At 35.4% G+C, this 72,089-nt stretch overlaps 1 protein-coding gene across 1 annotated transcript; it reads right to left on the reverse strand.

Annotated features, from left to right (window-relative positions):
- Window positions 1-50,608: 50,608 nt before the first annotated feature.
- On the reverse strand, window positions 50,609-53,979 carry LOC131062306 (protein ASPARTIC PROTEASE IN GUARD CELL 2). Its single transcript, XM_057995934.2, has one exon. It carries the CDS (start codon window positions 52,288-52,290, stop codon window positions 50,830-50,832), a length of 1,461 nt encoding a protein of 486 aa, XP_057851917.2. The 5' UTR covers window positions 52,291-53,979; the 3' UTR covers window positions 50,609-50,829.
- Between the last annotated feature and the right edge of the window lie 18,110 nt (window positions 53,980-72,089).

The raw sequence follows: 72,089 nt of genomic DNA on the forward strand, positions 1-72,089 counted from the left end.
CGATAAAGGAGTTAGTTAGATAGGTAAGCATTTATCCCACATTCTCTAAGTGGGTGTGATCAAAGAGTAAAGAAGGGGATAAATAGAATGAGTAGGATCTACTGGATATAGGGGATTTATTTAGAAGTGGATTTGTGTAGAGTGTTTAATGTGCTAGGTAAATGAAATGATTTCAATAAAGAAAATATTTATGAATTAATCAAATAGAACAGTAAAATCTATTTAATTAATAGAGAAATTATGATAAGCATGAGGGCATTTCGATAGAAATTTTTTATGTGTCTACATGTTACATCTTATAGCACCTTTGGAGTATGTGTTAGCATTTGTGGATTGTTGGATCAAATGTGTTAGCATGTGCTTTTTGGAAAATTGTCTACCTATGAAATTGGAGAGATGGAAGGCATAAAATCTTATCGAAGAGAAGCTGCATTTAATGTTTCAAGGATAGAAGGAGATGAACCAGACACAAGTGAGAACCTAGATGATATTGAAGCAATCTTTGTAAGAATACTGAAGAGAGGAACTAGAAAATACAAAGGTAAGTTTCCCTTGAAATTTTTTAACTGTGGAAGAATTGGTCATTATGCTTTAAATGGATATAAAAGAAGACTATAGAAAATTTGATGATGATGAAAAGAAAAATAGGCAGAGAAGGCATGGTTTTATGAAAATAACAAATGATAGAGATAAAGGGAAAAAAAAAATCTCTATGGAGGCCCATTCATTTGAAGAAGAAGATGTTGAAGACTTGAATGCAAACTCTTTATTCTTGGCTATAGAAGAGAAGAATCAGGATAGATCTAGAAGACCTGAAGACTGTACTGCATGCTAAAGTTGAACCAAAATCATGGATCATTGATTTGGGATGCTTGAATCACATGATTAAAGACAAAGACAATTTTATCACTCTAAAGAACCATGATGGTGGATCAATGAAATTTGCAAGAGAAGAAGCTACATCAATTTATGGAATAGGAAGTATCTTTATTGATGGTAAGAATAAAACTGATGGTGTTTATTATGTAGAAGGTTTGAGACATAATTTTTTGATTGTTAGTAAAATGTGCAATAGAGGTTATGGAGTTGTGTTCACAAATACTGGATGTATGATCAGAAAAGGTAAAACTAGAAATTTCATAGCATAATGAATTAAGACAAGTGGAAATGGTTATTATATAAAGGACAAGTGGAAAAATATGTTATCAAAGTGAAATAAATGAATGTTGGTAATGGCATAAGAGGATGGGACAAATTAAATTTGATAACATGATAAAGATCAGTAACTTTAAGATAGTAAGAGATTTACCAAAGATTATCAAGCTTGTTGACATTGTGTGCATGGAATGTTAGTTGGGGAAGACAACAAAGAGAAGTTTCAAGAACAAGGAGTATTCTACAACATATTCATTGGATATTATTCATACAGACTTGTGTGGCCTTATAAGGACAAGCAAAATTAAAGGTGAAAGGTATTTTATGTTACTCATTGGTAATTATTCTAGAATGCCATGGGTTACATTTTTAAGAGAAAAATCTGGAGCTTTTGAAAGATTTAAAGTTTTCAAGTCAATGATAGAAAATCAAGTTGATGCTAGAATCAAGTGTTTGAAATTTGGTAGAGGTGGAGAATTTACTTCAAATGAATTTGACAATTTCTGTGAGAAATAGGGTATTAGGAGACATTTTTCTGATCCAAGCACTCCTCAAAAAAATGGTGTGGTAGAAAGGAAAAATAGAATTGTTATTAAGATGGCTAGGACTATGATGAAATATGATAACTTGGATAATGTGTATTGGAAAGAAGTTCCGCATACTACTATTTACATTCTTAACATGGTCTAGATAGGAATAAATCATACTAAGACACTTTGTGAGTTGTGGTATGGAAGACCACCTATTGTGAAATATCTCAGAATCTTTGAGAGTAAGTTCTATATTAGAAGAGATGAGAAAGAAGTTGAGATGTCTATATTTGGAGAGATGTTATTCTTTCTTGGTCTTCAAGTTACTCGGTTGAATGATGGAATCTTTATTTGTCAAGCTAAGTATGTTAAAGAGATGTTAAAATTTTTTGATATGGACAATTGTAAACTTGTTACTACCCCTTTAGCTATTGGATGTAAATTAAGAAAATATGATACATCTTCGGATGTTGATAAGAAGAAGTATAGATCTATTATTGGAGGACTGTCATATCTTACTGCTTCTAGACTAGATACTATGCAACTTGTGCATTTGGTTGTAATATTTCAAGCTAATCCAAAGAAAACTCATGATCAAGCAGTGAAGAGGATTTTTAGATATCTGAAAGGAACTTAAGATTTCAGCCTATGGTACAAGAAGGATGGAGATTTCATGTTGAAATCATATATTCAAATGTTGATTGGGCTGAGAGGATTGATAATAGGAAAATTACTAGTGGTGGTGCATTCTTTTTGGGAGATAGATTGGTTTCTTGAATAAGTAAGAAACAAGCATTAGTGTCATTATCCACTGTAGAAGCTGAATATATTGTTGCAGCATCTTGTTTTACTCAAGTTTTGTGGATGAAGTAGACTCTTAAGGATATCAGAGTAGTGCATGATAAATCTATTCCTATTATGTGTGATAATACTAATGCTATAAACATTTTGAAGATTCTGATTATGCATTCAAAAACTAAACATAGTTCAATCCATTACCATTTCTTAAGAGAGAAAGTTGCAGAGAAATAAGTCAAATTGGAATACATTTCTACAACAAAGCAAGTAGAAGACATTTTTATAACTGCTTTTATGAAGGATTCTTTTGAGTATCTCAAACAGAAGTTAGGGGTTATTGCCTCTCCTTTTTCTAACTAGATGCATTTTTCAGTGGTGCATCTTTCCTGGGGGAGACTTAGCGCTTATCGTTGGCTCCTAGATTGATGTTGTTGTTTCTCTCAGGGAGAGTAGTGGTGTGAGATGGCCAATATAATTTGCAACACCCTTTTTCATTGTTGTCAAAGGGAGAGAGAGTTGTGAGATTGAAGAGAGAGTTTTGTGAGATTATTATGGCGAGAGATTTTGATGCAAAGCCACAGGGAAACTAGGTAAGATTACCAATCCCAACACACTCACTCAAATTGCTCCAATTAATCAATAAACATGAGTTTTACCTCTACACATCAACCTCACAATAGATTCACAACACCAATGGTGGACATCACTCAATACTAGACAACATACCTCTACCTATAGACCTTACTCACACTAGGCTATATGCACTCAAATACCAACAAGAAAGCACAGACCCAAAACAGCTTCATTCCATGTCATTTCACATATCTCTTGACATGTTTAATGCATTGGGAGTGGTCTACAAACTTCCTAATATCCTTGTTCTTCACAAAGGTTGCACAATCCTTGTAGCCCTAGTTTTTGAGTCTTTGGGGAATAAATCACAAACTTCCCAAACCACTTGACAAAAAAAATGTAGATTTGAGTACCCTTTTGGGCCCTCTATAACATATATTAGACTCAAGTGGGAGTCCTTTGGACCAGCTGTATGGAGGACTACCTATCCTAATTGGTCAAGTGCCCCAATTAGACCTATTTTACAAAGAAACCCCTTTAGAATGGAATCACAAAAACTTTAAAACCATTTGGATACTCATAAAATGTGTCAAAACCAAGGATTCCACTAGAGGTTTGGGCATGCACTCAACTGGATTTCTACAAACCAATCTACCCTTCTTCAATTGCTTGCCATTACACAATGCCAAGCATTTCAGTGCACCTTTCTCTCTCCTCCACTCACAGCCACCTTCGTCAACCCTACCATGCTATGATAAACCTATTGGCCCAACATCCCCTTTATTTTGAGGAATTTTTACTCTTGGGAATGTTTGGAACCAACCATGTCTTATTAAACCCGAAACTAAAGAAAATCAATCCACTGGCTCCAAAATTTGTTTCAAGCCCTGCAACCACTTGGAGATGCTAGATATAACACTATTTCAACCCTCCAAACACATTAGATGCATACACCAATAAGATATAATAATGAAACAAATAGAATATAGGGACCAAGACACAAATTCTTGCAACAAACATGGCTTCTCATTCATCAAATCTTCATCAATCATACAAATTCAACCTCAGAGGATTTTATATGCAACATTTAATGTCTCCCAATGTCCACAACTGAAATTTGAACCATAGGACCGTTGGAGAGCAACTAACCACAAAAGTTGTTAAGTTGGCAACAAAAGTTGTCATGACAATTTGACAACAATGTACAACATTGCACTCTTGACCTTACAATCGACCAAACCAACACAAAACCATTACATAGGAATCAAATATTACCACATAACACAAATGACATCTTTCAGGACCCATCTTGGTCCTTTTGAACAAGTGTGACCAAGGTTGACCCCCTATATCCTATTACATGACTAGATAAACAAGATGGCTATAAAGCCTTACAAACATGATATTGTTCCCCTTATATCTTAAGATCATTATTAAATTCAAAATAAGAAAGATTAAATTGCTCATGGATTGGACTCATTATGTCCACTTGGTGCCCCTGTACCATACTCCCCAGGTGAACTATTCTCAAGTCCTCTTGAGAAGAGAGCTTCAACTCTGCAACCAAACTTCAGAATATCATTGTCATCCAACCATGTTGCATCTACCTCTAGAAAACCATGCCACTTGACCAAATACTGCTTGTAAACCTGATTCCTAGTCTTTTTCACCACTTTGGTATCTAGGATATTTTTAAGCTTCAAAGGTGGCTTGGATGGAAGATGCTTGAGCCACTCATCACCTTTTGTTGCTGCTTCACTTTTCATAGTACCTGCAACAACATCATTCTTGCAAAGAGTCGGGTCTGAAATATTGAAAATGGGTGAGAGGCCAATATCCTTTGGTAATTTTACTTCATAGGCATTGGAGCCTCATGATCAACTTAGTGTGTCTATCCTTTAGTAGCCTCTCCTTTTTCAAATGCACCCATACCATATAACCAACCTGAAAGTGTACTTCCCTTCTCTTTTTATCTGTCTATTCCTTGTACTTGTCTCCAGTCTTTTGCAATGCTCTCTTGACCTGCTCATGTACATCTTTGATTGCCTTAGAAAAATTCTCACCTTGTGCACTACGAATGACCTCCTTGCACAATTATCTCAACTCCAAAACACCTCTTGGATTCATGACATAACTAACTTGGAAAGGACTTTTCATTGCGCTTCTATTCACCGAGTCATTGTAGGCAATTTCTGCCCGTGGAAGGACCGAGTCCCAAAATTGACCATGAGGTTTTGTGAGATACCTCAATAGGTTTCCTAATGACCTATTAACCACTTCAATCTGCCCATATGTTTGGGGATGGTAGGAAGAAGTGAAAGACAAATTTGTTCCCAAATTCTCCCAAAGAGTCCTCCAAAAATGACCTACAAATTTGACATCTCTATCAGAGACAATGCTTAAGGGAAGTCCATGAATCCTTACCACTTCTTTGAAGAAGATCCCTGCAATGTGAGAAGCATCATTGGTACTCTTACAAGGAAAGAAATGAACCTTTTTACTAAATTTTTCCACAACAACCAAAAAACTGTCATATCCCTACTTGGTTCTAGGAAACCCCATTACAAAGTCCATGCTTTTTCTCTCCCATGGTCTATTGGGTATAGGTAGGGGTTGGTAAAGTCCTGCATTTGTGGCCACTCCTTTATCCTTTTGACATATAGCACAACATTCCACAAACCTTCTGACATCAGACTACATTTTGGGCCAGAAGTAGTGTCTCCTCACCTACTCCAAGGTTTTATCTAACCCAAAGTGACCACTCATACTCCCACTATGCTTTTCCTTGATAATATCATCCCTCATTGAACACTTATGGATACACAAATGACCACCCTTGAACAACAACCCATCTTGAATAAAAAATTAGAATACTCAACATGATATGTATTTACAAAGTTAGAACATACCTTATAAATCTCTTTGAAGTCATCATCATCTGCATACATTACCTTTAGGGAATCAATCCCCACACTTTGCAACTGCAGCTCATGCATTGTCAATACTCTTCTACTGAGAGAATCTACAACCTTGTTGGCAACCCATTTCTTGTGCTTTAGGGTGAATGTATAAGCTTGGATGGATTCCACCCACTTCATATGTTTGTGGCTAAGCTTCTCCTGACTGTTGAGAAAACTCAAGGCCTGATTATCCGTGTAGACAACAAATTATTTTGGAAACAAATAATGCCGCCACTTCTTGAGTGTTTGGACAAGAGCATACACCTCAAGATCATAAGAGGAATACTTCCCCTTGGCCTCATTCAATTTTTCACTGAAGAAGGCTATTGGTCTACCTTCCTAACCGAGAACTACACCTATAGCCATATGGTTTGCACCACATTCAATTTGGAAAACTTTACCAAAATTAAGCAAGGTTAGGATAGGCTATTGTGACACCTTCCTCTTCAATGTTTCAAAAGCTTCATTAGCAGCCTTGGTTCATGCAAACTTACACTTCTCTCCACCTTTGATAGTTTCCAACATATGAGCACAAATTTGGCTAAAATTTCTTATGAGCTTCCTATAGAAAGTGGCTAAACATGAAAACTTCTTACCTCACCCATTGTTCTTGGAGTAGGCCAACTCAGTATGGCTTCAACTTTGGATGGATCCATCTTGATGCTTCCTTAGGAGATGACAAAACTGAGATATACCAGATCCTTCTTCATGAATTCACATTTCTCCAAATTGATCAACAACTTCTCCCTATGCAAGGTCTCCAAAACCATTCTGACATGCTTCAAGTGTTCCTCCTTGGTCTTACTAAAGATGAGTATATCATCTAAGTAGACTACCACAAATACCCCAATGTAAGGCTTGAGTACTTTACTCATGGGCCTCATAAAGGTACTAGGGGAATTGGTTAGTCCAAAGGGCATAACCATCCACTCATATAACCCCTCATTGGTTTTAAAAGCAGTTTTCCACTCATCCCCCTCTCTTATTCTTATTTGATGGCAACAACTTTTTAGGTCTATCTTGGTGAAGTAGTGAGATCCCCCCAAATAATCCATCAAGTCTTCTATCCTAGGCATAGGGAATCTATACCTAATAGTGATCTTATTTATGGCCCTAGAATCTGTACACAACCTCCATTTCCCATCCTTCTTGGGTGCTAAGATAGTGGGTACTGCACATGGGCTTAAACTTCCCATAATCAATCCCTTGTTCATCAACTTTTGGATTTGGTTGGTAATCTCTGCATTTTGTGAGGGAGTCAGCTTATATGTTTCCTTATTAGGCAAGGTATCCCCAGGGATGAATTCTATGTGGTGCCTAATGTCTCTGATAGGTGGGAGGAAGTTAGGCATATCCTCTTGCAATACTCCATCAAACTACCACAACTGTTCTTGTATCTCCTTTGGGATCTCTTTACCCTTTCCATCTACTGCATCTTTAGGATTCAAGACCAATGAAAAGCCTACTTTCTCATTCTTCAATGTCTACAACATTTCCTTCTCTCCCACGATCATCACCTTTTGTTCATCTTCTTTACCATTTGTACTGTCTAGATTAGGGTGTAGGGTGAATTTCTTACAATCTTATGTGATGGCATAGGTGTTCCTTTTCCCACCATGTTGGGCCTTCACATAATACTGCCAAGGACTCCCAAGAAGCAGTTGAAAAGCATCCATGGTTGCAATATCACAAAGAATCTTGTCCTTGTATCCCACAATGAAATAATCAACCCAAGCCTACTCATCAACTAGGGTCTACTGTCCCTTAGTTAGCCATGAAACTTTATATGGATAAGGATGAGGTATCCTTTTCAAATGTAACTTGTCTACCATCTATAAGGATACTAGGTTATATGTTGAACCAGAATCCACAATCACCTGACATACCTTACCTTCGGATTTACATGTAGTTCTAAAGATGGTCTTCCTTTGCAGGGGTTCTTGAGGAATTGGTGTTTTTTGCAATGTCCTCATCATTAGTCTCTCTCCTACTTCTCCATGTGTATCCGTTAGTGACTTTACACTCTAACAGTCATCTTCTAGGGTCAAATGTGTTCTCCTCTCTCCACCTTGAGAGTTTAAGGTTCTCTTCTCCAAACATATATATAATGGGTGGCCTGTCTGACCATAAGTGTAACACTTCCCTGTGAAAGGACCTCTTCCTGATCCTCTCCCTCTATCATCAGATATACTTCCTCTGAATCCTCCTTTGAAATTAGAGCCTCCTTGCTCACTTGAACTAGATTCACCCTGACCCTTATGTGGTTGACCTCTACCACCAAATTTTCCTTTCCCTTTGAAGTTCTTTCCTGATCCTCTTCCTCTACCACTCTGATCAGACTTCCTTTTGAGCTTCTCCTCTGTTCACAGTGCCAGTTGATAGAACTTGCTCACTGTATCAAGGACTAGAATACTGATTTCATCTTGGATACTATAGTTTAACCCATTCAAGTACCTTGCTACCCTGTCTGGCTCTTCTTCATGGTACTTGGTTCTGAGACTCATCTTGTGAAATTCCTCTATATAGGCACTTACATCAAGATACTTCTGCCTTAGACTTTGCATCTTCCTATATATCTGAACCTCGTAATCGACAAGGACAAAGTGTGCCTTTATCTTGGCTGCCATCCTATCCCAAGAGGTTATCATACTTCTCCCTTCCTTGACTCTGTCACCTTGCATGCAATTCCACCATGTGAATGAGGCTCCCTTTATCTTGTACTTAGCAACCATGACCCTCTTGTTGTCAGGGGTCTCTTTGCATTCAAAATGATTGTTCAAGGCCTCAATCCATGTCCAAGACCTCATCTATGTCCTATGCTCCACAAAAGATGGGAACATCATCCTTTCCACCTAAGGAGTTCCAGATAACTTCATTAAGGGATTCCACAAATTCTTTCTGATCTACAGGCAACTCAACTTCCTTCCCAAGGGTTCCTCCTTCCACTCCACCTTCTTTCTCCTCATCAGAATCACATTCTCCTTTCTTCCCTTTATCCCTAGCCTTCTCCAACTCCTTCACTTTGGCTTCAAACATCTTCTTCAGTGCCTCTTGTGACATTACCCTTGGAAGCATCGTGTCAGCCTCTTCCTCACTCCCTGATGCTAACATACACCAAGACCACCTATCCCAAGTGATCTAAACTTGCTCTGATACCACTATGGATTACCAATCCCAACACACTCAATCAACTTGCTCCAATTGATCAATCAACAAGAGGTTTGATTCTGCACATCAACCTCACAACATATTCACGACACCAATGGTGGACATCACTCAATACTAGACAACATACCTCTACCTATAGCCCTTACTCACACTAGGCTATATGCACTCAAAAAACTCAAACACCAACAAGAAAGAAAAAGCCCAAAACACCTTCATTCCATGTCATTTCGCATCCCTCTTGACTTTTTTCATGAATTGGAAGTGGTCTATAAACTTCCTAATATCCTTGTTCTTCACAAAGGCTTCACAATCCTTGCAGCCCTAGTTTTTGAGTCTTTGGGGAATAACTCACAAAATTCCCAAACCACTTGAATTTTTCTTTGAAGATTTGAGTACCCTTTTGGACCCTCTATAACATATGTCTGACTCAGGTGGGAGTCCTTTGGACTAGATGTATGAAATACTACCTGTCCTAATTGGTCAAGAGACCCAATTAGGCCTGTTTTACAAAGCAACCCCTCTAGAATGGACTCATACAAAATTTATAACCATTTGGACACTTAGAAAATGTGTCAAACCCAAGGATTCCACCAGAATTTTGGGCCTACACTTAACTGGTTTCCTACAAACCAATCTACCCTTCGTCAATTGCTTGCCATTGCACAATACCGAGTATTTCAATGCACCTTTCTCTCTCATCCTCTCACGGCCACCTCTGTCAACCCTACCATGCTATGATACACCTGTTGGCCCAACATTCCCTTGAGTTTGAGGAATTTTCACTCTTGGGAATGTTTGGAACCAACCATGTCTTATCAAACCCTCAGTAGGGTTTCCTCAGAACCCAGAACTAAAGAAAATCAATCCACTGGATCCAAAATATTTTTCAACCCCTACAAGAACTTGGAGATTATAGATATAATGCTATTTCAACCCTCCAAACACATTAGATGCATTCACCAATCAGATACAATAGTGAAACAAAGAGAGTACACGGACTGAGACACAAATTCCTACAACAAAGATGGCTTCTCATTCATCAAATCTTCACCAATCATACAAGTTCAGCCTCAGAGGCTTTTATATGCAACATCCAATGTCTCCCAACATCCACAAATGAAATTTGAACCATAGGATCGTTGGAGACCAACTAACCACAAAAGTTGTGATGACAATTTGACAACAATGTACAACGTTGCACTCTTGGCCTTACAATCGACCAAACCAACACAAAACCATTACATAGGAGTCAAATATGCCTACATAACACAAATGACATCTTTCAGGACTCATCTTGGTCCTTTTGAACAAGTGTGACCAAGGTTGACCCCCTAGATCATATTACATGACTAGATAAACAAGATGGCTATAAAGCCTTACATACATTATATTGTTCCACTTGGATCTTAAGATCATTATTACATTCAAAACAAGAAAGATTAAATTGCTCATGGATTGGACTCATTATGTCCACTCGGTGCCCCTGCACCAGATTTGTTGTGAGATTATTAGGATTATGTTGGTGTTGCTATCAATGACAAAGGGGGAGATTGTTAGAGTTTGTTGATAGCATGAGCTTGTATGGTTGTCATTGATGTCAAACTTGGTTATCTAGATGGATGTTGGTCTAGATATGCTTTTGGTGTTGGTTGTGTCATCTTGTATTCAAGGTGGTTAGGAATGCTTCTGGTGCCCTTTGAATATGTTGCTAATTGTATTGTGGTTTAGTGGATCATATTATTTTGGTCTAGATGTGTTGGAAGATGTGTTGAGATGTTATTTTGGGTCTCGCCATGGCGTGTGGAGATCCACATGAAATATTTTACGTCAAAAGTGGTTATGTGGCCGACTGGTTGATTATGTCTACACATTACATTTTGTAACACCTTAAATGGATTATTTGTTCGCATGTGCAGATTGTTGGATTAATTGTGGAAGGATGTATTGTGATATGTTCTAGTTCCCTCTTTCTCTTAGAGTGGACTGATCTAAGTATTTTAGATTCGGGTAGCTTATTTTGTGTAATATTGCTTTTTCTATCTTGGTTGACCCTTAATTAGGATTTCAATGTTGTATCTCATATTTAAGATGTGTTGGTGGATGAATTGTGTGTGGGTGAGGAGTGCATTGTGTGTGAAGTGTATGTGAATGATTTGAAAATAGATTTGATTTTATGGTGATGCAAAAGATAGTTTGAGAAGAGTTTTGAAGGTGATATATTCTACAAAACAGTGTGTTGTGACAGTAAAGTTTATCAGAGATGTTTGCCATGATATTGGTCGCTTGATCCAGTTGTTCAAGGACAATTTCATGTTTAGGACAATCCTTCTCAATTTCAATTTGACTATTTCAATTATTGCTAATTGATAGTGAGTCCTTCAGCAACAATTTGTATCTTGTCTTGAAGAAGTTTTCTTCAACTATGCAAGTCCTCTTTGTATATTGCCTTAGGTTTTGCACCTTAGTTCTTCAAGTTTTTCATGTGTAGATGCTCCTTAGTAGTAAGCTGGAAACATTGTAAACAATGTTATTCATATTGTGAGTTAGATTCTCGCCATGGTTTTTCCTTGTTATATTATGAATTGATGTTGAATCTAATGTGTTGAAGGAATCTTAGCCATGATTAATGATGGATATATGATGCTATTGTTATTTTGGAATGTCATGGATATATATAATGCTATTGTTATTTTGGAATGATTTATTAATATTGAAATTCTTTGAATTTTGAATTGATGTTGAAACTAATGTTGATTCTAATGTGTTGAGGAACTCTTAGCCGTGATTAATGATGAATATTTTGAATTGATATTGATTCTAATATGTTGAAATAATTTAAGTCTAACATAAGAATATCATTATCAATATATGATTACGAGGGGATTCAACTCTAAAACAATACCTTAGAGTTCCTTATCAACCAAAGCATGATCTAATATATTGCTTTAGTAGTAAGCTTTTTAAGTAACCGAAGTGTGATCCAATTTTTTTTTTTTTTTTTCATTAGATAGTTTCAGTAAGAAACCTTTATATATTAGATCATGTAAATGTGTTTTAAGAATTGTGAAACAATTTCAGTACTTTGATTCAGAATCATATGTCTTTATACATTATTATGTAGAAGGTGGATATATTCAGAGTCAGGGTAAAGAAAATGGAGCCTATCTTGTGGTTGGGGACAATGGGCACTATTGTTAAAGGATAACAGATAGATGAGCCATTGAAATTTTTCCTGCCCAGGGTATCTTCTTTCTCTTTTTCTTCTTCTATATCTTTCTCAAAAGTGTCATCATCTAGGGTTATAACAATGTTGTATGCTTGAATATTGCTATGGTTGTAGTTGTAAGTTGCTATATTGTCTTGGAACTTCTGGATATCACAAAGCAAGCCATAGTAAGGCAATCTATAGTGAAAGTATAGTTTTTTTTTTCTTTTACCAGGGAGGTATTGTAGATTGAGAAGCTTTTAACAATATTAGTTTGTATGTATGAGTGGTTATAGGAGTGGGTGGTTTTGCAATTCATTTGTTGCCTTCATTAACTAGCCCATTTAGGTTTTCCACACTATGAACAATTTGCAGGTCATGTTAAAGACCAATTTGTTAGTTTCTGTAAAATGGCCCATCAGATGAAAAAATGTTGTTTTGCCAGTATTTTTTTAATCGGTGAATAAATGTTAAATATGGTATCAAACTGATTTTCAATGATAGAGAGAAAGTTGTGGTAGTTTAACACGTCTTTTGGCACCACTGTCTTCACCATTTTAAGACATCAAGGTCTATATATAAATTCTAACAACGGGATGGTTTGTGAGTAAATGGTTTGTATGTAATTTGTCAATTTTTCTGGACATGCTTTCTTGAACTGAAGTTTGGTTGTTCTGTTCAGCTATTTCTGTGACTGTTGTAGCAGTGGTATTTTAGTATTTTTTTGCCATTTATAATCTGTTTTGTTCTTTACATCAATTTAAAAAATGATTTATGTATATGTTGTTTATATTACTGATATATTTTCTATATCTATTCATTTCCAGTCCATATGACATTTTATCAAGCAACTTTTTATGGGTTCCCACCAGCCCTGGAATTTGAGGGCCACCCTACCTGTCATATGATTTTTTTATAACGGTATAGTCAATTGCATTATTTTTCATTTGACGGAAAAATATTAACTGTCAAAAAATATAAATGCAGAAAATTGAAGCCACACCAAAATACAGATGCACGTCATAATGAAAATCATTGTCCTTTATTTATTCATATCAAATAGAAATTTATATCAAAATATTATAAAACTAGAAACAACTATATCCTTCCATTTCAAAATATTCTAAATAAATTTTTTATTTTTATAATAAACATTCTAAACTAATATATATATATATCATTATTATAAATTATAATATTATACATGTGACACTAGATCTATAAGAGGTTTTGAAGTTTGAAAGTGGTTGTAAGATCCAAAAGATAGTTGCAATGTTGGAGAATTTTAAATAAATAAATAAAATCTTAAATATTTGTGAGCACAAGTCCCTAAGATTTTGCGGGAGGGAACATCCTACAAGCACCCCTTAGGCCCCATGCCCATACAAGCTTGTAAGGGTTGTAAATCCCTCAACAACATGTGTAGGTTGTGGCCTACACAACCACCAACCTATGGCATTTGATTTTTAAGGCCATAAAACATCTTTTGAACTTACGAAACAATTTAAGTGCCTTTGTACCTTCCTCAACTTTTGTACCACCCAAAACTTGGTAGGTCTACTACATTTAGTAGCATTTTTTGTGATCCTTCTAAACTCTTAGATTTCCTAAATTTGGAGGAGCTTCTAAATTTATTTGGTCACATCTGTTTTGGTAATATTACTAGTATGGAGGTCAGTTTTTTTGAAATTTGATCCATCTCCAATGGAATTTTTATTTTTTCACTTCAATTTTGGATGCTTCTACCTCAACATATTCCAATCTCGAGGCTTTGTCTCATACCGACTACATCTCCAACTCTGTCAAAAGCTTATACAATGAGGTAGATGTGTAGGCTAATTTGATCTCTTTGGTTTTAAACCTTAAAACCCCATTATTGGTTGAGAAAAAATGAAAAGAAGAAAGAAATGAAAACAATGATCAACGGATAGAAAATAAAAAATAAGAATTAGGAACCTAAAAAAGATAGATAGGGAAAGATGGAAAACATAATCAAACATTTGAAGGACATAGTGGTTAAAAACCTTTTTTATCATCAAGTAAATGAAGTTGAAGAAAATCAAAGCAACTAAGAATGAAAGCAAGGAGAAATGCATAAATTTGTGGAATGGAAAATTTACCCAACTTACCAATGAATGGAATACTTTAATGAGCGTCCCTAGCTTGAAGACCATCTAGGTGTTGTTGTTATATCTGTTAGTCTAGTTTTCTTTGTGTTTTGTTTTTGGCTCCTAGTGTTGTTGGTCGAGGGACCCTTTTCCCATATCATTTTATCAAAAACATACCTATCACATGTACATAATAAAATCAATAACCAGAAAACATATCCTTGTTGGCCATTTGGTGGAATAGATTCTGTGTTGCCTTGATGTTTTGTCCTTGATGCCAACACTGGCTGTTTGGATTCTTTACCGACACCCTTTTGGTCTCAGTAGGTTGAGTGGTTTCTGGTTGATGTGGATTTGACATGATCCGGTATGATTTGATTATAGATTTGGCTTGTTCATGATACTCATGCTCATAGTCAGTAAGTTGGTTTTGGTCTGGTGATTGGATGCTATCCTATTTGCTTAGAAGCTTGGTTTCTGGTTCCAGCAAGGGTTTCACTGGCAAATCTTTTTATGAAGATCTTTGATGAATTGCATAAGTGGTGTTGGTCCATCTTCTGGTGGAGTTTCAGGATGTTGTTGGTGATCATGTTCGAGACTTGGCGGATTGAGATCATTGTTGTAGCGTATGGACCTATATTGGGTCCCGGTTGGTCTAGGTCATGGACCAGTTTAATGAAGCATGTGGATTGGACCTCTTGATGTGTTTCTGGGATGACTTATGTGTTGGATATTATTTTTTTCGTCTAAGGATGACATGGCTTGTAATTATGTAATTGGTTCATTATTTGGTGGCCGACCTGATTGTTTATGGTCGGGGGTTTGTATATATAGATGTAAGATCTCATTGTAGATCATCGTGGTTATGTTAGAGGTCATGGTCAAGGAATGTAATGTGTGAATAATGTAATATCATTCAGGCAGAGGATTTGGTCGATCATTGGATATCAAATTGGGTTTATGTAAGAGGATTTAGTCCTTTGATATTGAGCTTAACCGGAACTGTACTCAAGCATAGGAGATGCTATTTTTTATAGTTCAACACTTCTTCGGATTGTAGTATGGATTTCTATGTAGTCAATGAGACTCCCTTTGTGATGAGCAGTGTGCTCTAGGCTGTTGGCCTTTTTGCAAGTGTAGGCCCCTCAATTGTAATTCACATACTTACTGCAGAAGTATTATCTGACTGTGGGTAGGCTTCCCACCGTGGTTTTTCCCTTTACTGGGTTTTCCATGTATAAATCTTGTTGTCATGTGGATGGTATTTATTTTGTGATTATTGTTATGCTTAATTGGTTTAATTGCTATTCCGGTATTGATCTTTTGGGTTTCAGTATTAAATTTTTAATTGCTAATAGTTCTAGTAATCTACGACAATTGATTCACCTCCCCCCCCCTCTCAGTTGTCTTCTGGTTATTTGAACTGTCTAACAATTGGTATCAGAGCATTGGTCCTCTTTGCAGAAATTTTAACCGCTTGAGGAAGATCCTATGACGACTAACAATTCAAGTTCATCCAGTTCATCTGGAGCTATCTTTCGGAGAGTTATTCCTAGGCTTGATAGAACAAATTACACAATATGGAAGATTCAGATGGAAACTCGTCTGAGATGTCTTGGCAAGGAGATTTGTGAGATCACATAGAATGGTGTCACACCTTATAATTTGGGATCTGGCAATCCTCCTCCAACAAACCTGGATAAGGAGCTTGAGAATGTTTGTAGAGCAAGAGAATCCCTCTTGTGTGCACTTTCTGATCAACAAATAATGGAATTAATTGACAAATAATTTGGAAAGGCTATATGAGATAAGTTGGAGACTCTTAATGAAGGTGACCCTACAGTGAAAATTGCTAAACTTGATGGTTACTGGCTAAGATATGAAAACTTGAAGATGGAAGAAGATGAAAGTATTACTGCATTCATGGAAAGGGTAAATGAGATTGTTATGGGAATTCAATGTTGTGATGGAACCCTGAGCGAAGATGAAATTGTTTTTAAAGTTCTAAGAGCCCTACCACCAGCTTACAAAATGAAGACTACTGCTATTAATGTGTTGAGAACAATGGCTGATACATCTGTCAACATAGATACTTTGGTTGGGAAACTTTCTGCTTTTGAGCTTAAAGAATTTGGACCTTCTGGAGCTGTGAAGCCTAAACCTTCTTTTCATGCATCTACATCTGCAACCGATAAGCAAGATTGGAAAGCTTTATATGCAATTGAATTGGAAGATATGAAGAGAGAAGACAATGAGTTTGAGCAACTTGAAGCACTATTTGCTAAAAGAGTACCTAAAGGACTAGTAGGAAGTAAGTATGAAGGAAAAGCACCATTTAAATGTTTTGCATGTAATAAGATTGGTCATTTTGCATCTAGATGTCTTGAAAGGAATTCAAGATTTGAAGAAAGAGTTAGAAGATCATTTAAGCCTAACCCTAGATATCAGAACAAGTAAAGGAAAAACAGAGACAAATCATGCTACATAGCGGATGAGGAAGGCATCACTGATTCTGATGATGAACCGACATAATATTCTGCTAGTGGTTCTGGTAATGGGAAGGAATGGGTGTTCTTGGCTATCAAGGGAGATGATCCGGTACTGGAAGAGAATGTACCTGAAGAGAAGGAAATTGCTACTAAAATTGAAGACAAGGATGAATGGGTAATTGACAGTGGTTGTTCAAATCATATGACTGGGGATAAAGGGAAGTTTCTATCTTTGCAAGAATTTGATGGCGGTCTAGTTAGATTTGGAGATGACAAGGCATGTATGATTAAAGGAAAATGAACTATATCATTGGATGGTAAGAACAATACTGACAATGTTTATTATGTTGAAGGTTTAAGGCATAATATTTTCAGTGTAGGAGAATTAGTGGATAAGGGATTTCAATTATAGTTCAAGGATGGAAAATGCAAAATCATTAACAAATCTGGTTTGGAGATTGCAACCGGTACACAGACAAAAGGTAACATATTTCATTTGAACTCCGATGAGAAGACATGTTTGATTACATAGATTGATGAGAGTTGGCTATGACATAAAAGGCTATGTCATGTGAATTTTGATTGCATTGTAAAGATCAGTTCAACTAAGGCAGTTAGAGATATACCTAAGATTATCAAGCCCTATAATCCGGTATGTAAATAATGTCAAATGGGTAAACGGGTCAAAACCTCTTTTAGGAGTATACAAGATAAATCTAATGATGTTATTGATCTTATTCATACTGATTTGTGTGGCCCTGCTAGAGTTAAAATTTTTCAAGGTGATAGATATTCCATGCTAATCATTGATGATTATTCTAGAATGATGTGGGTTACTTTTCTGAAAGAAAAATCTGAGGCATTTGAAAAGTTTAAAATATTTAAGGATAAAGTGGGAACTGAGATGGGATTGAAGATTAAATGTTTAAGGTCAGATCATGGTGGAGAATTCACATCCAATGAGTTTAATAACTTTTGTGAGAAGCATGGTATAAGATGACAACTTTCTGCTCCCCGAAGACCTCAACAGAATGGAGTTGTGGAAAGGAAGAACATAACTATCTTGGATGTTGCTAGAACAATGATGATGGAAGCTATTCTACCTCATATCTACTGGAGAGAAGCAATGAGCAAAATGGTTTATACATTTAACATAGTACATATCAAAGGAGAAATCGGTAAGACACCTTATGAATTATGATTTGGAAATACACCTACAGTTAAGTATTTCAGAATATTTGGTAGTAAATGTTATATCAGGAGAGATGATATCATTGACAAATTTGAACCTAGATGTGATGAAGACATATTTCTTGGTTATTCTAATGAAAGAAAAGCATATAGATGTTATAACAAGAGATTGTGGAGAACTGTGGAGAGTGCTAATGTCAAAGTAGATGAGCTGAATAGAAGTCAAATCAGAGTTTATGAGAAGGAACTGACAATGGAAATGATAATATCTAAACTTGTAGCCCCTTTACCAGAACAGAGTGTTGAACTAGTTACTCTGACAGCATTAGAGAATTCTACAGTGACTGGAGAACAGGGAAGAGGAACAGAGAGTTAGAGGACTCCTAGGTATGTGAGATTGAATCATTCAGAAGATCAGATCATTGGGATAAGAACAATGGAGTGATGATAAGAAGAAGACTGACAACTAATGAGGTATTTTTAATTTCACAAGTTGAACTGGTATCAGTAATTGAGGCATATAAAGATGAATATTGGTTGAAAGCTATGGAAGAAGAATTAGATCAGATTGAGAAAAATAATACATGGACATTGGTTCCCCGACCTAAAAATAAAAATGTTACTAGAACTAAATGGGTTTTTAAGAATAAACTGAATGAGGATGATCAAGTTATAAGAAATAAGGCTAGATTGGTTTGTAAAGGATATTCTCAGAAGGAAGGAATTGATTATGGAGATACTTTTGCACCTATAGCTATGATTGAAGCTGTAAGATTATTTCTTGCCTATGCTTCTTATAAAAAATACAAGGTTTATCAGATGGATGTTAAATGTGCATTTTTGAATGGGGATCTTGATGAGGAAGTTTATATTGAGCAACCTGATGGTTTATCACTATCAGATGATACAAACATAGTTTGTAGGTTAAGCAAAGCTTTATATGGATTGAAACATACACCTAGAGCTTGGTATGCAAGGTTGGATAAATATCTTTTGAAGCTTGGTTTTACAAAGGGTAGTGCTGATAGTAATTTATATTATAAAATCACTGATGATGATATACTGATTATTGAATTATTTGTTGATGACATTATTTTTGGAGGTGAAGATGAGTTATGCATAGTTTCAATATGGAGAAAGAATTTTAGATGTCTATGATTGGAGAAATGAATTTTTTCTTAGGTTTGCAGATTACTCAGACTGAAAAAGTTATTTTCATCTATCAAACTAAGTATCCTAAGGAATTATTGAAGAAATTTGATATGGGAGATTCTAAATTGGTAAGCACTCCTATGGTTACAAGTAAGAAATTGACAAGAAAAGATGTTTCTGCACAGATAAATCCTACAAGATACAAATATATAATTGGAGGTCTTCTTTATTTGACTCAGACTAGGCCTGACATAATGAATGTTGTTTGTATTGTTTCAAGATTTCAGAGTGATCCTAGAGAAAATCATGAGATTGCGGTGAAAAGGATTTTTAGATACTTACAAGGTACATCAGAATATGGTTTGTGGTACCCTAAGAAAGATAACTTTACTTTATGTGCATATACATATGTTGATTGGGTTGGAGATATTGATGACCGGAAAAGTACTTCCAGTGGAGCTTTCTTTCTTGGAAATAAGTTGGTTTCATATATCAACAATGAATAGTCATGTACTTCTTTATCTACTACTGAAACTGAGTATGTTGTTGCTGCTGCTAACTATACACAAGTTTTATGGATGAAGCAAATGTTGAAGGATATAAAGGTGGATTGTGATGCACTGGTAGTTATTCACTGTGATAACTCTGTTGCTATTGATATATCAAAGAATCCGATATTTCATTCTAAGACAAAGCACATATCTATCAAGTATAAATTTTTGAAGGAAAAGGTGGAAGAAATTAAGTTAGACTGATTTATGTGAACACTAAAGAGCAGATTGCAAATATTTTCACTAAACCTTTGCCCAAGGAATCATTTGAGTACCTGACAGACAAATTGGGAGTTTCTGCCCCTCCATTAGAGACTTGATTGATGCGGTTTGGCATCAGTCTGGTATGCATTATCGGAGATACTATTCATTCTGTTACTGATGTGGGGATGCTACTGCTCTGGGGGAGTAGTTAGCTTCGTGATTCAATGGTTTATGTTTTTTCTTTGATATTTTTGTCAGATTTCTGGCATTGATGTCAAAGGGGGAGTGATATTGATGTGAAAAAGGAAGTGAAAAAGAAAAAGAAAGGGGGAGAGATATTAATAGTAAAAGGGAGAGATATATGTATAATTCAGAGATTTACAGAGATATTATTCACAAGGGGAGTTTGGTCTTTATCTCAAAGTTGTATGCGGGAGATTGTTGGTTGTCTTCCATTGGGGGAGACTTGTTTGGCATTTATTTGTACTTAGATGTTTTCACATCTAGTGTTGCCATCAATGCCAAAGGGGGAGATTGTTGGCCATTTGGTGGAATTTATTATGTGTTGCATTGATGTTTTGTAATTGATGCCAACACTAGCTATTTGGATGCTTTACCAGACACCCTTCTGGTCCCGGTAGGTTGAGTGGTTTTTGGTTGATTTGGATTCAGCAAGATCCGGTATGATTTGGTTATGGATTTGGCTTGTTCATGATACTCACCCTCATATTCAGTAAGTTGGTTTTGGTCTAGTCATCGAATGCTATCTTGTTTGCTTAGAAGCTTGGTTTCTGGTTCCAATGAGGGTTTCACCGACAAAGCTTTTTATGATCTTTGATGAATTGCATAAGTGGTGTTGGTGCGTCTTCTAGTGGAGTTTCAGGATGCTGTTGGTGATCATGTTCGAGACTTGGCGGATTGAGATCATTGTTGTAGCATATGGACCTATACTGGGTCCCGGTTGGTCTAGGTTGTAGACCAATTTAATGAAGCGTGTGGATTGGACTTCTCGATGCATTTCTGGGATGACTTATGTGTTGTATATTATTTGTTTGGTCTAAGGACGATATGGCTTGTAATTATGTAATTGGTTTATTATCTGGTGGCCGGCCTGATTATTTATGGTCGAGGGTTTGTATATATAGATGTAAGATCTCATTGTAGATTGTCATGGTTATGTTAGAGGTCGTGGTCAAGGAATGTAATGTGTGAATACTGTAATATCATTCAAGCAAAGGATTTGGTCGATCATTGGAGATCAATTTGGGTTTATGTAAGAGGATTTAGTCCACGGGTATTGAGATTAATCAGAATTGTACTCAGGCATAGGAGATGCTATCTTTTGCAGTTCAACACTTCTCTGGATTGTAGTCTGGATTTCTATGTATTCAGTGAGACTCTTTTTGTGATGGGCAGTGTGCTCTAGGTTGTTGGCCTTCCTGCAAGTGCAAGTGTAGGCCCCTCAATTGTAATTCACATACTTACTACAGAAGTATTATCTGATAGTGGGTAGGCTTCCCACTGTGGTTTTTCCCTTTAATAATGATTTTTCCACGTATAAATCTTGGTGTCATGTGCATGGTATTTATTCTGTGATTATTGTTTATGCTTAATTGGTTTAACTGCTATTCCGGTATTAATGTTTTGGGTTTTTGTTTTAAAGTTTTAATTGCTAATGGTTCCGGTAATATGTGACAACTGATTGATTCACCCCCCCCCTTCTTAGTTGTCTTCCGGTTATTTGAACTGTCTAACAATATTAAAATCCCACTTAACTAAGAATAGAAAGTAATGGAAGACACAATAAGAGATTTGAAAATGAAAAACCAAACTCAATACAAATGATACATATTTGAAGAATTATGTCCCTATCCAATAGATAAGCCCATAATGCAAATTCATTTCCTTGCACATTTTAGATTTTAAAGTTTGATAAATATAAGAGAAAATGGGATACTCAAGAGCATGTTAAGGAAATTCATATGGCTATCCAAGAAGTTTCTTTTAACAACATGCATTTGATTAGATTGTTTACATAAAACTTAGGTAGCTAAGGACTTGAGTAGTTTACCAAAGAACACTATCACCATATTCAAAGACATATATGGAACATTTGTTATATTATATAAACATAAACTCGACATGATCAACCTTTCTAGTGCCAAACAATGAAATGGGGCAAACTTCTCTTCTTTCTCTCAATGAATGCAATCGGGAAAACTTCTCTTCTTTCTTACAATGATGGAAAACTTCTCTTCATTTCCTTCCACATTTTAAGATTCTAAAGTATGATAAATATAAGAGAAAATGGGATACTCAATAGCATGTTAAGGAAATTTATATGGCTATCCAAGAAGTTGTTTTTAACAACATGCATTGGATTAGATTGTTTACGCAAAACTTGGTAGCTAAGGACTTGAGTAGTTTACCGCAAAGAACACCATCACCACATTCAAATACTTATATGAAACATTTGTTATAGATTTTTCATATATTATAAACATAAACTCGACATGATCAACCTTTCTAATGCCAAATAATACATTGGGGGGGAATTCTCTTCTTTCTTACAATGATGGAGATGACTATCAATTTGATACCCTTGACCAATAACTTAAAACCATTTGGTCAATATCTTTATTAAAATACTAAATCGAGAAACGATATTTCACCTAGACATCCATTATGTTAATACTTTTGATGAAATTATCAAAAAAGGTGTGTAAATAAAAAATTCCATCATAGCTAAAATACTTGTGAAAGTATTTTCAAAAGATAAAAAACCAAACTAAAAAACCTAAATTATTTAGCAAAAGAAAACATGTAGTTGGTGATGGTGTTACTGACTTGATAAATGCTCAAGGTGTCCAAAACAGTTCTGATATAACAATACTTGTTTCAAAACCAAACCAAAACATAAAATGTAGATAATACACACCTCTTTGTGAGCCATTAGAGGCAGTTATCCATAAATTAGTAAAAGAAAAAATGACCATTTTTTGATTGAAAAATTATTTGATGAAAATAAACATTAGCCAACATGTTACAAAGAAATAAATTATTGCAAGTTTCACAAGCTCAAGGGACATTGAACTAATAGATCTATGAAATTAAAAAACCATGTCCAAGACCTTATTGATAATAGGGATATTGAGATAAAAGGGCACGTTTCATCATCAAATAAATAATTAGGCATATATCTTGATACCATTTTTTGAAGCATGATCAAGAGTGACAATTGTCGAATCAATGTTAAAATGCTCATTCTAATAACATCCATTATAACAATGCTTCTTATACATATGATTTTATGGTAGGTCATATCCATAATGGTCCAAGAGGATATTGTAAAGAAGATCAAGATCACTGACATGCAACAATGTTTGCTATGTGATAGGCCAATCTCCAACCATAGAAATAATATATTTCGCCCAATAAAAAAAAATAAATTTACTTGATTATTATTTTCTATGTAAAATTCCTACATTTAGGGGAGGAAGCAACAATCTTTGCCAATCTCCAACCATTTCAATATTGCAAAATGTTGAAAGGTTTTTATCACAAAATTAAGCATTGTCCCATTACATATGACACCTTGATCTTGGATCCAAACAATCCTCTTCATACTGAAATATCCCCTGCACTATAATGATTGAGAACAAGGAATATTTTATGCCCAACTGTGTGTTATGTTGTTCTGAGATTTGTGTGTTATGCTGACAGAGTTTTCAGTTTGTAATGAAGATCATCACACATGAATATCTTATGAATATTCAACTTCTAAATGACTCTCCTTGACTGTTAGTTAACTAGACATACATATGCAACTATCTATTGATGATATATGTGAGTCTAGGTCCAAAAATCATAACTAACAACAAACTGACATTATGACAAACAATTGTCATACACCCTCAGATAATGAGTGTAGATGCAGATCAAAACTCATTTCTTCTTTATTTCATTTGACTATCAAATAGGGCATTACATTGGCAGCAATAAGATCATATACATGGACTGCTATTAAGGACCACTTTTCAGACTTTCTGAAGACAAATGACTACAACTAACCTATACATTAAGTCTGAAATTACCATAAAATAGTAATGCCAAAAGAACCTGGAATTAATCGCCTCAAAGAAGCAAGCAATATCATTACCCTTGAACCCTCCAAACAGCTTTAGAACCTTTGTCTTAAAAAATTGTCCCCTTACTGTAGTAGGATGGTCTGAGAATAATGACAGCTTGTTGCTAGCTTTGATCCTTCTTAAAAAATGATCACCTTATCCTCACCAAAGTAGCATTTCCTTTCTTATTGAGGTTCGATTCCTATAGAGAGCTATAGGACAAAATCAAAGGTGTAGGCTGACTAAGACAAATTGTCTCGGACTAATTAGACTATAATCCTTCCTCAAATACACCCCAGATTGTCACAAAAGAATCACCTTTCCTCTATCAATGAAGTGTTGCCTTTATTGAAGAGATCCAATGCCAAATTAATGAGTTATGATTAGAGTCGAAGGTAGGAGGCTGACTGGTACAATTTGGTTTCAGTCTGATAAGGCCTTGATTTCCCCATGATATCCCATCCAATTGGCTCAAAAAGTATCGCCTATCTTCTCCCAATATATCGCTGACCTTAGAAGGATGATTTGTTGTCTTAATGAAAAGATATGATAAAAAATCATGGACAAGGAGAGAGGAATTCAAACTTGCTTCAGACCTGGCATTTATGACAGTAGACTCACAAGCTAACTCCAAAATATCCTTCAATAAGATCACCTCACTCCTTCACTTAAAATAGATGCACAATGGACACTAGACCTTAAAATCCAAGATAGCCATAAATACCCATCCACCATGAAAGTGCAATAACTCATTAAGCTCTATATGGAAGACTGGGTATCTTCCACTTTGAGTTGCAACCCCTCGGAAAGTCTTCCACTCCCTAAGTTATGCAATCTATGGGATTTTTCGTTCCCAAAGACCTAAGTGTACAGACACCTCTCGATTCTACAAGATCCAATCAAAATAAAATCCAAATCCCAGTTGACTTGAAGCTTCATCTTGATCTCCTTTAATGTTTTTTCACCCCAACATCCAGAAGCTTCTAGAAGTGACTTTATGAAATAATATTTAATTAGTTGTTGGCAATATTGCATTCTAACAGACAATGAAAGATTGTTGGCATTTCATAAGGATATTGAGAAGGTTGTTGATGATTATGGATATAACTGATTAAAGATGTTTTACTGTCTTGATATTATTATTTTGTCATTAATGTCAAGAAATCGATTTTCTAATTCAGTATGATGTTGCCATATCTTGAGAAGTATGATATGAAGATTATAAAGATGTCGGTAAAAGACACAGGAAAGAATATGATGAATAAGGGGATGAATAAGATATTCAATGGGCAACTACTACCGAGTCAGACATGATGAGATCATGATGTTTTAGATTGTTTTAACATCATACATATGCTGTAAATTGTAAAGGTTAATACTATACTATGTTATCAAGCAAAGAACCTAGTCGGTAAACCCTAAGGTTATCGCTATCGATTAATAAAGGTGGAATGTCTACCGAGAGAAGTTTAGTATTCACCAAGTTGTTACTGAGTTGTAACCGAGCTATAACAGAATGCATTAAATGTTTACATGCGGTATTTAATGAAGGAAGCTGATGAGCTGGAGCGGATTAAATGATTGGTAAGTCGTGGAAGAAGTTTGTTAACGAATCTAAGGCAATGACAAGTCGGCATGAAGATCTACAACTTAGATTGAATCGCAATACCCTGGCACAAGTTCCAAGACTAGTATGCAAGTTCCAAGGCGGGGTAAAACATTTTCAGATCAAAAGATGCATTGAACCTGGACAAGATTGAAGATCTGATGGCTATGATTGATCATGGGAAATGTGATCAAGGAGATTAAATGGTTACATAATTGTTTATAAATAGGAAACTGTTGATAAACAATGTATGCGGGCAAGTGTATGCATAGGGATGCTACATAGTGATTACCGAGCACAAAAGCTTGAAGACCTGTTTGAATAATAGAGTATAGAAGCCCAGCAGATAGACAAGATTAGTTCTATGTCTAGATTGTATTGAACAAATAAGAATCTGCTTTAGCATTTTAGATGTGAAGTTGCAGATAGATTTTATTACTGTTATTTTGTGAAAGTGACAGAAAATCTCTTAACTGAGTGGACTTAACAGTCTTATATGTAAACCCTCTAGCAAGGTGACATTCTGATTGAGTGTTTGAAATCCTTTAACAAGGTCACTTCTAACAAAGTGAAGATCCTAACAGATCTGAGGGAAATCCCTTAACTGGGTCACATCTAGCAATGTGTTTGTAATCTTTAATAGGATTTGCTTTTAACCGAGCATATTCTAGAAGAGTATATTTCTTAGTGGGTTCGAAATCCCATAGTGGTTTTTCCCTATTTGGGTTTCCACGTTAAATCTGGTGTTATGAGGTTTATATTGTTCATATGCTTTTGAGTTTGCATGTTTAACAGTTTTGGTTATATTATTGATATATATGTTACTGAGGTTGAATCTGATGTTTTTATGGATGATTAAGTTTGTATGATTCACCCCCCCCCCCTCTCATCTTGTTGGCTATTGGATCTGTACTTATATTAAGTATCAGAACTATCATTAGTCACTTTATTAAATTAATTAAATATAAAGTCATCTTTTAATTTTTAATTTATTTGATAACTTTATAAATAACTAACTTAATATTATTAATTAAAATAATTAATTAAGCTATCCATGAAAAATAATTATTATTTGGACAACTTAACTAATTAAAGTAATTAATCAATCCTTCTCCGAAAATGGGGACATTACACATACATAAATCCAATCAACCTTGCATCCAATTATTTACCATCAAATCTTAAATCCTACATCAAGGTTATCAATTGACAAAAGTTGAAGAGAAAATGAGATCTGAGATACCTTTCATGTAGGCAAACTTCCCCTCTCTCCCTAATCTTTTGGCAGACCTAGCAACAATCTAAATCAAACAAAGATCTCAATTTAATATGACTCAATTTCATGCATACAAAATGGACTCATAGTAGATGAAAAGGTAGAAGACAAAAAAAGAGTCATAGATTTTCAAATAAGATAAATTTGCACCCTATTTTGAAAAGAACATGAATATCCTATAGCTAATTGAATATGAAAAATATGAACTACAAATGAAAAATGTCTAGTTTTTTATGAGCAAGGCATTCTATGAGAATGTAACAAAATAGAGACAAAGATATGTTCCCTATAGTAAACAAATCAACAAGGTCAATGATACATTTAAGGTTGTTAAAATGCTTCTTGTGATATCAGACATGTTGAAGTGAAGTCTATCCATGATCCCTAAGATGACCTTGTTGAAACTAACATTTTTTATGAAACTTGAATCTTAAATACCAATCTTGTGAATTGGAACCAACAAGAATCCATATCATTAGACACATTTAAAATTGAGGAAGCACTTTTAGAATTTATGGGACTTCAAGGTAAGATATCATTAGGAGATCATAAGAAACCTGGTTTGAGATCAATTTGAATACATATGCGTACTATGAGGAACAAAAGGAGCTCCAAAAAATAGATATAAAATTAAAACTAAAAGAAAGAAAATACATACATACATACAAACAAAAAAACATATGTGTGTGTGTATGTACATATACATATACATATGTATATATATGTATATATATGTGTATATGTATATATACATATGTATATATACATATGTATGTATATGTATGTATACATACATATACATACATATGTATATATACATATACACACATATGTATATATGTATATATGTATATGTATATATGTATATGTATATACATATGTATATACATATACATATACATATACATATACATATAGATATACATATGTATACATATGTATACATATACATATACATATAGATATAGATAACATATGTACATATACACATACATACATATACATATACATATACATGTATATGTGTATATATTGTATATACATATATATGTGTGTGTGTATATATTGTACACACACACAGATATATATATATATATATATATATATATATATATATATATATATATATATATATAATCCAAGAAAATGAGGACATGTCCAAGGTGAAAAATGTGAAAAATCTTCTGGGGTGGTAATAGATGAGGAGTTCAATCTTTACCTTAACTTTAACTTGATGAGAGGTAAGTCTTTACATTTCTATTCTTATTTGTTTGCATCTTGTTTGCTTTAATGTCTTTTTCTTTTTGATACATAATATACTCTACCAAGGTCATCATGGTATGTTATATCATGTTAAGCCTTGATAATATATTTGTTGGGACATCTTAGTTATTTATCTTTTTTGTGTGCATGCATTAGCCAATGCTTCATGCATATAATGAACTATCATTAGAGCCCCTCATACCTTCATATATACCATTTAAGTTAAATCAAATTTAGGTTGCTTAACACATTTGAAAGTTTTATTTGAAATCGTTAGCATGTATGTGCCCACAATTTCCACAACCTTTTTCTACCTAATTGGCCATGGTAACAAGGACCTGTTCTTCATACCTTTTCTTCAACTTTTCTCAACCCCTCTATCCCTTTCCATTTTGGACAAACCTTTATTTGATTCTATTTTTTCTTTGGAGAGCCCATCCATGTTCTTTGTACTTTTCTAGCCTTTCAAGGGGGTACTCTTATCCCTTCACCATTCTTTCTTCATCCTTAAAATTGTTAGCATGTGCCTGCCGACAACTTCCACAACCTTTCTCTACCTAACTAGTCATGGCAATCATCATCCATTCTTCATACCTTCTCTTCAACTTTTGTTAGCCCCTCTATCTCTTTCCATTTTGAACAAACCTTTATTTGATCTTTTGTTCTTTTGAGAGCACATCCGTTTTCTTCATACTTTGTTTTGGTCTTTCAAAGGGACACTTACATCCCTCTACCATCCTTAGTTCATCCTTTGATGATCACAAATATCTTCCACGTCTTTTTTTTCATGGACATACCATTTTTCTTGTCAATGAACTAATCTTAACTACGAAATTACCTCTAGAAATGTATTGCTATATAAGATAAACTTAAATTTCATTTTCATGAGACTGCCAAAAGAAACACAAAAGACTACAGGAAAAAACTGATTGAAATATAAAGGTACCCTCTAATTTCACAATATAAATTACACATGATTTTGAGCTTAAGAATGCCAATAAACCCCAAGTTTAAAACATGTTAATAATATTGCTGCAACTTTTCAACATTTTCTACTGACTTGTGTACTGAAACCTCTTTTAAATATTAAAAAGAAAGGGCAAAGGAATAAGGAATATCTCCTTGACGTAATTATGACATATCAATATTTGAAATGCATTGAACACCTTTTCCATCCATAATTCAATGATGTTCTCCAACTCCCAAGAAAACTTTAGAATGAGATGTCTATTCAATTAAGCTATCCAACTTCATAATCAATTGTAACTCTTTCATTCATCATCATTTTATATCTTCATAAAAAGACTACACCAAACAGATTGACCATCTAGCAGCCGACACATTATCATTTTTTATCAGACTAGTTCAAAACATTAAAGATAAACCCACTGATTAATTTTATGCTTTTATCTGATTTTAAAAGATTTGTTGAAACTATACAGTCAATGTTGTCATCTTTTGAATTAGCATGCAGTTACATTTTTATTTTTTTGACTTACTAGTACATGCGATATTTAAGCTGGGAACTTTAAAAATGTTATCTACTTTATTCAAGTATTATTCTCTTTATTTAACAGCCAAAGTGGTAATTGTTTAATTTGTGCTAGGTGAAATTTGTTTTCGGTAGAAAATAGTCAATTTTATGAAATGATCTGATTCTAAATTATAAAAATAAATTGGTCTCAAATATAAAACAATACAATAAACAATCAATAATTGACTGACAACCCATATATACAAAATTGAAAGCTAATAATAACTGACTATTTAACTTCTAACAGTTAATTTTTTTTTAATGATGTAATTATTTAATTGCTACATCTGTTTAATACATAAATAGAATTTGAATAATAATAATTACCTGAATTCAATTTGATCAGCTATTAAGAGAGAAGATCTACTAGTTGAGCACATTCCAATAATTGTTATAGAATTTGTTGACTGGATGCCTAATATTTTTAACAATATTGTATCAATAATTGTGACTTCAAAGTTTTTAGTGTAAATGATGACTACCCATAATTGAATGAAATATATTCCTTAGATCTATAAAGTAACAAATCATGTGATGCCACATCAATACACCAATAAAACATGACTTGGTGCAGTATCGATCACATTTTTTGGGGGTGTCTTTTCGATGCCTTGGCAAAAATCATGCTGATGTGGCATCATATTTGATGGCATGACTCTAAAACCTTAGTTATAAGCAAGGGACTTTCCAAGTAAAGTGCTATAAAAAATTGGGAGTGATTTGAAATTTCCACGTTTTTAGTTATTTTAAATGGAGTGAATAATATCAATTACCCAAACATTGATGATGGATTGTGAAGTATGATCCTAAACATGTATTACACACAATTTAATCCAGAAGTTTAACAAATCTAGCATTATGGATTGTGAAAATTACATGACTCTAAGCAATTACCCAATTCAAATTTGATTAATGGGCGTCCGTTGGCCATTTTTGGATCTCTATAAAGCCTATTTATCTTTTAATAAAAAACAGTTAAGGGAAGCGTACCAATAGCCATTATAGCTAACTTCACGCACCCACAGATCCTAAACAGTACATTAGATTTCCACATTCTTTTGGTTGTCTTCATATGCAACTTAACTACTTATAACTATTGTTCTAGCTCCTGGTTAGTAACAATGCACCCTGGAAGATCCATTATGCACACAAGAATCAAAAAGTAATCATTAGAACATGGACCATAACTGGTACTCTTCTCGAATACTATATAATTGAATCTTCCCTCCATTGGGCCCAGGGTGTCAACTACCAAGCCAAAGGCTGCTGCTTTCCAGTCTTGTGAATTATTGTATATACCTACAGCTTACAACTCATGTTACAAAAATAATGGTCTGCAAAAATCATGTGGCAAAAGCATGTAATATTCTTTGCAGTTACAGCTCCATCTTTCTTTCCTTGCAGCTTCTATGGAAAACAACTTTTGTTGCATGCAGACAGTATGTCGGAAGCTGGCTGTAGTGTCCCCATTCAATTAGTTAAGCAGTCACTTTTGGAAGCTCTGTTTTTTATTTGTTTTGGGTCTGAAAAGGCTGCTGCCCAAAAGTTGATGTGGAAAAATCAGAGAGTTGTTATTGACTGAATAAGATTCCAATAATCATTATCAATCACTACATTACATCATTCTTACTTTTTTAACCTAGGAATTTTTTTATTTTTCAGTCCTCTTACTTTTTGTGGGGATTTCTTCCTTTTGAAGTTATAAAATAAGACTTTGCTTGATTCAAATACTGTGCAACTTGGCTTTATCTTTTCTTTTGCATCTCTAGAAAGATTTGCAGTATTTCTGAAAGTACATGATTTTTTGGTTAAACGTTTCAGATCTATATACATATTATATATGTTTTGATGTATTTCAAATGGATTGCAAATGATTTTGTTATAGAACTTTTATAAAATGGTTTTGTTTTTAATAAAGATCATATTCTTTTCCTGCTTTATGGATTAGAAATATGGTAGATTGATTTCTACTATTGTATGGAGTCTCATTCAAATCAGTCTCCATTTGTTAAGCTATAATTAATTTTCTCTATCAGTTTTTCAAATATTAGATATTTGATGTTTTAAAAAAAATATAAAAAATAAAGAAAATAGATATCCATAGTCTATTGAGATTATTGATTTGTTTCTGGATTCAAACACGTAGGCTTTTGTTTGGATCATTGAGTGTGTTCCGACATGTTGATGCAAGCAAAAAATAAATTTATATCAAAATGAATTTTAAAAATTTGATAGTTTATTAATGGGTCCTTGGTCTACTAGTGAAGTTGAATGACTTCAAATGAGCCCACCGGGATCAAGTCTAGACCTCCATCAAAAAAATAAAAATAAAAATAAAATTGATAATTTGTTTAATTAAAATATTTAAATATAGTTATCTGATCCTAGATTTAAATTTTAATAAAGACAACATTTAGTGCAATAATTACTATAAATATCTATCGTTTCTATAATAATTATGTATTTTTTTTTTGTTTCGAAGTATTAATAACTACAAGAATATCATTCATCACAGTCAATGTAACAAGCATAGTGGAGACAAAAATATTTTAGTTCCCCATTTCATTCACATTTGTAAGAGCCATGAATATAATTATTAATCATTTTTTTTTGTTGTAATATGTGTCTATTTAAATGAATTTTTTTTTTTTCTCTAAGCTAAACCTACATGAATCCAATAATATGCATACATACAAACATATATTATTAACAATTAATAGTTGGAGTGATTAATTTTAATTTAAATATTTATAATTAGAAAATTAAATTTCATAGATGGATAGGAGAACTTAGCTCTAGACTTGAAGATTAGAATAGGTCTGTCTCTATAGAGAGAGAGAGAGAGAGATAGAGAAGAATCTCTCTCTCTCTCTCTCTCTCTCTCTCTCTCTCTCTCTCTCTATATATATATATATATATATATATATATATAAGTTCATTCTGCAAGTTTAGGACAATTATGTAGTTGTCTCTCATTTCCTATTTCATTGTCGATTCATCTACTCTAAGGACTTAGTATTAATTGTTGAACCCAAGGCAAGACTGAGAGGGGGGGGGCGAGGGGGGGGGTTGTTGAATAAGTCAAAACAGAAATTAATGCAGCACATAAATAATTAATCAACAACATACATCCAACACATGAACATCAAAATTTTCTACATGGAAAACCCAAACTGGGAAAAATCACAGTGAGAACCTTCCCACAAAATATATCCATTATGTATATTAGATTACAATGAAAAGAGCTCATTGCTTCAAACTTGCAAACCAAGGCTAATTGCTCTTGGGGCAAGATACAAAAATGACTAACATGAAGTTGATTGCAATAGGGCAAGATACAAAAATGATCTAAAAAGAAGGATCTCTTGATCATGGAGTTGTCCTTGAACTCTGCATCAAACGACCAACATCAACACACACAACTCTGACCTTAGTCTTCAACACTTTGTCTCATATCTTTGCCATAGTCTCAAAATAGTTTGCATATCATTCGAACACAACTCTTCTACTCTTCTCTTCACTGAATTTCGCACACTTTCTTTCACATTCTCCACACTATTCTTCCCACTCTCACACTCAACTAAAACATATACATTTCTTATATACATGATAGGTCATTAAATCTTGAACCAAGTTGGCCTAAACCAAAATAAACCTTTTAGGCCAAAAACACACACATGGATCCACTTCAGGAGAAAGAGAGGACCAAAACACATCCTCCAAAGATCAATTCACTGATCCACAATCATCAAAACATAACCGACATGCAATGCTTCCATATAAAAAATTAACAATCAAAACATATTCTCCAATGCAAATAACTCTAATCAAGATCTCCACATGTGCTACATTGAGACTCATAAGACATCAAATTACCTTCCACAAAACATATTTGGACCCAAAGATAGGTCTATTATAGAATATCACAACCAGTTATGAACAATGCCACAACATCCGAAGAACACAAAGATATTTCCAGACTGCCAAACTATCATATCCATGATACCAAAACTAAAGCCAAAGAAGATAACAATAATAAACAACATCAATAACACTTTCTAGACCTGAACACTTCTGAAACAACCAATCAGAACAACTATAATACCAACACAACAAGACATCTCTGCACCACAAAATTCTGGACCAACAAATATCTAGAACAATAAGTTTGACATTAATAACAACCACAACAACACATACTTCCAACAATCTCCCCCTTTGTCATTGATAGCAACACTTGACCACACCTAACTAAACTCAAAAAACTGCAAAATAATGTTGCTTTATTAGAAATACTGCAAATATTGCTCGACCTCAAAAATGCTCTATTTGTCCCCAAAAACTGAATCTCTCCCTCTATCAAAATTATCTCAAAACTGCTCAATCTCTCCCCCTTTGCCATCAAAGACAAAGGCCACAACAACACTGCACACTCCACTTCTCCCCCTAAGAGAAACCACAACATCAATCCAAGATAAGAAAATAGTCATGAAATCTCCCCCTAGAAAGATGCATCTCCATAATGCACCTATCTAGAAGAAGGAGGGACAACAACTCCAAGCTTGTCCTAAAGAAACTCAAATGTATCCTTTGTCAATGCCTTAGTGAAAATATCTGCAACTTTCTCTTTTGTAGAAATGTATTCCAACTGAACTTCCTTCTCAACAACTTTCTTCCTTAACTAGTGATATCTAATTGAAATATGTTTAGTTCTTGAATGCATAAATGGATTCTTTGAAAATTTTATTGCACTTGTATTGTCACACATAATAGGAATTTATTCATCATATGTTACCTTGATATCTTTAAGAGTCTGTCTCATCCACATCACTTGAGTACAACAAGATGTTGTTGCAATATACTCTACTTCCAATAGTTAAAGGAGTTGTAGCCTATTTGCAATCATCAAAACCAAATTTCTTCAACATATCTTTCACATACTTGCTTTGTGAGATAAAAATCTCATTTTCAAATGGAATAAATTGCAACCCAAACAAGAAAGATAACTCACCAATCATTGACATTTCAAATTCTTTTTGCATCTCTTTAGCAAACTCTTTACATAAACCATCATTTTCTCCAAATATAATGTCATTGACATACACTATAGCAATTAACAACTTATTTCTTTCAATCTTGAAATAAACATTACTGCCTTTTGTACCTTTCCTAAAATTTTGTTGAAACAAATACTTATCTAATCTTGCATACCAGGCTTTAGGTGTCTGTTTGAGTCCATACGATGTTTTTATTTAGTCTGCACATCATATTCGGATCTTTTGTCAGTTTGAATCCATCCAGTTGCTTAATGTATACTTCTTCTTCTAGATTTCCATGCAAAAATGTTGATTTGATATTTGTTTGATAAACTTTAACATTCTTGTAAGTAGAAAATGCAAGAAATATATGTATAGCTTCCATCTTTGATATAGGAGCAATTTCTACAAAGTATATGGCTTCCACTTGAGAGTATCCCTTACATACCAATCTAGCTTTGTTCCTTGTAAGTTGTCCTTGCTCATTTAGCTTATTCCTAAATACCCATTTAGTGCCTATCACATTTTTGTCCACCGGTCTAGGTACCAGCTCCCAAGTCTTGTTCTATTGAATCTTATTTAGTTCTTCTTCTATTTCTTTTACCCAACTTTCATCTTTACTTGATTCCTCATAAGTCTTCAACTCGGTCATCGATAGAAAACAACAATTGGCTTGTTCTTGAGCTTCTACAATCTTCCTTCTTGTTTGAACACCTTTTGTCTTATCTTCAATTATCTAATTTTTTGAATGATGCTTCTGAACATACTTAGCAAGAACTTTTGTTGAGTCTTCCTCTTTTTCTTTTTCTTCATCATTTTTTTCCTTTTCCTTGTTCTCTTTCGGATCACTTGTCTTCTTTGAAATTGTTGGAACAATCTTGTCCTTCTATGCTAGAAATCATTTACGCTCAGGTTTCTATCCTTGATGTAGTATATATTTCCACCTATTATAACTCTTTTTGCAAACCTTTTACTAGTCTTCTCTTTTTTTATCACCCATTTGGTGCTACTGAACAAAACTTCATAACGTTTTCTATACATCTGACTAGCACTTAACAAACAATGTCTTAAACCTTCAACATAATAAACATCATCAATTTTATGCTTACCATCAATAGAAACACTTTCAATACCTTGAATAGAAGCACCATCTTCTCCGGCAAATTTCACTAATCCTCTATCATATATCTTGAGATTAATAAATCTATCTTTATCACCAGGTCATATGATTTGAACATCTAGAGTCTATAATCCATGTATTTGGTTCTATCTTATCATTCAATGTAGTCTTGACTTTTCTCTCTATTGGCAACAATAATGAAGGAAACTGAGAGGGTGGGGGGGGGGGGTGAATCAGTTTTCACTAGATTAACAAACTTAACTTTAAATGCAAATCTGATAAGTTGCATCAATAACAAAGATAAGAAAATTGATAGCACAACACACAACACCAAGATTTTGACGTGGAAAACACAGTTAAGGGAAAAACCATGGTGGAAACCTACCCATAATAAGATGACACTCTGCAGTAGTATGTGAAAATCGTACAATGGGGAATGCACCTGCATCTAGGCTCACTGCCTAGATCTCACTGCTCAAAATATAATAACCTAGAAGACAACAGTCCTCAAGGAATTCTCATTGACTTACAACAAGATTTGGACTATAATCTGGAAGGAATGAACTGTAATGATTGCATCTGCTAATGCTTGATGGCAGTTCCGGTTAAGAGCATATGTTTTCCCTACAACCCTCCAAAACTCTTCTCAATCACACTACCGAAGGATGAATTCCTTTATTTGCTCATACACCACTCTCTAATAATGCAAACATAACCTTGATACACAAAATACATGACGTTATCACCTATTTATATAATTTCATCAACCTTGACAATAAGGTTGGCTAAACCCTCAACACCTAACCACCAAATTAAATTACACAATACAAAGATCGACCACCGGACCAATAAAATGATATACATGACATAACATGGATCTAAATCAAAACTCCAAACACGCAACACCACCGGAAATCTTTGCCAAGATCAACCACAACACGCTACACCACCAAGAATACTGCATAACACGAAGAACATCATCGGATCATGAAAATAACCAAAAACTCGCACAACAATCAATGCGGATCATCAAAATAAATAGGAATTAATTAAGAAACACCATCAAGTACATTAAAATCATCAGTAATAGATGTACCAATGCCACTCATCAAATCTTCATTCATCAACATCTAAACCTCAAGAATACTCAAACAACAACAACTGTCACGAAGAAAGATAACTGGCACTCTCTATTTGATACTAACATATACATAACATGTGCCTCTCATATAACCCTATGTTGGATAGGCCCCACCATAATTAGAAGATCCTAACTACTAAAAACACTAGATTCTCCCCTAAAAGGTTGTTGAGTCATAGAATGCCTAGCTTGATAGCCCTATAGTTTCTCATACCTAAAATATCCTTGTTTCAATGATGGTCACATGTGACTACCCTATGGCCCCTACTATGCTCTATACCTTTGTCCCTAATATTGATACTATTGGGTTTTTCTTTGAAATCCTATAGTAAGTCTAAATTCTCCTTTGAAGGATGGGGAGGCCTATGGACACTTTAGTCCCTTGATCAAGGTTACAAACTTCTCTCATGCCTCGTGTGTCCTCCCATGTACCTCCTTTTCCATAAGAGACTTTGCCATAGCAACCCTAAAGTCATTTGGATTGGCCATGTGTAGGAAAACTGAAATTTTGGGCTTTCCACCCCTAATGAAATAATTGACAAGTAACTTGTCTTGAATGTAATCTACAAACTACAAGAACTCAAAAAACTAACTCTCATGCTGAGCCACTACAAAACCTCATTATGTAAATTGTGAAACTCATCTATGCATCTTTGTCAAAAATATTTTGAAATAGAACACACTTTCAAGCACTCCAAAATGGTATCCCATGAGAGGGTTTCCAATGTGAGTTGGTGCATTTTATCCTCCCAGTACCACAAGGTCGAAGCAAGTCCTCTCAAAAATTGCATTGCAAATTATGCCTTTAGGTTGCTCACATATAGATGCAACCCAAAGCATAAGTCCAAGCTAAGTAACCAAGACTTAGCCTCAACCCCATTTGTGGATCTTAAAAATGTAGAGGATTGGAGATGAAACAACTCTCGAATATGATCCTTTGGCTCATGATGTGTGCTTGCTATAGTCTATACCTCTTGTATTTATGCATGATCAAGCTAGGTAATGTGTATTGATCAATCTTCTATCTCCTCTATGTGTATTTCCCAAATTCAAGGCGAACTCCTAATAAGCTCCCAAGATGAAAGTATATGCTCCTCTACTACAAGTGGATCCTCATGAGGTGTCTTTGTTGTGGGTGAAAACCTATCCTATATCACACCTATCAAATTCTATAAGGCTTGTAATATTTGAGGTCCATAATCGGGCTACTCATCTTGGTGAAAACTCTCAAAGTGATATGACTCTTCTTGTCCCTCATGTGAATGTGCTCCTCTTGAATCACTACGGCATGGATGACCCTTCCTTCCATTTCCTACACCATATTTTCTAACCCACACCTCATAACCTTTACCTCACTTCCTATCATTATTACCTTCCATCTACCTTTCATATCCCCTCTCTTAACCTCCTCCACTTTCCTACATCCTATCCTAAACCTTAACCTCATACACATTTACTTTTACTTCACCTACCTAACCCCATTCCATCCTTCACATCCTTTTATCTCCCCCCATTCACTTTCCTACCTTCCAAACCCCTAACATATCCTAACTTACTCTTTCACCATTACATCCTTCATCACTTACCTCCCTATCTTATCCTAACCCACACCTCATAACCTTATACCTCTCATCTTCCATTTTATACCACCTTCCTATCATAGTACACTTATCCTCCCTTCCAAAACACCGACAAAAAATGGCACTCGATCACTACACAGTGGTCTCATGGTCTTGTAGCAGGGAGTTTCTGTCATAGCCATATATACCGGCATCCATACCCAAGGTAAGCTCCCCAGCTAGAGCCTACGTTCATGCCACTTCTAGTGGATGTCAGATACAAGAGTGGCACAAAGAGTGGCACAATCTGTGGTACGGTTCTTCCCTATTTGATCAAGTAGGTTTAGGTCATCCCGCTCCTTAATAAGCGTATGCCTTTAAGAGGTTATGCCTATAAAGAGGATTAATTGTCATTTCATTTGATCAACCATCCAATTCAATCTTATTTATCTCTTTTCTACCAAACAATGAATATGAGCTAGGGAAAAAAAAAATTATGAGCAGTAAAATTCATTATAAGAAGGATACAACTTGATCATCAACCAAGACAAATAAAACCTCCTATGTAAAAATTCAAACAATTTCATCACTACATTAAGCAAATTCGACACATTGTCACAAACATAATGTTTTTTTCTTCAAGAAAACATCCTGTGAATGAATTGGTTGATTACCCTACCCTTTTTCTTCAACTGGATCTTAGCGGCACCCCAATCCAGAATTGTTTCCCTCGTAATGCCCAATTTTTTTGTGATGGCAGAGGTCGAAGGGACGAAGAGGCGGGATTAATGTTTATCAAATGACATGGTCTTCTTCTTTTTTTAAGTAATGCCCCACGGTCATTAGAATTTTCATGAATGCGGGCACTTTTTCTTCAAAAAACACAAATTTCATTGCCAATTCCTTCTCCGTTGAAATCAAAGTTGAATTATTGTCAGAATTCCGATGAATGCGGGCATTTTTTCAAAAAAAACCAAATCTGGTCACAATATTACCTTCTCCGTCAGAATTTTAGGCCAAATGTATTAATGGATATGTCATTCATGCTATTCAGATGTGTATCATGATCAGTTGGTTCAGAATTTGATGACTCAGATGCTATCATTTGTTCTAGTAAGTCTTTTGGGTCACTGATAAGGGTTTTACCGATAGAGCTTTGTTGAAGATCTTTTGATGCACTTGATAAAGTGGTGCTGGTGCGGCTTCTAGATGGCTTTCGGGATGTTGTTGGTTATCTTGTTCGTGTTCCTGTTGATCAATGGTGTTGGATTTGGTTTATGACGACCTATTTTGGGTATGGTACATTATCTAGGTTATTGACCAGTTTATGTAATGTGTTGGAGGTGTTCCTGAGCGCTACCAGTGAGATTTAATGATTGGTTTACATTGTTTTTGGCCTCAGCTGACTTGGTTGATCATTGGATTGTGGGTTTATGTTATGAATTTGTTGTACTATCTTCTAGGTGGCCAACCTAATTGTTTAGGTCCCAGGTTGGTATAAATATGATGTAAGAGGGTTAGTGCAGGATCATGGGGTCCAAAAAGTGGCGATGTGAAAAAAAATAGCCTTCTCCACTCATCTAAAAACGCGAAAATACGTGTTGACTTTTTGCTTGGCCTGGGTGTCAGTACACCTTCGCATGGTAAATACCTAAGAAAATCAGATATCGGATACAATCGGATATATGATTTTTATTTGTAATTTTAAATTAAAAAATAAATTATATAATATATAATGTAATATAATAATATATCATATATTACATATTATGTAATATATAATATATTATATTATTATATTATATTATATTATATTATATATTATATAATACATAATATATAATATAATATTAGATTATAAAATATTATATTATATTATATAATACAATAATATACTATATAAAATAGTCCAAGGGGGTTGAGCTTAATTGGTTAAAACACTGGGTTCTCACTATGGAGACCCAAGTTCAATTCCCAATAGGGACATCTGAAGTGGAATTATAATTTTTTAGGGGAGAGAGAGAGAGAGGGAGTGGAGAGAGAGAGAGAGAGAGAGGGGGGGGGGTAGAAAGAGAGATTAGGGGAGAGAGGGGAGAGAGAGAGAAGGAGAGAGGAGAAGGAGAGAGAGACCCATAACAACACAATTTGGTGTCTTAAGGGGTCATATGGTGTTCTAAGGGGTTGTAGGACACAATATGACCCCTTAGGACACCATAGGACCCATAATGACCCAATATGGTGTCTTAAGGGGTCATATGGTGTCCTAAGAGGTCGTAGGACACAATATGACCCCTTAGGACACCATAGGACCCATAACGACATAATTTGGTGTCTTAAGGGGTCATATGGTGTCCTAAGGGGTCATAGGACACAATATGACCCCTTAGGAAACTATAGGACCCATAACGACCAATATGGTGTCTTAAGGGGTCATATGGTGTCCTAAGGGGTCGTAGGACACAATATGACCCCTTAGGACACCATAAGACCCCTAACGACACCATATGGTGTCAAAAGGGGTCATATGACCCATAATGACACCGTATAGAGTCGTAAAGGGTCATATTGTGTCCTAAGGGGTCATCTGGTGTCTTAAAGGAGTCATATGACACAATATGACCCATAACGACACAATTTGGTGTCTTAAGGGGTCATATGGTGTCAAAGGGGTCGTAGGACATAATATGACCCTTAGATACCATAGGACCCATAATGACCCAATGTGGTGTCATAAGGGGTCATATGGTGATCTAAGCGGTCGTAGGACACAATATGACCCCTTAGGACACCATAGGACCCATAACGACCCAATATGGTGTCATAAGAGGTTGTATGTTGTTCTTAGAGGGTCATATTGTGTCCTATGATCCCTTAGGACACAATATGACCCATAACGACACAATTGGTGTCTTAAGAGGTCATATGGTGTTCTAAGGGGACGTAGGACACAATAAGACCATTATGGACACCATAGGACCCATAGCAACCCAATATGGTATCATAGGGGTCGTATGTTGTCCTTAGGGGTCATATTGTGTCCTATGACCCTTAGGACACCATATGACCCCTTAAGACACCAAATTGTGCCGTTATGGGTCATATGGTGTCCTAAGGTGTCATGGGACACCATATGACCAAATTGTGTCATTATGGGTCATATGGTGTCCTAAGGTGTCATGGGACACCATATGACCCCTTATGACACCATAGGACCTATAACGACCCAATATGGTGTTCTAAGGGGTCATGGGACACCATATGACCCCTAAAGACAACATAACAACGTCTTATGACACTATATTCGGGCCGTTATGGGTCCTATGGTGTCCATAGGGGTCACATTGTGTCCTACGACCCCCTTAGGGACACCATATGACCCCTTAAGACACCAAATTGTGTCATTATGGGTCATATGTGTCCTAAGGGGTCGTAGGACATAATATGACCCCTAAGGACAACATATGACCTCTTATGACACCATATTGGATTGTTATGGGTCCTATGGTGTCTTAAGGGGTCATATTGTGTCATATGACCCCTTAGGACACAATATGACCCATAACGACACAATTTGGTGTCTTAAGGGGTCATATAGTGTCCTAAGGGGTCATAGGACACAATATGACCCCTTAGGACACCATAGAACCCATAACGACCCAATATGGTGTCATAAGAGGTCGTATGTTATCCTTAGGGGTCGTAGGACATAATATGACCCCTATGGACACCATAGGACCCATAACGACCCAATATGGTGCCATAAGAGGTCGTATGGTTGTCCTTAGGGGGTAATATGGTGTCCATGACCCATAATGACACAATTTGGTGTCTTAAGGGGTCATATGGTGTCCTAAGGGGTCATAGAACACAATATGACCTCTTAGGACACCATAGGACCCATATCAACCAATATGGTGTCATAAGGGGTCGTATGTTGTCCTTAGGGGTCATATGGTATCCCATGACCCTTTAGGACACCATTGACCCATAACAACATAATTTGGTGTCTTAAGGGGCCATATGGTGTCCTAAGGGGTCGTAGGACACAATATGACCCCTTAGGACACCATATGACCCCTTAAGACACCAAATTGTGTCGTTAGGGGTCATATAGTGTCCTGAGGGGCCGTAGGATACAACATGACCCCTTAGGAAACCATAGGACCCATAACAAACCAATATGGTGTCATAAGGGGTCATATGTTGTCGTTAGGGGTCATATTGTGTCCTACGACCCCTTAGGACACCATATGACCCCTAACGACACAATTTGGTGTCTTAAGGGTCATATGGTGTCCTAAAGGGTTGTATGACACAATATAACCCCTATGGACACCATAAGACCCATAACGATCCAATATGGTGTCATAAGAGGTTGTATGTAGTGCTTAGGGGTTATATGGTTCCCCATGACCCCTTAAGATACAATATGACTCATAACGACACAATTTGGGGTCTTAAAGGGTCATATGGTGTCCTAAGGGGTTGTAGGACACAATATGACCCCCTTAGGGACACCATAGGACCCATAATGACCCAATATGGTGTTATAAGGGGTCGTATGTTGTCCCTTAGGGATCATATGGTGTCCCATTACCCCTTAGGACACAATATGACCCATAACAACACAATTTGGTGTCTTAAGGGGTCATATGGTGTCCTAAGGGGTTGTAGGGACACAATATGACACCTTAGGACATGATAGGGACCCATAACAACCCAATTTGGTGTATTAAGGGGTCATATGGTGTCCTAAGGGGTCGTAGGACACAATATGACCCCTTAGGACACCATAGGACCCATAACGACCCAATATGGGTGTCTTACGGGGTCATATGGTGTCCTAAGGGGTCGTAGGACACAATATGACCCTAGGACACCATAGGACCCATAACGACCCAATATGGTGTCATAAGGGGTTGTATGTTGTCCTTAGTGGTCATATGGTGTCCCATGACCCCTTAGGACACAATATGACCCAGAACAACACAATTTGGTGTCTTAAGGGGTCATATGGTGTCCTAAGGGGTCGTAGGACACCATAGGACCCATAACGACCCAACATGGTGTCTTAAGGGGTCATATGGTATCCTAAGGGGTGTAGGACACAATGTGACTCCTTAGGACACCATAGAATCCCTAATGACATCATATGATGTCATAAGGGGTCATATGACCCATAACGACAACATATAGAGTCATAAAGGGTCATATTGTGTCCTAAGGGGTAATATGGTGTCTGAAAGGGGTCATATGACACAATATGACTCATTAGGACACAATATGAACCATAATGACACTATTTGGTGTCTTAAGGGGTCACATGGTGTCCTAAGGGCTTGTAGGACACAATATGACCCCTTAGGACACCATAGGACCCATAACAACCCAATATGGTGTCTTAAGGGGTTATATGGTGTCCTAAGGGGTCGTAGGACACAATATGACCCCTTAGGATACCATAGGACCCATAATGACCCAATATGGTGTCATAAGGGGTCATAGGTGTCCTAAGGGGTTGTAGGACACAATATGACCCCTAATGACACCATATGGTGTCATAAATGGGTCGTATGTTGTCCTTAGGGGCCATATGGTGCTCCCATGACCCCTTAGGACACCATATGACCCCTTAAGACACCATTGGTGTCTTAAGGGGTCATATGGTGTCCTAAGGGGTTGTAGGACACAATATGACCACCTTAGGACACCATATGACCCCTTAAGACACCAAATTGTGTCGTTAGGGGTCATATGGTGTCCTAAGGGGTCATAGGACACAATATGGACCCCTTAGGGACACCATAAGATCCCTAATGATACCATATGGTGTGATAAGGGGTCATGATGAACCATAACGACACCGTATAGAGTCGTAAAGGGTCATATCTCTCTCTATCTCTCTCTCTCTCCCTTCCCTCTCCCCATCTCTCTCTCCCCTCACCCTCCCCATCTCTCTATCTCTCTCTCTCTGTACTCTCTATAGCCTCCCTGTCTCTCTCCCCTAATCTCTCTATCTATCTCTCCCTTTACCCTCTCCCTCTTCTCTCTCCCCTTCCCCCCTTTCCCTCTCTCTCTCCTAATCTCTCTCTCTCTCTCCCTCTCCGCTAATCTCTTTATCTCTCTCTCCCTTCCCCCCTCTCCCTCCCTCTCTCTAACTCTCTCTCTCTCTCTCTCTCTCTCTCTCTCTCTCTCTCTCTCTCTCTCTCTCTCTCTCTCTCTCTCTCTCTCTCTCTCCCTAATATCATATACTAATTATTATAAATTAATATATTATAAACAATAGATTAATTATGTGCAAATTTAGTTAGTGAATTTACTTATTAAAAGTGGATATCTGATATAATCAGATTTCTGATTTTTGTTGTACAATTTTCAAATTTTGGCTCGAGAATGCTTTGGTATTTGGCTTGGAAGTGACAGCCTGGAAAGTCAACTGAAAAAATGTGTTTTTCAGTATTCCTTGATTTTCCAGACTTCACACTGGTGGCTGACAACTTTTTTTGTAGCCAAAATTGATAAAACGAAAAGGGTTTTTTAAGGACGTTCTCAGCTTTCCAACAATATAAGGCTTGTCTTATTTTGACTTTAATAAATAATTATTATTAGTTTCTAATTGAATTCTGACAATAGTCTTGATTGATAGACTGATTGAAAAACACTCATAACTTTCAAACGGTATAACATTTTTTGAATCTAAAACATGCATCACATCCTATTCTTCGTCTACTATAGGAAAAAATTAAATTAAATTAAATTTCATAAGGTTTTGACCAAGTTAAGGTGGTCAGACGTAGGAGTTTCTGAATTTATGAAAAACTGTAGTAAAAAATTCATAAATAATTATTTACTTTATAACAAATTATTAAAAAATGTGTCACATCCAGACATGAGTCTAATACTTATATTATAAATATTATAAAAAAATATTATGATTTGATTGTGATTAGGGTGGTCATACATAGATCTTCTTCTTATCTTTTTCCTAAAATTTTATTACCATTGCATTGAAATTTAAAATTTTCATCAAATAGGATTTTTTTTTTCAAAAAACAACTAGCAGCTTAGAAACTACATTCAATTTTCTATAGATTCTTTTCTTACATATTTTAAAAATAATGTTCACAACTTATTCAAATTTTCATGTCAAGTTGCATAACTCTGATTTTCTGAAATTTCATTGCCACTTAAGGGCCCGTTTTGGCACACCATGATCCTGCACATACCCAAGATCTCTTTGTAGATCATGGGCTTAAGAGATTATGGGATATAGGATTATCTGTCTATGAATAATGTTGTAATCATATGCAAAGGTTTTGGTCGATCATAGGTTATTGAATTGGTTTTGTAAGAGAGGTTTAAGGCCTTCGATACTGAGCTTAACCAAAATTGTACTCAAGCATAGGAGATGCTATACTTGTAGTTCAATCTTCATTCCAGATTGTAGTCCAATGTTTTCTGTAGTCGGTGAGGCTCCTTTTGTGATGAGTAGTGCGCTCTAGGCTATTGGCCTTCCTGCATGTCCTAATCACATACTTATTGTAGAAGTATTATCTAATTGTGGGTAGGCTTCCCACCGTGGTTTTTCCCTTTACTGGGTTTTCCACATACAAATCTTGGTGTCATGTGTTATGGATGGACGGTAATTGTTCTATGATTTATGTTTATGTTTAATTGCTATATTTGCTTATCCAGTATTTGGTTTATGCCTTCTGGTATTGAGTTTATGTGTTCCGGTAATAAGGTTTTGAATGCTTAAAGTTCTATAATCCAATGACAACTGATTCACCCCCCCCGCTCTCAGTTGTTCTCTGGTTATCTGAGTTGTCTAACATATTTCACTATGTGTCCTCATATTAACCACTCCTAATAACCTAAGCAAGCTTGATAAAATATGTGTAGGAAAAATAAATACTAGGCATAAGGAAAATAAAAACCTACACTAACAACAATTCTCAATGCACATCAAATTATCATATTTGCATTGCACTGCCATATTCACATACAATTCACATTATACTCAATTGGCTATAATGCCAAGAGAACGAATCCAAATTAAATCGACCCAATAATAATATTTACTTATATAATATAATAACTCCACAAAATAAAATCATATTGAAAATCATAAATTTAAACTTCTATAAAATCACATTTTGGACTAAAATCATTCATGGAGGCCATCCACTATTGATGGACCTCCAAAAAGCTTCAAAATTCAAACTCAACCAATCAAAAATCTAGGAAAAACCAATGCTCTATAATTACACAATACTCCAAAAATGCAATAAAACTCACATTTTATCCATCCATAAAAAATTGGGTAGAGTTTGCCCATACAAACCCATGTCTTTGAATTCAAAAGCATACAAATTCAAAATTCAAACAATACAATCCAATAACTTATTTAAAGATCAAATTGAAACAATGAGAATGTTCTAAATCATCTCAAGAATCATTCCAAACAAGATTTAAACATTTAAATTAAGAAAGAAGGGAGAAATTCAAGATTCATACCTTCAAATGGAAGAAATCTTCAATATTTAAGTGAAGGCCAAACACATCGAAAAAAGCCATGAAAATTGGACAACTTGTAGAGCTCACCCACATGAATAATTTGAGCCTCTACCCATAAAATTCCATAAATAAATCGCCCTTAATCATCAATTCAAAATTTGAAGTATAGGAATTTATTCTTTTAGTTGAGAGCCAAAATGAGAGAAAAATAACTAAGTGTCAAAAATCAGCACTTTCCGATATAAAACTCAATTGGCTTTGTAAAATTAAAATGATAAAATAAATAAATAATTAAATAAAACTTTAATTCCCATGTTCATATACTCGCCCCGATAAATTGCATAATAAAATGAGCATAAATAAGCCCCGTAAAAATATTCCAAAAACATCAAATAACCATTAAACAATTAAATGTCATATCAACATAAATTAAATTTAAATTCTCCAAAAGTCCAATTTTAACCCCCAAAAGTCATCCATACACCCAATTGGGTAAATGCCAATTAAAACAAATACTCGTAAGACATATTTGACAATTAAATATTAAATCAACATAGCAATATGAAAATACCATTAATATATACATATTTAATGCCGACAATTCACATATGATTGACTATGCACAAACAATCTTTATTGATCATTAACAAATATGCATTGGGATAACCATACATTACCAAAATGGTAATCGGAAGTATAAACATATACATTAAGGAAAATCATTGGTTGGGAACATTAAAGGCTAGCGTGCTATCTCCTATAACCACTATCGGAGATATGGGCTCGCTTAGACCTACATATCTAGGTAGAGTCGATGTCATATACTTGTAGTCACTAAAACATTAACATGTCAAGTGTACCTACTCATTCATTCACATATATTTATATTAAAAAAAATCAAAGTAACTAAAATCATCGGAAGGAGATTTTAACATTGCATGCATTATAAAATATTCAAATATGCAATATTACCCATTTCACATCTAACCATCAATTAAATAACAATAATAATAGTCTCATCTAATTAAATACATTAAATTACAACATAGACATTCTTTCATTGCAAAAAAAAAACATATAATTATTCCCTGAATGGTCAATATCATAACATCATCTTCATCATATCCATCCACCAAATCTAACATGTATCATCAAATTTATCAATAAGCGTTTAATCTCTTTAACAAAATAATATGACATAAATATAATTTACTATTTTTAATTCAATCAATCAGGTTGGTATCATTTGTCACATTCCAATCATTAATCAAATCAACTTCTCACACTTGGTAGTTCTGAATCACTACATTAGTCCACCATAATCATCAAAGGCACAATAAATTATCACACACCTCAATGCAACTACATAAATCACAAATCATCATAAGGCAAACCAACACATCACGGGTCTAGAACAATTATAGAACACATATATCAAACAAAACATCCTTTGAAATAAGATCAAAGTACCACAAAAATATTTACATCCAAAATGCAAATGGCATAAACAAAAGCACATAGCCAAATCCACTTCAAGAAGCAAAAATGTAGAAGAAAACACCAAAAAAACATTACATATAATTTCTAAGACAATGATAAATTAATTACACATACATAATTTATCGAAACTAAATACATAAATTCTCTTATCTAATTATCAAATTTATTAACATTCATTTATCAACCAATTATAATTTATTAAATTGATTATACAAGTATATTCATTTATTGATGAACCTAAATTAATTAATTTATAAATATAATAAAACTTATTGCATAATAATATTATAAAAAACCTAAACGAAATAAGAGAGAATAGTCAATTATTAAGCCTAGTACTTCTCATAGATAGAAAATGATAAACTTAAAACATCATATTTTATTTGAGTAAAAGTTATTAATTGTGATTTAAAAAATAATCTCAACTTTTTTATTTTTTTTGTTTTTTATAATGTGACAAGTCATTCAATAAACAAATCATACAAATTATTGACTAACTTTTATAAAATTTAAAATCTTTTTATAAATACTTTTAAAAAAGTGTATTTGTAGTCTATAGGTTAATTTCATCTTACTTACCTTTTTTTTCTAATTTTTTATTTGAATTATCTTTTAAATTTTGGTTTTTTTTATGAGAGGATATATATATTTTAAAAATATTTTGTAAGTCATTGATATTGATTTAGTATGAATCAAACTGTACAAATAATTGATCTTTATCTAAGAGTCAAGGATCGAGGGTATCCATCATGCTAAAATCGCTTGAAATACAATTTTGATCTCATCTCTTTAAGATTTCATGAAACCTCCACTCAACAAAGAGTTAGGGGAAGTGCACCAATAACCAATATAGCTAACTTCACGCACCCACAAATCTTAAACAATACATCAGATTTCAACAATTTTTTTTGGTTGTCTTCATATGTGACTTAACTGCTTATAGCTATTGTTATGACTTCTAGATAGTAATGATCCATGCTATGGGATTCATGCAAGAGTCGAAGTAGTTGTGCGCTATGGGTACCAATAAAGGTGCATAACTCTTGCAATCAAAGTCCAAAATTTCTAACTAGTGGAGGTAAAGTGGGTGGCTATTAGTACATGTGAAATTTATTAATGGACTTTTAGTTATCATTTTTTAAGGTTTCTTTAAAATTAGTAATTGAAGGTTGAGTGAGCAAGGAGTGAATGATAATTAGAACATGGAGTAACAGATGCTCTTCCCCTAATCTTCTTTATAAATCTTCTAAAATTTGACATAAATTTTTTTAAAATATTGATTTTGATTTTACAATTATTCTAAAAGAACATCTTCAAAATTGTTAATAACCCAATTTTATTAAATAATTCACTTTCACAACTATTAGATTAACATATCAAGTGTCATTATTACACCCATATAGCTGTCGGATGTTTTAATTCTTAAATGATGGCCTGCCAAAACAGCTTTAATATGTCAATTCTTGTTATTGGGAGAATAAATTTCAAGTTACCATCCACAGTTGGTATTGGGTGTAATAAGAACTGAAGGATATCTATGCCTTAAATTGTTGGCTCCAATAAGAAAGAGATCTTTATTCTTATTCCAATTAAAAAAGACAAAAAAACAAATATTACTGTTTAAGATTCGAATACTTCACTGATACAGGAAAAAAATCCATCAAAATACATTACTCAGCAGACAAACTTCCCCAAATAAATACCCCCAAAGAAACAGAGGGAACAATATTTAATAGCCAACTAAGTTAATTATTGTGCAGGAGCTCTGCAGCTGCACAGCCCACATACCACATCACACTCAAATGCAGATTTAACAGTCTTTTCAAATCATATACTGTCATGTCAGCTGCCATTGAGATTTATACTGACCATTCACTTTCTGCTGTTATTCAGATTTGAATTGCCCATCTATTTTTTGCTGCTATTGAGATTTAAACTGCCCATCCACTTAGATTTCAACTGCTCATCCACTTTTTGAATTGACTTTCTGTTGATTTTATTTCCGACTTTCAGTCGAAATCACAAATTTTACCGACTGGTTAAGCCCTGTATAGTTGGGCACCGAATCAGCACTGGTTGGGAGCAAAGCCAACGAGGGAGCTTTCAGAATCAATGGAAACCCGAAAATGCTGCTGCTGAATATTCCCGATGATAGACAGGTCACCAGATGTGGGTGCAAAGGCAAGGCAAAAAGTTCCCTTGGAATCCATAGGAATCAGATAGTTCCCCGCGGGAAGAATCAACCCGACTCCGTTCAAAAAATGAAAACCCACAGTCGGAACGCTCACGGTCTGATGGCCGGACAAATCATAACAAGTGTCAAAAATGGCAATTCCCGGCGCCCTAGGAAGATCTGTTGTACCTGCAACGAAGGCATCCCGCATGGCTTCATAAGCCTCTTTCTGCAACCGCGTGACGGAGGTGCCGGAATCCACTATGACGCCGCCCTGACCCGTCTCGTCGAACTCAAAGACCGACTGTGGGAGAGACACCAGCAACCCACCGACGCTAATGGCCGTCAAAGAGACATAATAAAAGGTGTCCATTTGTGGGTTTCTGAGAAGCTGTGTGAAGACGGACCCGGCGGGCGGCTCCGACGCCGGGCCGAATTCCAGTGTGCCCGATGATCCGGACGCCCTGTCGACCAGGCAATACGAAAAAACCTTCCCATAAGTCCCCAGTTGGGTTGGAAAAGAGAGTCGACCGGCTCCTAGACCGAGCAACCCGCCGGCCCCAACGAACAGTCCCTTGTTGTCGTGGCCGCACCCGATGCCCACATTCTGAACAGCCGTGGTACCGAAAGTGAGCGTCTCCGTAGCGAAGCTCCCGATGGAATAGGATCCGTCTCCATAAGCGACCTGATACACACACCCACGGCTGTTACAGTCCGCCACATCCAGCTCGTTGCACACCGGGGAGCCGCAGGAAATGGAGGTGAAGGAGGCCGAGGAGGACGGGTCGAAGACCGGGTCGGCCTGGTCGTAGCAATCGTTGCACGGTTGGCACTGCACCCATACTACATCGCTACCCGTGTCCAACACGAAGTACTGCTCTCTCGCCGGTGTTCCCACGCCTATGCGTGTGAAGTATTCCCCGCTGCCTTCCGCCATGCCCGATATCACCACGCCACTGAAACCCTCGGTTTTGGATTTCCCATTCATCATTTCTTTGCCCTTGTTCAATTTTTTCTCCATCCGCCTGTTGAGTGCCTTCACCCTCCTGGATTCCCTTTTCAGCCTCTCGATAATCCTGTGCTGATAGGTCAGGTTTCCCACAATGAGAGCATCTCTGTGCAAAATTTGCAGTTTCCATGGATGTCTTGGTACATTCTGGTTCTCCTCTTGTTCATTGGTATGCTGTAGGTGCACTGGCTGGGATCTGACCTCTTGCAGCCGAGCTGCAACGTTCAGAGAATGATAAGCAGCTCGTTTCTCTGCTGAGACTGCTGGAGTAACAAAGAGGAGGAAACAGACCAAGGAAAGTAAAACTAATTCTTTAAATGGAACAGCCAGTTGAAAGGCTTCCATGGTGTTGAAAACGATGAGGGGGATAAATCAGAAATCAGGCACCTACAAGATAAAAAACATGCCCAGAACCTTATTGATCAAGGGAGAAAGTTTATAGGTACTTTCTGCAGCTCATTAAAGATCAGCTCAGACAGGGGTGTCTATAATTAAAAGATTCCAATCATTTCTACACCGATATTGTTGGGAGATAACTAGGGGATCAGTGGGGCAAGTACAAGTAACACGGTTCTTGGTACTAAAACATAACTACCACCTTATCAGTTAAGCAAAGAAAATTTGTGGATAGTTTCTCTTGCAAACTCATCACCTTATTGGCTAAACAGAGAAAATTTGTAGATACTTTGTAGCAGTTCATTAAAAATTCTCCTCAGACAGGGACCTATATAGCTGGAAGGCTTGCTTCCATGGTTTCTACACAGGTATTGATGGCAAATGGTGAGTGGGAGGGGGATAAATTAGGCACCTACAAGATACAAATCATGCCCACCACCTTATTGATTAAGGAAAGAAAGTTCAAAGGTACTTTCTTTTAGCTCATTAAAAGCCAGCTCAGAGAGGGGTGTTCTACTATCAGAAGGCTGCAACTAAATTCTACACCGATATTGAGGGATAAGTGGAGCAGTTACAAGTAACACAGTTCTTGGTTACTAAAACACATCCACCACCTTATTGGTTAAGCAAAGAAAATTTGTGGATACTTTTCTTGCATACCCACCACCACCTTATTGGCCAATCAATGAAAATCTGTGGATACTTTCTTTCAGTCCATTAAAATTTCTCCTCAGACAGTGACCTATATAGCTGGAAGGCTTCCATGGTTTCTACACAGGAAATGATGGGAAATGGAGGATAAACTAGGCACCTGCAATATACAAATCATGCGCACCACCTAATTGATAAAGCGAAGAAAGTTTGTAGCTACTTTCTAGCAGCTCATTAAAATCCAGCTCAGACAGAGATGTGTCTAATCAAAAGGCTGCAATAATTTCTACACCTATACCAGTGGGAAATGACGAGGGGATAAGTGTGACAATTACAAATAATACAGTTTTTGGTTACTAAATATACTCATCAACTTAGAGACAAGCAAAGAGAGTTTCTTGCAGTTCATTAAAATTCTCCTCAGACAGGGATGTCTATAGCCCAAAGGCTTCCATGGCTTCTACACAGGTAATGATGGGAAATGGGGAGGAAGATAAATTAGGCACCCAAAGATTCACAGGTCCTGGTTACAAAACTTACCCACCACCTGATTGGTTAAGAAAACAGAGCTTGTAGATACTTCCTTACAAACAGTTAAAAGTTCACCTCCTAGTCAGACTAGAGCATCTATAAGGGGGGGGACATACATCATTTTTCAGAGAAGTAAAAACTGCAAAAATAAGCATTTGCTTCTTCTCAGTGCTATTTACTGGGCACCTTGGGAATGGTGTCTAGCTAAACTGACAACCCAGAGAATATATTTGGACCAGCTATTTGAGGGAATCAAGAAACAAACATCATAGAAACACATATGCCTTGCCTTTACTTCCTTCCAAGTTCCTCAGGCCATGACACTCTTCGTTTTCAGTAAAATCAGCAGAGTTCTCCTCAATTTATATCCCACTTCATTCTCTTTCGGGCATTTTTGTATTTCCATTTCTTTATTCCCCATGATTCTTTTAAGTACATTTCTTTTTCTTAGTGCCCATGAAAATTATTGAAGGTGTCTGTCAATATCATGGCTAATTCTTTCCATTTGCTGGCTTCCAATACCCCATTTCCAGGTCTCCACTAAACACAGTTTCGATTAGCACTAACCGCCTTTAGCAAGGACAGAAACAGCACCATGAATTCTAAAGACTAACTACTATTCTACTGAATTGACCAGACATGATCTCAATTGACCAGGCCATGTCCTATTATACATTGAATAGGAAAAGTTAAATTTAGTGCCGCAATTGCTTACTTTTTAAATCAGATTTGAATTCAACTGCACAATCTGTTCTGATTAGTCCTTAGGGGCTGGGCATATCTATCTAAGTTTTAGACTGTAAGTATTTGTTTAATTTCTTATATTTATTTATGTTTTACAAAGTACTTTTTATCTTGAATGTATGTTTAAAACTTGAATATCAGCAATTTATTAATTGTGGTAACAAAATAAAAGATATAGATTAATTTTTGTAAGAGTTGAAAATGAATATTCAGCATTTTTCTTTTTTATGTCTTATTCATGTTTGTTTGTTTATCTCAAATGTAATAACTATTGTACAAATGACATGCTTTTAGATAAAATTTGACAATTATTTTGAACTTCGACTTCCCTCCTACCTACCCCGTCTCCTCATAAACATCACACTGCAATAGACAATGCCTATAAGTGAGCATAACTTTGAAATTTCACCTCCAAAGACATCACCCTTCGGAAAGTAATTCTTATAACTGAGAAGAAAACTTGACAACTTGAGGTCTATAGCAAAGAGGGGGATGAATCATATGTAGAATAAATTGGATAAAATATAATGATAAAACTATCTAGTTCTTAATTAATATAGTTGTTTCTAAATTAGATTGTGTAAAGAAAATTTTGCATCAACGTTTCAAATCACACTCCGTGATCTAGTTCTTTTCGAAATTTTATTACATAAGTTCATAAGAAGGAGAAAATATTCACTATCAAATGGAAGGATGAAAATCTAATCATCAATCCAACAAAAACCATGGAGATCCTCTATCTACATTATCAACAACTTTTGTTTCATTTATCAAAGTAATATCCCCTCTTGGGAATCATTGATTCAATTATGGAAGAGTGCATTCCATAAAAATTGAAAAGGATTATAATGGGTACCTGTTTTCCTGCTTGAAATCGTTAAATCTATGCTAATAAGGAAGTAAGAACGAATCACCAATTCTTAACTAATTAACAAATTCAAACACAAACCAATGAAATAGAATACTAATCAAGAGAATTAAACAACAAATCAAATAAAAAACTCCCTCAATAGTATTGCAGTTTCCATTGTTCTTCTCCGTATTGCTGATGTAGGTGGCTCTTAGATGTTGCACTGGATTTCCTGCATAAGATAGACAATAATTTTGAAGAATGTGATTCTAGATTGGATTGAGAAAAGAGGTTGAATTTATAGATTGTCAACACAAAGGAGGTGAGAAATAGAACTCGAACTCAAGTGTTAATTGATAGATTTAACTCGGTTTTATTGATCAATGAACTCAATTGATTGGTTTGTTAACTCAAATTGATTGAAGAATGAACTCAATTGATTAGCCAGTTGATTGGACTGATTAGGGAGATGACTGATTAGATGGATTAGAAGACTGAATTGATTGATTAGTCAGAAAAAACTGATTTTGAGTTTCACAGGCTTTTGGGAAGTTGGTGGTTATAGGTTGGTCGTCAAGTTTCTTATGATGAGCTTCTCTCTCATTTTCTTACTATTTGTTTTGATGTTCTACTCGATAAGGATTTGGTTCGCCTCTTGGTATCCACGTTTATCTTCCTGACAGTGTACAATTGGGAGTTGGTCTCTCCTGCATTGGCTAGTTATCGGTTTGATATGGGTTCATTTTATTACGGGGGTTTTCTTCCTCACCATGAGCTTTTGGCTAATGGCTAGTCTGGTCATTTGCTTCATCAGTTACGTATGGGATTGATATGCGATTCCTTGGAAAATACTAGAGCCTCTATGGATTTTTTGTTGTACTTGGCTCTTGACCATTATGTGGATAAAGCATGGGTTGTTTTTCAGGCTTTACATTCATTAATCTCTTTGGGATTTTTATGCTCTGCTCCTGCTTGCGTGGCGTTCCCTCTACGGGTGATTCTACCTCCCTTCTCTTCTCATGAGCCACCGGATGAGAGCTCTATTACCTGGTTTTTGGACAACTAACATATTTTCTCTTTTGTAGCTGGTAGTATGGTTTTTTGCAGGAATGAAGGCTACATGGTTTCTTTTTGGTTCGAAATGGTTAGCTATGGTCATGACAGAGAATTTTCTCTTATTCATCTGCCTTGTTGGTTCTTCATGTTCATCTCTTCTTTGGTTGGAGTAATTCTGGTTTGAAGTTGTCCTATGGGACTTTTGTAAAAAATATCAGAAATAGGAGGGTGGGGGTTTTCATCAGTATATATATGGTAAAGGGTACTGTATATGTCTGTTAAGTCTAAATATGGCTACAACTGGAGGTTTTCTTGTGGGTTCTTTCCTATCAGTATGCCATGTCTGAACCTGATGTGAACTCTTTATCATTAATATATAGTTCAGTGGATTTTCCACTTTTATTAAATTTTTTTTTTTTGGGAGAATGTGAATTTGAGATAAATGAAATTAATTGGAATTAGAATTTGGGGATTTGGAAGAATAATTTAATTAATTTAAATAAAATTATTTTTACATTAGAAATGAGCTTAATTAAATAATAAAGACTATTTAACTAAGGAATAAATCACAATTAATTAAATAATTAATATTTAATTAATATTTGAAATAGGGTTAACTAATTAAAATGATTTGAAAATAGAAATAGAATAATTAGAAGTTATGAAGAGTGATGATTAAAAGAAATAGTTAGTTTAATCAAATAATTAAAGAATTACTTAATTAATTAGATGAATAATTAGTATACGATTAAAGAGACATTTTTAGTTGTCTACATTTGCCCCTCTTTGAGACAATGTCAGAATGACGTTGTTTCAAAGAAAATACAAAAAAAATTATGCCCCAGTATGCCCCGATGATGCTTGGGTATAATGTGTGAATTTTGTGCCCTAGATCAGTAATCAGGTTGATGTCTTTTCATTATGCCCTTGGTTTGTTAATCAGATTTGTGATTTTATATTACACCATAATTCAGTAAACTCATAAATGAAACAAGTAAACAAGAGACAAACGCAAATACCCTGGGAAAACCTCCAAGGAGGAAAAACCCAGCATTAAAGACCCACAGGTCAGATTATATATTCTCTCTTAATTGCACAAATACAATACTTAGCTGGACTCTTCAGATCTGATCCCTTTTATCATATCAGATTTGCCCTTCTAAATACATCATCTTCATCAAGGGATACTAAATGCCTTCTATCTTCTTGAACAGGTTCGCCCAATCTTCTCCTTTATTTCACACCTTCAATTGCAGAGCTATTTCGCTGATTGCATGAATTGATTGATATTGAATTGCAAGATGTCTTATCTTTATATGCATCTTTAACTTTGTTTTATTGCAAGTCGGCCTCCTTTAATTTGGGTGCCAATATTTGTTGTAGCGTGGGGTATTTAGGATACGGCTGGGCTTATCCTTGGGGCACGTTACCTTTTAGGATAGGACCCAATCCTATGTGGGGGGGCACGTTGCCTTATGGATAGGACCCAGTCCTATGAGGGTTCGGATGTTGCCTTAAGGCAATCCGAACCCTCTTACCTAGTTATAAACAACAATCCCTCTTAACTAGGGAAGAAGAGAATACATAATCTGAACCTTTAGAGTTCCATCTAGCACACAAGCATAAAATGGATCTAGCACACAAGCATAGAATTACATCTTCCACCTAGCACACGAGTATAGGATGGTTCTAGCACACAAGCATAGGATGGTTCGAGCACACAAGCATAGAAAGTGTAATACACAAGTGGGTCTTTACATAATTACAATTTTCCATCTAGCATACAAGCATAGATTGGATACTTCTCATTCTTGCACACAAGCAAAGAATGATCAAAACACTGTAAATAGAGTCACTAAGATTGAAACTCCCTCTCAACCAGGGTTTCACTTTCCACAATACCAAGTCTGTCTCTTGAAGTATTTGAACTTCATTCTGGATAAGGGTTTGGTAAGAATATCAGCAACCTGTTCATCTGTGCTAATATAATCTAGCTAAATGGTGCCTCTTTGCACCATATCCTGAATGAAGTGACAATCTTACAACCAGGTTACAAGATTAGGGCCCAACCCTAAGTAATACATACAATGTTTAAGTTGTAATCTGAACTTAGCTAACAACTTCAAATACTCCTGAGAGAGTATCAGAGCAAGTGTTCCATAATATCCACCTTGTACTGCCTCAGTCTTCTCTCAAAGAAGAATGTAACACCATAATCTTCCATCTTGCACACAAGCAAGAAATGGAATAGACATAATCAGAATATTGTAGTCTTCCATCTTGCACACAAGCATAGAATGGAACTACATAACATAGTCTTCCAGCTCGCACACAAGTATAGACTATATCCACTTTTCATCACTCGCAGAGGATGATACAACACAATGTATCACATAGGTTGAGACTCCCTCTCAACCAAGGTGGTGTTCTTCACGACTCCAAGTCTATCTCAAGCTTCAAGAGAATATCTGCAACATAAGATTGACCTGCCATAAAACACTGAATTGTAGGTATCAATATATAACCCTGATAATAAATCAAAATAGCACAACAAGAATTTTGAGAAACCACACTGCTTCTTTTGATGCAACACTTGCAACAATGTATTTATCTACTTAATGCCACTGAAGACTGTCCTTGTAGGTCCAAGAGGTCGCAGTGGGTGAATGCTTGAAGAGTTTTCCTTGTCCGTAACACTTCTTGACTAATCTGAACTTAAGCAGCTTCAGTCCATAATCAACGGTGCCTTGCAAGTATCTTGGGATGTGCTTGGCTACAACATGATAAACATGTTTGGGCAAGCTCATAAACTGACTGAGAGCATTCACTACAAGACATATGACTGGTTTAGTGTTAACTAGATACATCAATGATCCAATCAACTGCCTGTACTCTGATGGATCTGCAAAATCAAAGTTAGCTGCAAAAACACTTAACTTCTTTAAGTTAGATTCCATAGGAGTAGACATGGGTTTACAATCCATCATTCTAAATCTTTTCAAAATATCAATAGTATACTTTCCTTGACTTAGAAAATTTTGTTAGACCTTTGTCATACTTCTAGACCTAGAAAATAATGCATTCAACCTAAATCCTTCATTTCAAATTCTGAAGCTAGTTCTTTCTTACATCTAATGATAAGTTCATCTTTACACATATCAAACTATAATTAGCATTTCATCATTGGATGACTTAAGGTAGAGTCAACATCATTTTACAAAATTCTAAACTTAACCAGTATTCTTTCATACCAAGCACGAGAGTCCTGTTAGAGGCCATACGTGGCCTTCTTCAATCTACACACCTGAATCTCATAACCCCTTAAGATATACCAAAATAGCTGGAACTTCCTCTCAGTAGCAGCTGTGTCTAATCACAGCTTCCAAGGTACTTGAACTTCCTTTGAGTGTATGCTCATCCCAATAATTTCTCTTGAAGATTTAGTATGCCCTGTTTCAGAAGCATTCCAAGCCATTGAAAGATCCAATTAATTTCTTGTACTCCCGGATAGGAAATCATACTCTATGATGAAATTGAAAATGCTTGATTCAAAAACCGAATTACATGCTCAAACTCATAATAAAAGGTAATCAATCAATATGGGTTAGAGTATACGATCACAAAAGGAGGTGCTCCTCCTACACAATCAATCTTTCATATTAATCTCAAGGATCTTGTCCATCTATCTTTCAATAAGGTGGACCCATAGCACAATTGTTGAGATAAGATGGGGATAAATTCCATCAAGAGATTATACAACAAGATTGCCAATAAATGTTATCGAAAATCCTAGGAAATCAACAATACATTCTAACTTTTACTATGTAGGAAAGAGTATCATCATAACCATTTAACTGAAAGAAACTTGTCATGCAGTTATTTTAACAGATAACTGACACTGCATTTGTCACAACATTTAATGAGCTTAAATGCAATAGGGATGATATAAGGATGCTAACTCGGGATAACACAGGCAAAAACTTGCTTGCAGACCTACAAGGATAAACACCTGTCACAAGGAACCTCAAGACATGATTGGCCCAACACGGGTTAATTTAAAGAGAATATCATTTTCCTTTCACACAAACCAACAAGGGTTTTACAAAACTAAGTAAACACAAACCCAAATGAAACCCTTATTATTACTGTTAAATTTATGGATCAGAATTAACATCTATCTTGTTTTATGTATTACTGATTAAAATATAAATCTGACTATCTTCTTTTGTATGGCAGGTGAGAGGGGCATTTATTATATTTCTATATGGGAACATTTGTTCATTGCATATATTGTCTATCATAGACCTCCTTCAAATGTTCTTGTTGTCTTTTTCCTCTCATGCTCATGGTTAAATACAACAACCTCATCAATTTGCTATTGATTTTGTGATCAGATGGAGGAATATAGTTTTCTTTAATTTTATCAGTGGAGTATACAGTTTATGTTGTTTTACTATTCCAACGTTCCCACGAAAGTGGCTAGATAGCAAGCAGAGAATAGTCAATGTTCACTTTCCCTTGAATGTATACCACTGATGATGAATGTGGTTCAATCTATCATGGATGTATGCACAGATAATTATTTGATTTATTTATCCTTCCGTGTGTTACAGACTGTCTCTTAATCCTAGATGTATTCTGATTGAACTGCAGATTTGGTTGAACCACGACTCTATCTTTATTGCTATAGGAACTTGATTGAAATCCTATTACATTCGCTGCATCTATTAATTAATGATCAATCTTTGTTCAAATGACATCGTATCATATTGATATATAATACTAAACGACTTCCTGAGAAGTTGTGACTCTTTACTCTCAAGAGTCCTGATGGTTTCTAATAAACCGATTCACTTATAATCAGTTTATGACTTAACTAATATATAATTAAATGTTGAAGGCCTTAAGGCCAATTTAACATTTAATTTTATCAACAATTACAACTTGACAAAGAAACCCCATGCAAACAAATTGACAAAGTTATAAAGTCTTTCATCACAAAGTTAATAAAGAATTAAGGAAAATGCACTTGTTGACGTTTAGATAACTTTGACACTAGAACCGAAGGCTTCCCAAAAAGAAACTATCTTTGCAATCTCCTCTTGATGTGCCTTAGCACAGTCAGCAATCTAGGGTTTAGACCAATTCTGAAAGTCAACAACTCCGAAGGTCTGAATAAGGTAATAACTCCACAATATGCACTAGAGATCTGAAAATCTGAAAGGAGGTTCTTCACTCGAATCTCCACAATTAATTAAAGAATGACTCCTTGATGAGAACCCGATGATGTCCTTTAACTTCTCCCCTATCATTTAATAAAGGATGAACAAAAACCTAAAGGTAAGAGCTTACTGAAATCTGAGGGTTAGTGTAACCTAGCTCTGATACCATGTGAATTTTGTGCCCTAGATCAGTAATCAGGTTGATGTCTTTTCATTATGCCCTTGGTTTGTTAATTAGATTTGTGATATTTTATTACACCATAATTTAGTAAACTTAGAAATGAAACAAGTAAACAAGAGACAAACACAAATACCCATTGTTAGGTCTTGGAGACAACTGAGAGGGGGGGGGGGGTGAATCAGTTGTCTAATAAATTCAAGCCAAAAACCAATTAACCAACTTAATGCTTAATACCGGCAAACCAGTTAAGTATGCCGCTAGACAGTGTTAACAGTAAATTGCTATACCGATAAGTATTAATGCATGAAACATAAACATAAAGTCATCCACAACACATAACACCAATATTTATACGTGGAAACCCTATAAGGGGAAAAACCACGGTGGGAAACCTTACCCACAATCAGATGATACTATTGCAGATAGTAAGTGTACATAAATGGGGTCTGCACATGCAGAAAGGCCAACAGCCTAGAGCTCACTGCTTAATCACAAAAATGGGAGTCTCACTGACTACAGTTGGATGGTTAAATCCAATAAAAATGTACTGTACAAAATAACATCTTCATATGCTGGATTCAGTACCGGTGTAATGCTGATATGCTTATACAAAAACCTAGCTTCACCTTCAAATGATGTCTTTGTGTATTCCTCTGCTTAATCTCACACATACCTTCACTCAATTCTTTTTCGCATTCCGCATTTGATCTTACAAATAAGATCTTACATTTATACCATAACCTAAGACCAATTTTAGTAGGTCGGCTCTACAAGATATTACAATAAAAACATTTTACATACAATATAATATTCGATGCAATAACTGATTAAACATGTCATCTTGATGCATTTACATCAATAATAAATCATCTCCATTGCATGCCATGCTGATTTGGAAAAGATAAACCTGCCGGTGTAGGCCTAGATAACCTGGACCTATTTGTCGGTAAAAGCAAATATACAAATATGAATATACCAATGATTAATTATTCAAAACAAAGTGTCCACACGATGTCTTCAACATTACCAAGTGTCTTCCATATCATTCCAGATACCGGTGAACATTATATCCTGCCGGTGAACCATATATTAGTAACTGTGCAATAGTTACTTGCTTGCTAGTGAATGTTGTTGGATCTCAAAGTGCTAGTTTTCAGTAGGTGTTGACATCAATGACAAAACCATACCAAAATACCAACAATCTCCCCCTTTGGCATTGATGGCAACACAAGATGGAAAAACCATCAAAGTACCAAAACAGAAATGCCAAATACCAAAAACCAACAATCTCCCCCTTTGGCATTGATGGCAACACAAGATGGAAAAACCATCAAAGTACCAAAACAGAAATGCCAAATACCAAAAACCAACAATCTCCTAAACAACAATCTCTCCCCCTGGGAGCAACATGAGTTTATCCAAAGATTTATTTTCAATACCAATCACTCCTCAAAAAGATAATGTGTTTTTCCATAGATATCTCTCCCCCTTTGACATCAAATGCCAAAGTTACAAAAATCAAGTTCATACAAAATACCAACTACTCCCCCTGAGAAGTAGCTTCCTCATCAAAGACCGGAATAAAGATTTGTCTTTTTAATTCTGCCAGTTGATGACAATCATCAACTGTCTAAGTTTCTACCGGTGGTGGTATGACTCCAAGCTATTCTCCGAGATATTCAAAAGTCTCCTTAGGCAAAGGTTTTGTGAAAATATCTGCAAGCTGTTCTCTAGTATTCACATAAACCAGTTTTATCTCTTTTTCTTCAACTTTTTCCCTTAGAAAATTCAGTTTGATAGAAACATGTTTTGTTTTAGAATGTAATACCGAATTCTTAGATATATCTATTGCTACAGTGTTATCACAATATATAGTAATAGGTTCCTTGCATTTTACCTTTATGTCTTTCAACATTTGTTTGAGCCATAGTACCTGTGTACAGTTAGTTGCTGCTGCAACATATTTTGATTCTGCTATTGATAAAGATGTACAACTCTGTTTCTTACTCAACCAAGAAACTAATCTCTTTCCAAGAAAGAATGCTCCTCTAGTGGTGCTCTTTCTATCATCCACATCTCCTACCCAATTTGCATCTGCGTATGCACATAGATAAAAAATTTCATCTCTAGGATACCATAATCCAAGATTTGTTGTGCCTTGAAGGTACCGAAAAATCCTTTTTACTGTTGATTCATGATTTTCCCCAGGATTACTTTGAAATCTAGAAACAATACATACTGCATTCATAATATCAGGCCTGGTTTGTGTCAAATATAGTAAACCTCCTATCATAGATTTGTATCTAGTTGGATTAACAGGTGTAGATTCATCCCTTTGAGATAATTTGTCATTTGTAGTCATAGGTGTGCTTACCAGAATAGAGTTCTCCATCCCAAATGTCTTTAGTAATTCTCTCAAGTACTTGGATTGACTAAAAAATATACCTTTATTAGTCTGTGAAATCTACAATCCTAAAAAGAATTTTATTTCTCCAATTATAGACATTTCAAATTCTTGCTGCATTTTAATAGAAAATTCCTTACATAATCCATCTTCTCCTCCAAAGATTATATCATCAACAAATACTTCAATAATCAAGATGTCATCATTAGTTATTTTGTAATATAAATTGCTATCTGCATTTCCTTTAGTAAAACCAATCTTTAGAAGATACTTATCCAACCTTGCATACCAAGCTCTTGGGGTTTGTTTCAATCCATACAGAGCTTTTCTTAACCTGCAAACCATATCATTGTCATCTGTTAAAGAAAATCCATCAGGCTGTTCAATATATACTTTTGAAGATCTCCATTCAAAAATGCACATTTAATATCCATTTGATAAACTTTGTAGTCCTTGTGAATTGCAAAAGCCAAGAATAATCTAACTGCCTCAATTCTGGCTACCGGTGCAAAGGTTTCATTGTAATCAACTCCTTCTTTCTGAGAATATCCCTTACACACTAGTCTTGCTTTATTTCTGACAACTTTACCATCTTCATTAAGTTTGTTTCTAAATACCCATTTGGTTCCAATTACATTTTTATCTTTAGGCCGGGGAACTAATGTCCAAGTATTATTTTTTTCAATTTGTCCTAATTCTTCTTCCATAGCTTTAATCCAAAATTTATCTTCACATGCCTCATTGATAGATGATGGTTCAATTTGAGAAATAAGACATACCTCTTCATTTTCCAATCTTCCTCTTGTCATAACTCCTTTAAATTTGTTCCCAATTATCTGATTTTCAGAATGATTCAATCTTACGTACCGGGGTGTCTTAGTTTGCTGTTGTTCTTCAATTACTATGGAATCCTCTGATGATACTGGAGTAACTGGATCTTCATTCTGTACCGATGGATTCAGTATAGGTTCATTTGTCACACTTTCTGTTGCTGGTTCAGAGTCTATATACCTTGAAGTTCCTTTGAATTGTTCATCAATCTTTACATTTGTACTCTCAACAATTTTCTGCAATCTCTTATTGAAACATCTATATGCCTTGCTCTTAGATGAATAACCAAGAAATATTCCTTCATCACTTCTAGGATCAAATTTTCCAATATACTCATCTCTTCTAGTATAACATTTACTTCCAAAAATTCTAAAATACTTAAGAGTAGGAGTATTACCAAACCATAGTTCATGAGGGGTCTTACCGGTTTCACCTTTGATGTGAACTTTGTTGAATGTATAGACATAAGTACTAATTGCCTCTCTCCAATACACATGTGGTAGATTTGCTTCTGATAACATGCTTCTTGCTGCATCCAAGATAGTTCTATTTTTCCTTTCAACAACTCCATTCTACTGTGGTGTCCGAGGTGCTGATAACTGTCTTCTAATTCCATTCACTTCATAGAATGTATTAAAGTCCTTAAATGTGAATTCTCCTCCTTGATCCGATCTTAAACATTTGATTTTCTTACCAGTTTCATTTTCAACCATTGCTTTGAACAGTTTGAACTTCCCAAGTGCTTCTGATTTTTCTCGGAGAAAAGTAACCCAACACATTCTAGAATAATCATCAATAATTAGCATGGAATATCTATCACCTTGTAAGGTTTTAGTTCTAGCTGGACCACATAAATCAGTGTGAATTAAATCAAGAGCATTATTGGATTTTTCTGGAATACTTTTGAAACTAGCTCTAACTTGTTTTCCAAATTGACATTCCTTACAAATTGTATTATGAGGTTTCACAATTTTAGGTAGATCTCTAACTGCCTTAGAAGTACTGATTTTTAACATGCAATCAAAGTTTACATGACATAGTCTCTTATGCCATAACCAACTTTCATCTATATGTGCAATCAAGCATGCCTTTTCACTGTTATTCAAATGAAAGATATTGCCTCTAGTCTGATTACCGATTGCAATTTCCAAACCAATTCTATTCATGATTTTGCATTTTGCATTTTTAAATTGTAACTAAAATCCCTTCTCAACTAATTGACCAACACTTAAAAGATTACGCTTTAATCCTTCAACATAGTAGACATTGTCAGTGTTATGCTTACCATCAAGAGATATTGAACCCTTACCTTTGATTGAACAGGCTTTGTCATCTCCAAATCTTACCAAACCTTTGTTGTAGTCTTGAAAGTTCAAGAATTTACCTTTGTCTCCAGTCATGTGATGTGAGCATCCTGAGTCAATGATCCATTCATCCTTTGTTTCAACTTTAGCTGCTAGGGCTTGTTCTATCAGTTGAGCAGTAGGTGTCGGTTGATCGTCCGTTATAGAAACAAAAAACCATCCATTGTCTGCTGGATCCTCATCAGAATCATCAGTCACACCTTCATCAACAATGTAACAAGTTTTGTCTTTGTTCTTCTTAAATCTGTATCTTTGATATTCAGGATTAGGCTTGTATGTTCTTCTAGCTTCTTCTCTTAGTCTAACATGTCTATCAGGGCATCTTGAAGCCATATGACCAATCTTATTGTAGTTAAAAGATTTAAAGGGTGCTTTACCTTCATACTTACTTCCAATTGGACCTTTTGGCATTTTCCTTGCAAATAGTGCTTCAAGTTCTTCAAGCTCTTCATTCTCTTTTCTGGTTTCTTCAAGTTCTCTTGCATAAAAGGCTCTCCAGTCTAATTTGTCAAATGATGGAGCAAATGATGTTGATGCTTTAAAGGCTAAATCAATTTTTATAGTAGCAACAGGACCAAACTCCTCAATTTCAAAGGCTAAAAGTTTACCAATCAATGTATCCCTAGTTACTGATGTATTAGGCATTGTTCTTAACTCATTTATAGCAATAACCTTCATTTTATATGCCGGTGGAAATCCTCTTCAGATTTTTGAAACAATTTCATCCTCACTCAAGGTTCCTCCACAACATTTAATACCCAAAACAATTTCATTTACTCTTTCCATAAAAGCAGAAATCTTTTCATCTTCTTCCATTTTCAGATGTTCATACCTGACTCGGAAGCTTTCAAGTTTTGCAATCTTGACTGTGGAATCTTCTTCAATTAGTTTTTCCAAATGATCCCAAATAGCTTTAGCAGTAGACTTATCTGATAATCCCATGATTTGTTGATCTGACAATGCGCTCAAAAGTGCTTCTCTTGCTTTGCAATCATTCTCTTCATCTTTTGCTAAAGTAGTTGGAGCAGTCTGACTAGCTACAGCAGCAGTATAACCATTCTTTGTAACTTCCCAGATGTCTTTGCCAATGCAATTCATATGTGTCTCCATTCTGATCTTCCATATCCCATAGTTGGCTCCATCAAGTTTAGGACTATCCTTCTTGAAGTAATTAGTAGACATTGGATCTCCTCAAGTTGTTAAATTTCTGCAAAAGAGGACTATGCTCTGATACCAATTGTTATGTCCCGGAGACAATTGAGAGGGGGGGGGGGGAGGGGTGAATCAGTTGTCTAATAAATTCAAGCCAAAAACCAATTAACCAACTTAATGCTTAATACCGGTAAACCAGTTAAGTATGCCGGTAGATAGTGTTAATAGTAAATTGCTATACCGATAAGTATTAATGCATGAAACATAAACATAAAGTCATCCACAACACATAACACCAATATTTGTACGTGGAAACCCTGTAAGGGGAAAAACCATGGTGGGAAACCTTACCCACAATCATAGGATACTACTACAGATAGTAAGTGTACATAAATGGGGTCTGCACATGTAGAAAGGCCAACAACCTAGAGCTCATTGCTCAATCACAAAAATGGGAGTCTCACTGACTACAGTTGGATGGTTAAATCCAATAAAAATGTACTGTACAAAATAGCATCTTCATATGCTGGATTCAGTACCGGTGTAATGCTGATATGCTTATACAAAAGCCTAGCTTCACCTTCAAATGATGTCTTTGTGTATTCCTCTACTTAATCTCGCATATACCTTCACTCAATTCTTTTTCGCATTCCACATTTGATCTTACAAATAAGATTTTACATTTATACCATAACCTAAGACCAATTTTAGTAGGTCGGCTCTACAAGATATTACAATAAAAATATTTTACATACAATATAATATTCGATGCAATAACCAATTAAACATGTCGGCTTGATGCATTTACATCAATAATAAATCATCTCCATAGCTGCCATGCTGATCTGGAAAAGATAAACCTACTAGTGTAACCCTAGATAACTTGGACCTATTTGCTGGTAAAAGAAAATATACAAATATGAATATACCAATGATTAATTCTTCAAAACAAAATGTCCACACGATGTCTTCAACATTACCAATTGTCTTCCATATCATTCCAGATACCGGTGAACATTATATCCTGCCGGTGAACCATATATCAGTAACTGTGCAATAGTTACTTGCTTGCTAGTGAATGTTGTTGGATCTCAAAGTGCTAGTTTTTAGTAGGTGTTGACATCAATGACAAAACCATACCAAAATACCAACAAATCAGATTTGTGATATTTTATTACACCATAATTCAGTAAACTTAGAAATGAAACAAGTAAACAAGAGACAAACACAAATACCCTGGGAAAACCTCCAAGGAGGAAAAACCCAGCATTAAAGACCCACAGGTCAGATTATATATTCTCTCTTAATTGCACAAATACAATACTTAGCTGGACTCTTCAGATCTGATCCCTTTTATCATATCAGATTTGCCCTTCTAAACACATAAAGTCTTCATCAAGGGATACTAAATGCCTTCTATCTTCTTGAATAGGTTCGCCCAATCTTCTCCTTTATTTCACACCTTCAATTGCAGAGCTATTTCGCTGATTACATGAATTGATTGATATTGAATTGCAAGGTGTCTTATCTTTATATGCATCTTTAACTTTGTTTTATTGCAAGTCGGCCTCCTTTAATTTGGGCGCCAATATTTGTTGTAGCTTGGGGTATTTAGGATAGGGCTAGGCTTATCCTTGGGGCACGTTACCTTTTAGGATAGGACCCAATCCTATGTGGGGGGGCACGTTGCCTTATGGATAGGACCCAGTCCTATTTCGGGGGCACGTTGCCTTATCGATAGGACCCAGTCCTATGAGGGTTCAGATGTTGCCTTGAGGCAATCCGAACCCTCTTACCTAGTTATAAACAACATAATGCCCCCTCAAGAGATTTTTGGTGCATTGAAGGCATCAATGATCTCTCGAAAGAAGAAGAATGTTATATGAGAGATGGAAGAATAGTTACTTGATGACATAAATGAGTTTGCTTGGATAGAAGAAATGGTTGGAATGATTTGTAGATTGGCTAAATGATAAGATTAATGGGATTGATAGGATTGATGGGATTGATAGGATTGATAGGATAAATATAAAGTTTGGTTTCAGGAAGGACACATCCTATAGAAGACAAAGATGATCAAAACGTCTAGTTTCAAGAAGGACACATCTTGTATAAGACAAAGATAGATGATCGTGTCTGGTTTCAGGAAGGACTAATCCTGTATAAGACAAATGTTAGATCAAAATATGATGAAAGTGAAGAATAAATGTTTGATATATAAAAATGTTGAAATGATAGAATTATAGATGAAAAGATTGAAATTAGGTGATGAGAGAGATGTTATTAAACAAAATGAATGATTGGAAAGAATTGAAAAGGTTGATTCAAGAAGAAAAATGCTTGATGAGAGAATGATCTGAAGAGACAATCAACATGATGAGATCAGAAACAATTGGTACGAATTGAAATGATATGATGATGATTTGATTGCTGGTGAATAGTCTTCTTGTCTTTATTCATAGTGCAACACGTTTTCATCATTGAGCCTTATTATGTAACAATGAAGCTTTGTACACCAGGGTATAAGGAACCAAGATGTAAAGATATTTCATTGCAAAGAACAAACACGTAGTAGACAAGGAGTGAACCCTCCATTCTAGGAATAGCACCAGGGGTCGAGGCATGTGTGGTAGTCACAAGCATAGATATCCCTAACTTTTATTTTTGCATAGGATACTTACCAAATGAATGTACCAATCATGGACACCCACTGGAACTATTGCCCAAGAACTTCATTGGTGCACACCACAAACAACAAACAAAGAAAAAAAGCATGCCCATCATGGCTCCTCTAGTCACTTGTGGACATCCTTGAGTAGCATAGTAACATAATCTGTTGCCAAAAATAAAAGATAAAAACTAACTAGGATAAAATCCAATAGCCATACTGATTTGTGTCTTCGTGTGATTGCTTGATGTGATAGTTGATAATGTATGGTTTCAGAAAGTTGCGGGCCCCGTTTAAGACTCATATGTCTTGTGTCGAGTGTATCTAATTCTATCTAAGACATGATAATGATCACGTTGATGTGGATATCAATGATTGATAAGACTTGATCAAGTTTGGTTGCAGTTTTTTTATAAGATAGTTATATCCTTTGTTAAACTTTGTGTGAAGTGTTTGCTGGATATCTACTAGGGTATTTTTTTCTCACGAGACATTTTATTGCAAGTTTTAGATTATTTTTTTTATGTTTAGGTTTTTGATATTTTTCAATGTTTTTGTTTGATTTTGAATTTTTTGATGTTTTCGTTTGATTTTGAATTTTTTGATGTTTTTGTTTGAGTTGTATGTTTATCGATAGGATTTTGATAACCCTTTATTTTTCAATAGGATATTCGGTTGGGTGTATTTCATTTACAATTTCTGCTATAGCCTTCTTATTTTCAAATCAATCTAGCCATGGTAGATCTTCTTGCCCTTAGTTTTTCAAGTGTAGGAGTATGAGGCAAATAGATTCTAGTTTCGAATTTGTGATATGAATGGGTTCTATGCATGTTTTTATTGATGCACTTGAAGAGTTTGATGAAGCCAACTAGGTGTTGATCTCATTAGCTGGTGTTATGCTTGTTTCTGTCACTACATTGGCATTTGATGATGGCACACATACAATTGTTGATTAATTATTCTCTGCAGTATGATTAGGATTGGCGATTTCATTGATGAGGTGTTCATGAACAACTTGTGTAGAGGCATTGGGATCATGAGGGAGACTAGGAGAAATGGTAGATTCATTTGAGAGGGAATCTTGTGAGAGACATGGAGGATTATGACATGGAAATGAAGGGATGGAGGGATCTTCATAAGAATCTAGAGGAATAATGGGATCTTATTTAGGACAAGAGGGTGAAGGGATGCTTTGATCTTGACTTGGAAAGGGATTATTGTGAAGGATGGAAGGGATGTCCTAATCTTGCTTAGGAGGCAGATGTTGGATGGGACTTAAGAGGACACTTTGTTCTTGAGATAGAAAGGGATCATTGTGAATGGGATATAAAAAGATGAGGGAATCTTCACAATACTCTTGATCGGTGGGATCTTGATAAAAAAAATGGATTATATTGGATTTGTATTGTGGATAGCCCTTGGGAGATTGTGTTATTGGATAGAGATGGTGTGTATTGCTCTTATGTAACTTCAAGGGATGATGAATTGGTGGATAGATATGATTGATTTGGACTTTGGTTGAAAGGGATATGATTTTGGTTGAAAGGAGTATGATTTTGGGTGAAAGAAGTTTTATTTTGGTTGAATGAATTTTGATTTGGACTTTGGTTGAAAGGGGTTTAATTTTGGTTGAAAGAGGTTTGAATGTTGGGTTGGTGTGAATTTTGATTTGAACTTTGGTTGAAAAGGGGTTTGATTTTGCTTGAAAGAGGTACTTTGAATGTTGGGTCGATATGATTGGTATGATCGATATGTTGGGTTGAAAGAAAAAGAAGGTTTACATGACTCTAATGTTGGTTGAACTGAGGTAGGAATGATGTTGTTGAAGAATGAAGGTTGGCATGTTTGAATGGTCTCACAAGAAGAAGGTTGGCCTAATATTGATTCCCTCGTGGTTGTCACTTCTCTCATCATTTTTTCTAACCAACCCCTATGGTTGTTAGGACTAGTCATGTCTATCATTTGTTGTTGCAAAGTCTTGATCTGTTGAGCTAAGGTTTCTGTGGATGGTGATGGAATACGAATGGAAGGGATGGATTCTCCACCTTCCCTACGAAATGTATAGCATCAATCCATGATGTTTACTTGATTGGT

The sequence above is a fragment of the Cryptomeria japonica genome, chromosome 7, assembly GCF_030272615.1.
Source record: "Cryptomeria japonica chromosome 7, Sugi_1.0, whole genome shotgun sequence".
Lineage (NCBI taxonomy): Eukaryota > Viridiplantae > Streptophyta > Pinopsida > Cupressales > Cupressaceae > Cryptomeria > Cryptomeria japonica.

Coding starts and splice junctions, on each gene's coding strand:
- LOC131062306 (XM_057995934.2), bottom strand. CDS start 52,290: ATGGAAGCCTTTCAACTGGCTGTTCCATTTAAAGAATTAGTTTTACTT.